We start from the raw sequence: 72,089 nt of genomic DNA, 5'->3' as shown, positions 1-72,089 counted from the left end.
ACTAACAACTCATATGCTTCTCCCCTTTTTGTCAGTAATGACCATAGAGCTTTGCTACTCATTCCCATGAGGAGTAGGCGTAGCAGCAGGGTCGTCGTTGAGGTTTGGTGGTGCAGACGAACTTGGTGTAGTGTCGATAAGCGCCAAAGTTGGAGGTGATGAGGTAGCATCATCTTGGTCATCAATGACTCTAGCATTAACAGTTGTAGCTGACGAAGAATAGTCAGAGTCTTTGAGTGAGGGAGTCCGACGCAAGTGAGCGTTCCGAGGAGGAGTTGAATCAAACTTGAATCTCTCAGCGAAGCCATCCTGGTGAAGATCATCTTCAGAGCTCAGCGGAGTCAGACTCTTCCACGATCGGTGACAGGTTTCATGTGTAACAAAGGCATTCTTGGTAGCAAGGTTGCGAATGCGATTGACATCCACCAAGAGGCTTTGCATTTGACGCTTAAGCCAGTCATGATGCTTATCCTATTTCTGATGTAGAGCGACGAGAAGCTCTTGGTCATTGAGAACACGAGATCGCTTCCGAGGCCTCTGAGCAATGGTGCCTTCAGTGGCTTCAGTTTGGGTGCGAGGGGCATGTGTATTGCCAACCATGGGATAAATACGAGAAACGGCCAGAACTCCTTCAATGGGCTGGGTGAAGCTTTGATGATCGACATTGTGAAGATAAATTGGCTCCTTGGCAGGCTCTGGGTATATGGCTTTGACAGACAGATCAACCTCGGGCAAGAATATGAGATGATTGCGCGCAGAAGGCTGATTGTTGATAGCAGAGTGAAGCTTGATGAGGCGCATTACACATGGAGCATAGAACTTCAGACCAAATATATCGGAGCCAGATGCAGCCAATTGCCTGATGAAGAACTCTTGAGCATTGAAGCTGATGCCATTGAAGATATAGAAAACCAATGTCTTCATTGCTCCTTCAAGCTTCACTGCAGGAGAATGTCCTTTGACAGGCCATAGAGTTCGCCTGATGATATGATAAATAGTGCGAGGCAGATACTCTAGGTCTTCAACAAAGAACTCATGTGGATATTCAGCGTCTTGGGGCAATGGCTTCATGGTGTACATCGCCTGTCATCCACTCAAGGATCCAAGTCTTCGAATCCCTGTTGTAGCCGTGAATGTGGAGGGTAGCATAAAATTGTAGCAGAAGCTCTTCATTCCAATGTTCTTTGGCAGTCACAAACTATAGGAGGCCAGCATCTCTGAAGCAGTCAAGGGATTCTTCTAGGCAGGGCAGATCAGCCATCGCTTCACAGTCTAGACGCATATGAGGGAAAATGCGCCCCTAATTGTATAAGATGCAGGAATAGTAACTGCACTGCTGATAACTCCAGAATCGATCTGATGAAATTTTTGGCCTTGTGTAGGGGTTCTTGGCACTATCAAAGAATGTGTTTTGTGCCTTGAAGCCATTCAGATTAAACGATCCTGGTGAGGTTGCAGTACTTGGAAACCTTGGCAGCCTTGGCTTTGGCTTCTGGACCTGAGGCATGTGCTCCACATGATAGTGAAATTGCAGACCGGCAGCAGGTGTAGGAACCAGCATGGGCCAGCGGACGGTTGTAAGTTGACCTTGATAGAATGCTTTCTCAATGGTGTGTGGCCTGGAAGGTGGAACAGGAGCAGAGGCATTGTCTTCGAGCTGCGGATTTTCTTCAGGTGCAACATTGGCTTCAGGTGCATTCACTTCTGGCACCACATTAGCTTCAGGCGCCACATTAGCTTCAGCCATGACAACGTCATTGGCTTCAGTATGGGTGTTGGTGGTCGCCTCGATGTTATCAACCTCCACTCGAGTAGCTGGAGGGTCGAACACGTTCTCCTCGAGAACAACTTCAGGGTTGGTTGGGGGTGTAGCAACAAGTTCTTCTTCATGTCTTGGCTTCTTGTTCATCGACTGATGCAGCCGAAATATCTTTAGCCGCTTTGGCTTCAGACTCGGGGATGTTCGCAGTAGGAGAGGCTTCAGGAAAGACTTGGCGTGAAACGGATTGGCGCTCTTCTCCTTCTGGAACACTTGACAGAGTGACATGTGGCCTTGGTCCTTTGTGAAGCTTGCGGAATGCTGGCGACGCTTGTGAAGATGGAGTTGGTTGGGCCACAAAGTCATTGTCTTCAAGCACCAGAGTGGTGACTTGAGGTGGGGGAGTACTTGGTGATTCTTCTTCATGGGGGGAGGCTTGTGGGTGATCAGCCCATGAGTCATCCTGAGCAATTGGCGTCAATGGACGACCAATGCTAATGAGTTCGCTCTTCGTGAGAACAGGCGATGATAGCACATTGTGTTCGATCTGAGGAAGGACTTCATCATCTTCAACATTGTCTTGATGACCAATGTCTTCAGCTGTGGTGGGGTCAACAGTTGGAATGTCTTCAGCTTCAGGAGCCTCTGTGGAAGCAAGCTCATGAACTATCAACTGGCGCTCACTATGTTCAGACGTAGGACGAGCCACTGAGATCGGCTCGACAACAAGGGGCTCTGTGGGAACAACCCGATCTTTCTTCTTTGCCTTTCTCTTTTTCATCAGTGGAGCGTCGTCAGTGGTGTGCTTGGTCTTGCTCTTGCGGGCTTCAGCTTCAGCTGCCCTTTTTTCTTGAGCTCCGAAGCCACTGTGGGGACCTTAGGCTTTGATCCTGTCATACTGGCAGGGAAAACAATGTGAGGTTCTTCCTGCCTTGATGCTTCAGGTAGGGCCACAACTGGCTTCTTCTTCTTGGCAGCCATTCTAGGGTCGATGTCAGATCGCCCCAGAGCCTTGCGCTTTTCAGCTTCATTGTAGCCTTGAACACACTTGGCAGCCAGGTGTTTCATGCGCTCTCGAGAACCTTCAGCTTCTTCATGTTTCTTGTGGAACGCCTCCTTGAGCTCATGCAGCATGACCTTGAAGTTTTGGACGTCTGCCACATTGAGCTTGGCCATGTGCTTCTTGAACTGAGCCTTTTCATAGTCAATCGTATGCTTTAGCTCAACAATTCTTTGTGCAAGAGCTAGCTCAGGAGCAATGGCTCCATGGAAGGAGACACTGAGGCCAATTGGGAGTTGAAGATCATCAAAACTGAGGTCTGGGCTGTCGAACCACTCATCAATGAACTTGTATAGGATCTCCACATCAAAGAGGGTAAGATCATTGAAGATTTCTGCCTCTTGCTTGCTCTTTATAAGCAGCTCAAGAGCATCATCACCAACATTGTCGTTGCTAGACAGATCAATGGCTTAGTTCTCATTCCTAAGAACGGCAGCAAGGGTCAATGCTTGACCAGTTGGTTGCATGGGCTTCGTCATCTTGTCAGACTTGGAGATGCGAGGGAGATCTTCAGACTACACACTGGCTTCAGGAGGTGCAGTGGCTAGAGGCTTCGCCCATGAAACTTTTGGTGCAGAGGAGGGCTTTGAAGCCTTTGGTTTCTTTTGCTTCACAGGCTTCGGTGGTGCAGACACTTCGTCAGAATCAGCCTCATCTGCAGAGTGATCCACGGCTACCCCTTGAACCTGAATGTGAGTGATGAGACCTTCAAGGTTGTAGAAGGGACCAACAATATTGGGCTCAGCATCGCGTGTGCCGTCGGCATGAGGAGCAGAGGGACCGGGGTTGAAGTCTAACCCAAGCGACTTCTTGTTCTCTTTGGCAGAAGTTTTGGCAAACTTGAAGTTGCGCTCAAAGAGATTGTCTTCACGACACCATAACAGAGAGGATGGGTCGGCATTAGCAGGCCGAGGTCCACGGATCATGCAAGGGTAGAAGCCTTGAGCAATAGCTTCGGACTTCGACTTGGGCTGAAGACTTTTGTATATAATATCTCCCCAGGGGCCCTTGATGGCATTCTTTTCAGCATATTCGTCAGTGACAAATTTGTACTTGAACCATTCCTCTGCCCAATGTCTTCGAATCCATTGGATTCGGTTCTTGTGTTCTCCATAGGTCTCTTCTGGATCTGACTTGTATAACTCATAGAGATCTGGTGGCAGGTCCTTAGCAGTGTTTTCACGGTGCTGTCTGCCGCCCTTCCTGACTGATTTCTCTATCTCCATGGAGTTCAGACTGAATGGCTTCAGAACTTGCAAAGGCTTCCTTCTGCTGGTCAGACAGGAATTAGCTTCGGGAGAATTGATGTGATGTTGTAAGAACTCTGCAAATGAATGCAGCCTATGAGAACCAAGGGATTCTCCCACGGACATGTACCTCTGACAACATTAGAGATGCGATGGAAGGGGAAGAGTTCATATGCATTCTCAGAAGATTTTGAAGATAAATCAGTTTAGAAGACATTGACCTCATAGTGCGAAGACATTCACTCATACGTTGAGAGTTGGTTCCAGATTTGTACGAATCCAAGAATAAGTACAAGTGAGGAATCTAACTACTTTGTGAAGCATAAGTGAACATACTAGGCATGTTATGAGATGCAGAACAAGATAGATTCAATTTGTTGGGACAGAAACCACTTGTGGTTGAGAAGGATGAATCGATCGGATCAAAAGGACTATAAAAAAGAGCTTTTATTTACCACTTGAGGAACTGCTAGACAGAGTAGAAGATGAGGCCGAGCAGTTCGATCTTCCGTGCCCTAACATGGCGACGGAGGACACCTACGACGATGGCGGAGAAGACGATGTCCACGGTCGGCGTGAGGACGGCGTCGGTGAGATCACGGTAGCTAAGCGCTTCGTCGCCGGCGTCATCGAGGGCTAGCGGTGGCGCTAGGGTTTGTGTGAGAAGGAGAAGTGGAAGAGGAGATAATGACTGGGGTCAGGCATGTATTTATAAGGACAGGGACGGTATAGAGTTATTATGTAGGTGCCCCTGGCAATTCACATCTGAAGGACACGTGGCAAACATGCAACACATTGGAAGTTGTTCCATGTTCCCACGCACGCCTGGATTGTCGAGTGGTCGTTCCCGCTTCTCCGGGTTTCAGGCAAAAAGGATAGAGCATTTAAATCAGATTTAATGTTTGTCTCTGTGTCTTCTGCTGACAAGGACGCAGAGAAGACATTCGACGGTTTCAATAGAATGCATATGATTTGGACAAATAGATTTGAGATGGGAGCATAGAGAGGTTAGGGTCCGATCACAGTCACTTAGTTCAAAAGATTCAAACAAGACGACATAGCTATAAGTGAATGTTGTAGAGGACAGAATGCTGATATATGAATATATCCGAATAAGACCAAATCAATATAGTGAAGATAAACATGAAGTCATGTTAATATTGAAGACAAACCAAACGCAAAGATTTTGCAAATGTAATTCCAATAGAAAATACTTCAAGCAAAAGTTTGGTGGTGACGTTACCCACCGTATAGGAAGTATTAGACCCAGACACGGCGCACAATTATCGTGGCGCTCCGAAGTCAAATTACGTGTTAATGTATTCACACTTAGAGTGTAAGTCTTCATTAATTGAACATATACGTTACTTCGTGTGTTGCACATCTAAGTCATCAACATGCATAAGTGTTAGGATGTGTGCCTGATCACAGGACATTTGAGGATTCCAAGATATTTAGCTCACACGGCAGCTTGCGAAACCTTTTCTCATCCAAGGGCTTTGTGAAGATATCTGCCAGATGCTCTTCAGTGTTGACATGAATGATATCAATATCTTCCTTCATGACATGATCTCTGAGAAAGTGATAATGGATCTGAATGTGCTTTGTCTTCAAGTGCTGAACTGGGTTGTTGGCAATCTTGATGGCGCTTTCATTGTCACAGTAGAGTGGCACTTGCTTCAGATGAACGCCATAGTCTTTGAGTGTTTGCTTCATCCATAGAAGCTGAGTGCAGCAAGATCTAGCAGCAATGTATTCAGATTCAGCAGTGGAGAGAGATACACAGTTCTGCTTCTTTGAAGACCAACAAACAAGTGATCGTCCCAGAAAGTGACATGTGCCTGATGTAGACTTGCGATCTACCTTGTCACCAGCATAATCAGTATCCGAGAATCCAACTAGATCAAACTCTGAGCCCTTTGGATACCATAATCCTAATGTTGGGGTGTAAGCCAAATATCAGAGAATTCGCTTCACAGCTAAGTGATGCGATTTCTTTGGTGCCGCTTGGAATCGAGTACACATACAAACACTAAGCATAATATCTGGCCTAGATGCACATAAATAAAGCAAAGAACCAATCATGGAGCGGTAGACCTTTTGATCGAACTCTTTACCATTGGCGTCAGGACCCAGATGACTCTTGGTTTGCATTGGCGTCGTGTAACCTTTGCAGTCTTGCATTCCAAACTTCTTCAGGCAGTCTTTGAGGTGTTTCTCTTGAGATATGAAGATGTCATTGCTTTGCTGCCGTATTTGAAGACCAAGGAAGAACTTCAGCTCATCCATCATGGACATTTGATATTGCTTGTATCATGTGTCCAAACTCATCACTGTATTTTTTATTTGTGCAGCCGAAGATAATGTCATCCACATATATTTGGCACACAAATAGTTCACCATCATATGTCTTCGTGAAGAGTGTGGGATCCAGGGAACCAGGTTTGAAGCCTTTGCTCTTCAGGAAGTCTTTGAGTGTGTCATACAACGCACGAGGGGCTTGCTTGAGGCCATACAGTGCCTTATTGAGTTTGTATACCATGTTAGGGTGTTTTGGATCTTCAAAACCAGGCGGTTGTGCAACATACACTTCTTCTTCAATCTTGCCATTGAGAAAGGCACTCTTCACATCCATTTGATACAAAAGGATGTTATGGTGATTTTCATAGGCTAGCAGTATGCGAATAGCTTCAAGCCTAGCCACAAGAGCAAATGTTTCATCGAAGTCAATTCCTTCGACTTGAGTGTATCCTTGAGCAACGAGACGAGCTTTGTTTCTGACAACTTGACCATGCTCATCTTGCTTGTTGTGATATATCCATTTAGTGCCTATGATATTGTGTTTACGAGGATCAGGACACTTGACCAGTTCCCATACATTATTCAGCTCGAACTGTTGAAGCTCTTCTTGCATAGCTTGAATCCATTCAGGTTCCATGAAGGCTTCAGCAACTTTCTTGGGTTGAGATATTGAGACAAATGCAAAGTGCCCACAGAAATTTGCTAGTTGTGTTGCTCTTGAACAAGCAGGTGCATTGATGCTATCAATTATCTTCTCAATCTGTACTTCATTTGCAACACGAGGATGAACTGGACGAAGATTTTGCTCTTGCTAATCATTGTCATCGTTTGGAGGATTGTCTTCAGGTTGATTAGGTTCAGAAATGATAAGTTCCTCTTCAGGTTGTACTTCAGACAGTATGATTTCTCCAGTTCCATAATCTTGATGGATTCACTAGGTGGAATTTCATCTAGCACATTTGGCAGGTGCTCTCTTTGCGAGCCGTTGAATACTCTGTAGTGAAAGAGGTTGAAGACTCTGTAGGAGTGTGAATCCTTTCCGTAACCAAGCATAAAACCTTCATGTGCTTTCGGTGCAAATTTTCAAGTGTGATGTGGATCCTTGATCCAGCACCTAGCACCAAATACTCTGAAGTAACTAACATTTGGCTTCTTACCAGTGAGGAGTTCATAGGATGTTTTCTTCAGAAGCTTGTGAAGATAAACATGGTTGATGACATGGCATGCAGTATCAATAGCTTCAGGCCAGAACTTTCTTGGTGTCTTGTATTCATCGAGCATCGTCCAAGACATCTCAATGAGTGTTCTGTTCTTGCGTTCCATATGCCATTCTGCTGCGGTGTGTACGGAGCTGAGAACTCATGAGTGATGCCCAATGTATCAAGATAAGTGTCGAGGCCGGTGTTCTTGAATTCAGTGCCATTGTCACTTCTGATGTGCTTGATCTTGACGCCATAGTTGTTCATGGCTCGATTGGCGAAGTGTCTGAAGACATCCTGCACTTCAGTCTTGTAGAGGATTATGTGTACCCATGTATATCTTGAATAATCATCAACAATGATGAAGCCATAGAGACAAGCAGTAGTAGTTAGAGTAGAGTAGTGAGTAGGGCCGAAGAGGTCCATGTGTAGTAGTTCGAAGGGTTGAGTCATTGTCATGATTGTCTTTGAGGGATGCTTGGCCCTCGTCATCTTTCCCACTTCGCAGGCACCGCATAAATGATTCTTCTTGAACTTGACGCCCTCGATGCCTATGACGTGCTTCTTCTTTGCGCGAGTATGCAAGTTCCTCATGCCAGCATGCCCTGGCCTCCGATGCCAGAGCCAGCACTCTGAAGCTTTTCAAGAAGACATACGGCAAGCTATGGTCCTGCTGAGAAATCTACCATGTACAGATCATCTTTCCTATACCCTTCAAAGACTAGAGACTTGTCAGATTCCATTAGAACAAGGCAAAGATATTTTCCAAATATCACAATCATGTTCAAATCACAAAGCATTGAGACAGGCATTAAGTTGAAGCCAAGGGACTCTACCTAGACCCAATACCTTGCTTTTACCAGTGTCAGCAAATGTGATGTGACTCTTCTCAGATGGACGTAAGGTTGAGCCCATGAGAAGACTTTGATCACCAGTCATATGATTAGTGCATCCACTATTGATAATCCATTCTAAAGCAGCTGGTGTCATACCCTACAGATTAGTTAGGGGGGATAGGCTTCACAAAGAATATTGTGAAGCATAAGCATTTGACGAGCAAGTGGATTATGAAAGCTTAGATCGAGGTTAGAACTGATAGGATGCCTGTTAAGTGATTTAGGAGTGAAATACATAATAAGATCATTTGGGCATTTTATCTTGTGCCCCACAAGATGTTTTTCGTCCCCAACAATAGCTTCAGACGCATTTGATTTTCGGCTGGAGACCTTTCCCTGCAAAAGAGAGTTAAGCTTTCTTAGCCACCCACATCTTCAGGGGTGGCTTCGAAGCAATGAGTCTAAGTGCAGCATCTAAGAACTTTGGCTTTGAAGCCCTAGCAAATAGTTTTGCAGGAGGTGAATAATACTCATAAGAATAAGCAGAGTAGTTCTTGGTCTTATGAACATGGCAGTTTGATGAAACACACTCATTTTCATAGGCCCGAGTATGGTTTCCCTGCAAAACATTTGTGTTAGTGCGAGTCAGGTGAGTCCTCTATCTATATGAAGCCTTTGGACCATATGAAGCTTGTGGTCTGGGGTTTGTCTTCTTCCCTTGTGGTGTCATGACGACATTCATAGGAAGATTCTCCAGACACCTTTTGGGCACCCAAACTTTCTTCATAGGTGGCCCATTCCTGCAGTTAGTACTAATATACCTGGCAAACACTTCACCATTCTGATTCTTAAACAGTTTATAGTTTGCATCAAAGGATTCATCAATGACAATAGGGTTAGGACAAGTGAAGCCAAATAGGGTGGATGGATCCACTAAATATTCCTTTGCAGCAACCCATGTGGTTTTGGGGTACTGCTCAGGCTTCCAGTAAGAGCCATCAGCATTCATTTTCCTTTCAAACCCAACACCCTCTTTCCTAGGGTTTCGGTTCAGAATCTGCCTTTTGAGGACATCACATAGTGTCTAATGCCCTTTGAGACTTTTGTACATCCCTGTTTCAAGCAATGTCTTCAACCTAGCATTTTCATCAGCAATAGCAGTGGCATCCTCAGCAGAGGGGTTAGTTACCACATCAACAGCTGAAGATATTGCAACAGTAGCAGTAGTAGAACATTCAGCAACAGAAGTAGCGTTATCACGCTCAAGGCATTTTAGACATGGTGGTTCAAATCCTTCCTGAGCAGGACTGATCTGTTGAGCGCGAGGTGACTCGTTTTCCTTTTGAAGATCTTCATGAATTGCTCTCAATTTCTCAAGTTCTTGCTTCCTTTAAAGATAATCATAGGAAAGCTTTTCAAGAGTTGTTGAGAGCGTTTCATGATGACTTTCAAGTTCCTCATACTTAACATGAAGATTTTTTGTGTCTTCAATTAAGGATTGAGATCGAGTCATTTCCGTGTCCAACAGGTCATCGCTTTTGTTTAACAGTTTTTGAATATGTTCCATAGCTTTCTGTTGTTCAGTTGCAATTTTAGCAAGTATTTTGTAGTTGGGTTGGGAATCACAATCAGAGTCATCTTCACTAGATGTTTGATAGTGAGCATTGCATGAGTTTACCTTGGCACCACATGCCATGAAGAAATAGGTGGGAGCGGATTCGTCCTTGTCATCAGCGTGGGTGATGGAACCATTGTCTTCAGTGTTGAAGATGGACTTGGCAACGTAGGCTGTAGCCAGACTTGCGACGCCCGAGTCGGACTCCTCCTTAGACTCCACCTCCACCTCCTCAGAAGCAGACTCCTCCGCTGAATCCATTTCCTTGCCAATAAACGCACGAGCATTGCTAGATGAGCTCTTCTTGTGTGATGAAGACTTCGAGGAAGACTTGGAAGAAGACTTTGAGTATTTCTTCTTCTTCTTGTCGTCAGAATCATATTCCTTGCTCTTCTTCTTGTTGTTGTTCTCATTGTCCCACTGCGGACAATCAGAGATGTAGTCACCAGGTTTCTTGCCCTTGTGGCATGTTCTCTTCTTGTAGTCATGAGTAGAAGCTTCATCATTCCTTGAGCTGGATCTTGAAGACTTTCTAAAGCCTTTCTTCCTAGTGAACTTCTGGAACTTCTTCACTAGCATAGCAAGCTCCTTTCCAATATCTTCAGGATCATCAGAACTGCGGTCAGATTGTTCTTCAGATAAGGAAACAACTTTTGCCTTCAAGGCGCGAGTTCGGCCATAGTTGGGACCGTAGATATCTCTTTTCTCAGAAAGCTGAAACTCATGTGTGTTGAGCCTTTCAAGAATGTCAGATGGATCGAGTGTCTTGAAGTCAGGGCGTTCTTGAATCATCAGGGCTAGGGTGTCAAACGAGCTGTCAAGTGATCTCAGGAGCATCTTGATGATTTCATGCTTGGTAATCTCAGTAGCGCTGAGAGCTTGAAGCTCATTTGTGATGTCAGTGAGGCGATCAAACGTGAGCTGAACATTCTCATTGTCGTTTCTCTTGAAGCGGTTGCTACCCCTTGAGCACTGCGTTGGATTTCCTTGAAGAGGAAAGGATGATGCCGGAAAGTAGCGTAAGTATTTCCCTCAGTTTTTGAGAACCAAGGTATCAATCCAGTAGGAGGCTACGCGCGAGTCCCTCGTACCTGCACAAAACAAATAACTCCTCGCAACCAATGCAATAAGGGGTTGTCAATCCCTTCACGGTCACTTACGAGAGTGAGATCTGATAGATATGATAGGATAATTTTTTTGGTATTTTTGTGATAAAGATGCAAAGTAAAATAAGAGCAAAGTAAAAGCAAAGGAAATAACTAAGTATTGGAAGATTAATATGATGAAGATAGACCCGGGGGCCATAGGTTGCACTAGTGGCTTCTCTCAAGAGCATAAGTATTTTACGGTGGGTGAACGAATTACTGTTGAGCAATTGACAGAATTGAGCATAGTTATGAGAATATCCAGGTATGATCATGTATATAGGCATCACGTCCGAGACAAGTAGACCGACTCCTGCCTGTATCTACTACTATTACTCCACTCATCGACCGCTATCCAGCATGCATCTAGACTATTAAGTTCATGAAAATAGAGTAACGCCTTAAGCAAGATAACATGATGTAGAGGTATAAATTCATGCAATATGATTAAAAAACCATCTTGTTATCCTCGATGGCAACAATACAATACGTGCCTTGCTGCCCCTACTGTCACTGGGAAAGGACACCGCAAGATTGAACCCAAAGCTAAGCACTTCTCCCATTGCAAGAAAGATCAATCTAGTAGGCCAAACCAAACTGTTAATTCGAAGAGACTTGCAAAGATAACCAATCATACATAAAAGAATTCAGAGAAGATTCAAATATTGTTCATAGATAATCTTGATCATAAACCCACAATTCATCGGTCTCAACAAACACACCGCAAAAAGAAGATTACAATGAATAGATCTCCACAAGAGAGGGGGAGAACATTGTATTGAGATCCAAAAAGAGAGAAAAAGCCATCTAGCTAATAACTATGGACCCGAAGGTTTGAGGTAAACTACTCACACTTCATCGGAGAGGCTATGGTGTTGATGTAGAAGCCCTCCGTGATGGATGCCCCCTCCGACGGAGCTCCGGAACAGGCCCCAAGATGGGATCTCGTGGATACAGAAAGTTACGGCGGTGGAATTAGGGTTTTGGCTCTGTATCTGGTCGTTTGGGGGTACGTAGGTATATATAGGAGGAAGGAGTACGTCGGTGGAGCAACAGGGGGCCCACGAGGGTGGAGGGTGCGCCTGGGGGGGGGGGGGGTAGGCGCGCCCCCTATCTCGTGGCCTCCTCCTTTATTTCTTGATGTAGGGTCCAAGTCTCCTGGATCATGTTCGGTGAGAAAATCACGTTCCCGAAGGTTTCATTCCGTTTGGACTCCATTTGATATTCCTTTTCTAGGAAACTCTGAAATAGGCAAAAAACAACAATTCTGGGCTGGGCCTCCGGTTAATAGGTTAGTCCCAAAAATAATATAAAAGTGGATAATAAATCCCAATAATGTCCAAAACAGTAGATAATATAGCATTGGGCAATCAAAAATTATAGATACGTTGGAGACGTATCAAGCATCCCCAAGCTTAATTCCTGCTCGTCCTCGAGTAGGTAAATGGTAAAAACAGAATTATTGATGCGGAGTGCTACTTGGCATAATTTTAATGTAATTCTTCTTAATTGTGGTATGAATATTCAGATCCGAAAGATTCAAGATAAAAGTTCATATTGGCATAAAAATAATAATACTTCAAGCATACTAACTAAGCAATCATGTCTTCTCAAAATAACATGGCCAAAGAAAGTTCATCCCTACAAAATCATATAGTTTAGTCATGCTCCATTTTTGTCACACAAGAATGCTCTCATCATGCACAACCCCGATGACAAGCCAAGCAATTGTTTCATACTTTAGTAATCTCAAACCTATAGACTTTCATGCAATATATGAGCGCGAGCCATGGACATAGCACTATGGGTGGAATAGAATATGATGATGGGGGTTATGTGGAGAAGACAAAAAAGGAGAAAGTCTCACATCAACGAGGCTAATCAATGGGCTATGGAGATGCCCATCGATTGATGTTAATGCAAGGAGTAGGGATTGCCATTCAATGGATGCACTAGAGCTATAAATGTATGAAAGCTCAACAAAAGAAACTAAGTGGGTGTGCATCCAACTTGCTTGCTCACGAAGACCTAGGGCACTTGAGGAGGCCCATTGTTGGAATATACAAGCCAAGTTCTATAACGAAAAATTCCCACTAGTATATGAAAGTGAAAAAACAAGAGACTCTCTATCATGAAGATTATGGTGCTACTTTGAAGCACAAGTGTGGCAAAGGATAGTAGCATTGTCCCTTCTCTCTTTTTCTCTCATTTTTTTGGCCTTCTCTTTTTTATGGCCTTTCTCTTTTTTTTATATTCCTTAGTTGGGACAATGCTCTAGAAAATGATGATCATCACACTTCTATTTATTTACAACTCAATGATTACAACTTGATACTAGAACAAAGTATGACTCTATATGAATGCCTCCGACGGTGTACCAGGATATGCAATGAACCAAGAGTGACATGTATGAAAGAATTATGAATGGTGGCTTTGCCACAAATACTATGTCGACTACATGATCATGCTAAGGAATATGACAATGATGAATGTGTCATGATAAACGGAATGATGGAAAGTTGGATGGCAATATATCTCGGAATGGCTATGGAAATGCCATAATAGGTAGGTATGGTGGCTGTTTTGAGGAAGATATAAGGAGGTTTATGTGTGAAAGAGCGTATCATATCACGGGGTTTGGATGCACCGATGAAGTTTGCACCAACTCTCAATGTGAGAAAGGGCAATGCACGGTACCGAAGAGGCTAGCAATGATGGAAGGGTGAGAGTGCGTATAATCCATGGACTCAACATTAGTCATAAAGAACTCACATACTTATTGCAAAAATCTACAAGTCATCAAAAACCAAGCACTACGCGCATGCTCCTAGGGGGATAGATTGGTAGGAAAAGACCATCGCTCGTCCCCGACCGCCACTCATAAGGAGGACAATCAAAGAACACCTCATGTTTCAAATTTGTTACATAACGTTTGCCATACGTTCATGCTACGGGACTTGCAAACTTCAACACAAGCATTTCTCAAATTCACAACTACTCAACTAGCACGACTTTGATATTATTACCTCCATATCTCAAAACAATCATCAAGCATCAAACTTCTCTTAGTATTCAAAACACTCATAAGAAAAATTTTACTCTTGAATACCTAGTATATTAGGATTATTTAAGCAAATTACCATGCTATTTAAGACTCTCAAAATAATCTAAGTGAAGGATGAGAGATCAATAGTTTCTATAAAACAAATCCACCACCGTGCTCTAAAAGATATAAGTGAAGTAATATAGCAAAACTATATAACTCAAAAGATATAAGTAAGTACATAGAGTATTCTAACAAATTCCAAATCATGTATGGCTCTCTCAAAAGGTGTGTACAACAAGGATGATTGTGGTAAACTAAAAAGCAAAGACTCAAATCATACAAGACGCTCCAAGCAAAACACATATCATGTGGTGAATAAAAATATAGCTCCAAGTAAAGTTACCGATAGAAGTAGATGAAAGAGGGGATGCCTTCTAGGGCATCCCCAAGCTTTGGCTTTTAGGCCTTTTACAATGGGAGATGCTTAGAGGAGGTGCTTAGAGAAATAAACCAGGCTTTTTTAAGCACCGGTGCTTACTTGTACAGGATAGACGCTTAACTAAGCGTCTCTCCTGTAGAAATAGGCATCGGTGCTTCAGAAAAATCCGGTTTATTTTTCTAAGCATCTCTCTAAGCACCTCCCATTGTACAAAGCCTTAGGTGTCCTTAGAATATCTTGGGGGTGCCATGGGCATCCCCAAGCTTAGGCTCTTGCCACTCCTTGTTCCATAATCCATCAAATCTTTAACCAAAACTTGAAAACTTCACAACACAAAACAAAGTAGAAAATCTCGTGAGCTCCGTTAGCGAAAGAAAACAAAAGACCACTTCAAGGTACTGTAATGAACTCATTCTCTACTTATATTGATGTCAAACCTACTGTATTCCAACTTCTCTATGGTTTATAAACTACTTTACTAGCCATAGATTCATCAAAATAAGCAAACAACACACGAAAAACAGAATCTGTCAAAAACAGAACAGTCTGTAGTAATCTGTAACTTGCGGAAGATCTGGGACCCCAAAAATTCTAAAATAAATTTCTGGACGTGAGGAATTTATCTATCAATCATCTTCAAAAAGAATTAACTAAATATCACTTTCCAAATAAAAATGGCAGCAGTTCTTGTGAGCGCTAAAGTTTCTGTTTTTTTACAGCAAGATATCAAGACTTCCCCCAAGTCTTCCCAACGGTTCTACTTGGCACAAACACTAATTAAACACAAAAAACACAACCAAAAAAGAGGCTAGGTAAATTATTTATTACTAAACAGGAGCAAAAAATAAAATTGGCTTGCCTCCCAACAAGCGCTATCGTTTAACGCCCCTAGCTAGGCATAAAAAGCAAGGATAGATCTAGGTATTGCCATCTTTGGTTTTCAACTTTTTAGCGGAATCAAGCTCGAATCCAGGAGGTTCTTTACGTTTCCCTTCATATTCTGAAATTTTTAGATGTAAAGAATCCAACCGCTTATTGCAAAGAGTAATCAACATCTTCATGCGGTGAATATTTCCGCTAACGCTCTTAAGAGGTTCAAGAGATTTCTGTAAAATCTTAGTAACTTCAATTTTTTTTCATAAACTTGTGTCTCTTCCTGGGTAGGATGAGGCCCCTTTTGTTGAGTTAGTGTTCCCACTATACCTTCTATAATTTCAAGCGCAATATGGGGATCAATTTCAAAAAAATTGCCTTTGGCAACGCAATCCAAGAGTTGTCTATGAGACATATTTAATCCAACATAGATATTGTGAAGCAAAATTCTCAGGTTCACTTCAAAGGTACAATTACGATAAGACTCCATTATCCTCAACCAGACATCTTTTAAGTTTTCTCCTTGTCTTTGTTTGAAGTGAAAGACTTCAAACTCAGGGGACAACGGAGTGGATAAGGGACTAGCCATAGCGACAAGCAAGCAATCCAACACACAAGCAAAGAAAAAGCAAGCGGGCAAAAAAGAGGCAAATAGAGAAAGAGAGGGGGATAGAGAGAGAGGGCGAATAACACGACAAGGGTGAAGTGGGGGAGAAGAAAACAAGAGGCAAATGTCAAATAATGTAATGCGGGAGATAAGGGTTGTGATGGGTACTTGGTATATTGACTTTTGCATAGACTCCCCGGCAACGGCGCCTGAAATTCTTCTTGCTACCTCTTGAGCACTGCGTTGGATTTCCTTGAAGAGGAAAGGATGATGCAGTAAAGTAGCGTAAGTATTTCCCTCAGTTTTTGAGAACCAAGGTATCAATTCAGTAGGAGGCTACGCGCGAGTCCCTCGTACCTGCACAAAACAAATAACTCCTCGCAACCAACGCGATAAGGGGTTGTCAATCCCTTCACGGTCACTTACGAGAGTGAGATCTGATAGATATGATAGGATAATATTTTTGGTATTTTTGTGATAAAGATGCAAAGTAAAATAAGAGCAAAGTAAGAAAGCAAAGGAAATTACTAAGTATTGGAAGATTAATATGATGAAGATAGACCCGGGGGCCATAGGTTTCACTAGTGGCTTCTCTCAAGAGCATAAGTATTTTACGGTGGGTGAACAAATTACTGTTGAGCAATTGACAGAATTGAGCATAGTTATGAGAATATCTAGGTATGATCATGTATATAGGCATCACTTTCGAGACAAGTAGACCGACTCCTTCCTGCATCTACTACTATTACTCCACTCATCGACCGCTATCCAGCATGCATCTAGAGTGTTAAGTTCATGAAAATAGAGTAACGCCTTAAGCAAGATGACATGATGTAGAGGGATAAATTCATGCAATATGATAAAAAACCCTTCTTGTTGTCCTTGATGGCAACAATACAATACGTGCCTTGCTGCCCCTACTATCACTGGGAAAGGACACCACAAGATTGAACCCAAAGCTAAGCACTTCTCCCATTGCAAGAAAGATCAATCTAGTAGGCCAAACCAAACTGTTAATTCGAAGAGACTTGCAAAGATAACCAATCATACATAAAAGAATTCAGAGAAGATTCAAATATTGTTCATAGATAATCTTGATCATAAACCCACAATTCATCGGTCTCAACAAACACACCGCAAAAAGAAGATTACAATGAATAGATCTCCACAAAAGAGGGGGAGAACATTGTATTGAGATCCAAAAAGAGAGAAGAAGCCATCTAGCTAATAACTATGGACCCGAAGGTCTGAGGTAAACTACTCACACTTCATCGGAGAGGCTATGGTGTTGATGTAGAAGCCCTCCGTGATGGATGCCCCATCCGACGGAGCTCCGGAACAGGCCCCAAGATGGGATCTCGTGGATACAGAAAGTTACGGCGGTGGAATTAGGGTTTTGGCTCTGTATCTGGTCGTTTGGGGGTACGTAGGTATATATAGGAGGAAGGAGTACGTCGGTGGAGCAACAGGGGGCCCACAAGGGTGGAGGGTGCGCCTGGGGGGGTAGGCGCGCCCCCTATCTCGTGGCCTCCTCCTTTATTTCTTGATGTAGGGTCCAAGTCTCCTGGATCATGTTCGGTGAGAAATCACGTTCCCGAAGGTTTCATTCCGTTTGGACTCCATTTGATATTCCTTTTCTAGGAAACTCTGAAATAGGCAAAAAACAACAATTCTGGGCTGGGCCTCCGGTTAATAGGTTAGTCCTAAAAATAATATAAAAGTGGATAATAAATCCCAATAATGTCCAAAACAGTAGATAATATAGCATTGGGCAATCAAAAATTATAGATACGTTGGAGACGTATCAAGCATCCCCAAGCTTAATTCTTGCTCGTCCTCGAGTAGGTAAATGGTAAAAACAGAATTATTGATGCGGAGTGCTACTTGGCATAATTTTAATGTAATTCTTCTTAATTGTGGTATGAATATTCAGATCCGAAAGATTCAAGATAAAAGTTCATATTAGCATAAAAATAATAATACTTCAAGCATACTAACTAAGCAATCATGTCTTCTCAAAATAACATGGCCAAAGAAAGTTCATCCCTACAAAATTATATAGTTTAGTCATGCTCCATTTTTGTCACACAAGAATGCTCTCATCATGCACAACCCCGATGACAAGCCAAGCAATTGTTTCATACTTTAGTAATCTCAAACCTATAGACTTTCATGCAATATATGAGCGCGAGCCATGGACATAGCACTATGGGTGGAATAGAATATGATGATGGGGGTTATGTGGAGAAGACAAAAAAGGAGAAAGTCTCACATCAACGAGGCTAATCAATGGGCTATAGAGATGCCCATCGATTGATGTTAATGCAAGGAGTAGGGATTGCCATTCAATGGATGCACTAGAGCTATAAATGTATGAAAGCTCAACAAAAGAAACTAAGTGGGTGTGCATCCAACTTGCTTGCTCACGAAGACCTAGGGCACTTGAGGAGGCCCATTTGTCACATCCTAGTTAGCCATGCATTAGAGTGTTGCATCATGTTTACTCTTTCATCAGAAACTTGAAATGGGGATCTGTGAAACCCTCAGAATCATTTTGAAAATGACCCAAATAAAAATTTCTCCAAAAGGATCCAAGAAAATGCTCATGTTGCTCTCTGAAAATATTGGACAGAGATAAAAATCAAACCAATATTTTTAGTGGCTCATGGACATTTATTTTGGGCATTTGGAATTAATGCATAAATATTTGCATTGGAAATATATTAATTATATATATTAATATATGCCCAAATATTATGCCATTTATAAAAGAGCTCTGGAATAATATATATAGCTCCTGCAAAAATTGGCATAAGTTAAATAAATGATTTAATATATTTTTTAAATCAAAACAAATGTCAGAAATTAGAAAACAGAAAAATATATAACAGGAGGAGCTTACCTGGGCTCCTCCACTGTGCGGCCCAGCCAGCTGGCCGGCCCAGCCAGCAGCCGGCCCAGCCCACCACTGCAGCCCTCCGTCGTCTTCCTCCCCTCGCCCCGAAGCTGCTGCGTGCTCGCGCGCGCACGGCCGCGCGGCCACCTCCTGCTTGCCGACGAGCTCCTGGCCGCGTGGACGACTCCCGCAGGCCGTCCCGATCCCCCCTGCTCTCTCTCACTCTCTCCCGGCTCTTCCCTCCTCTTCCTCGCTCTCTCTCTCACACGGCCGAGCACCACCGTCGCCGCCATTCGCCGTAGCAGCCATCTCCGGCCACCCCTCGCTCCCCCGACTAGCTCAGAAGCTCCGCCACGACCCCCTCTTCCTCCCCACCGCTCCACAGCTCCCCGGAAGCCCTGCATCGCCGCCACGTCGCCGTTCCCCTCTTCGGGCTCCGACCATCGTCGCCGTCGAATTCGTCGTCTCCGGCGCGTCCCCGAGCCCGCTTCGACGCCCACTGCAACCGCGGTGAGCTACGCCACCGTTTCCCCCTCTCCTCCCCCTCGTTCCCCCACCGTAGCCTCCTCCCCACCACGGCCGAACCTCCGCCGTCGCCGAGCTCGCCGTCGACGCACTCCGGTGACCATTTGGTCACCCCGGCGAGTCCAACGAGTTCGCAAGACCCCGTAGAGCATCCCTAGCGCCTCGCTTCGCTCGACTTCGAGCTCCAACCCTGTTCCCGTGCACGACCGAACCCCGGCGGCCGCAGCCGAGCTCGCCGCCGTCGACTCCGGCCACCCCGACCCCAACGGACTCCGCCAAGAGCTGCGGTTTGTCCTCAGCTCCACTCCGGTGGTCTCCGCGGCCCCTTTGGTGGCCGAAATGGCCAAAACCACTCCCGCCGCCGCGTCTGGCTCGCCGGCGGCTAAACGCCGGCGTCGCTGGTTTTGACTTTGACCCCGGGTGGGCCCTGGTTGACTCCCCTGAGTCAATGACAGGTGGGGCCCAGCCCTGCTAATTATACAGGATTAGTTTTAATCAAATCTTAATTAAAATAATCACCCTGACATGCGGGACCCACTGTCAGGTTTGACCCAGACCTGTTCCGTTGACCTGCTGACGTCACACTGACGTCAGGCTGACGCAGTAATTAATTTCTGGATTTAATTTAAATCAGGAAATTCCAGAATATTATTTAAACTTCAAAAATTCATAACTTTTATTCTGTAACTCCAAATTGGACAAATTATATATGAAAAATGATCAGAAAAATCCAATCTATCCATCTGTACTATTTTCATGCATGATCAAACAAGTTAAATTGATGTTTTAAGCAGAACAAGGAAAAGCACTTTAAAAGGCCATGTTTGAGTTTGAAATTTGAATCTTTGATTCAAATTTGTTCAAACCCTTCTGGTTTTAGTTGCATTAGCCCAACACACTCATATTGCCATGTTTCATGCATGCATCATATTGTTGCACATTGTTTGGTGACGCTTGTGTATCGATGTCCTTTGCGACAGGTTCTGCCCCCGAGGAGTACCGTGATTACCCTAACGAAGAACCATATCAGTGCATCGAACCATCAGGCAAGCAACCAACCATTTGATCATATCGATACAATCCCATGTTCTCGCTCCTGCTCTCTTTTACTGCATTAAGACAACGCGATTCAAACTGCTGTGTGCTACGGTAGTTGAACCCATTTCCTCTGCATGACCTGTCATTGCCACAGTAACTAGATGAAACCCACTAGCATGTGTAGGAGTTGATTGAGCCATATGTATGTGTTGTTCCTACCTTGCTATGCCTGCTATGCTTAGAGTCGTGTCAGGTCTGGTTCATCTGGGTGATGGGCTAGAGTGAAATGATTATGTCGGTAATGAGAGTGGTGTGGTGAACACGATTTGGTAAAGGTATCGATGAGAGGCCATGTAGGAGTACATGGTGGGTTGTTTCATTGAAGCCGACCTTAAGCACTGAGATCTGTATGTGTGATTTAAGAATCAGCTACTACCATGCATTGGGCCCGAAACCAATGGACCCTCTCGACTTCTTATTCACCCTAGTTCTCCGTCCAGGAGTTGCAAGTAGTTTCTGGTGTTTGTAGCCTACTGGAGGCCGTGGACAGCGCTGACCGTAGGGGTGGGCTGTGATGCGGTAGGTACGTGGCACGGTGTACCGAATACCCGTTAGGTATCTCGGGAACCCTGTTCACATCGTTCGGGGCCGTATGGGAAACCTCGGCCGGACTCCCTGCGGATGGAACCTGAATAGGCGATAAACCTGGACCGGAGGCTTAGGTGATTAGGTAGGTCGTGGCCGACACCCACGTTGGGCTTCCGCTTGAAGGTGGCCGAGTACATGTCGTGTAAGCGACGGTAAGTGGTGAGAGCGTGTATGAAGAAGTACACCCCTGCAGGGTTAACATGATCTATTCGAATAGCCGCGTCCGCGGTAAAGGACTACTTGGTTGCCTATACAGTTCATAGACAAGTAAATGGAAACTACTAAAAGCCTCAAGATAAGTGTGAGTGCCGAGGATGGCTCTTCCGTAGGAAGACGGAGGTGGATCCTCGGTAGTGTATTGAAGTGGTGAGTAGTGGACTCGTGTGCGCAAAACCATTTCAAGTTGGAGTATCGTAGGTTAGCCTAGCCAAGAGTCAAAGCTGGCTTGCTGCAATAACTCCACCAACCCTTCTTGATACTATGCATGTATGTAGGATCTGATGTAAGTCTTGCTGAGTACCTTTGTACTCATGTTGCTATAATCTACATTTTTACAGAAGACGCTGCAACCCCTTCTGATGGGTTCTATGTAGACGTTGACATCAACGAGTAGGCTAAAGACCCAGGTGGTGACCCTGAGCTTGTGAAGGACCACGTAGTATAGCTAGGCTTTCCAAGCCTCTTTTATTTTACTAGTTGTCTGTACTCAGACAAGTTACTTCCGCTGCTGGTTTGTATGACTGTATGACTTGTATGTGGGGTCGTGAGACCCGTACCTTTGTGTATGTTATGTATGGCTCCCTGAGCCTTAAATAAAGTACTTGTGTCATAGAGTCATGTTGTGATGCTTCGTTGTATTTGCACATATCGAGCATATTGTGTGTATGATTGAAATGCTTGGTATGTGTGGGATCTGACTATCTAGTTGTTTATCTTTAGTAGCCTCTCTTACCGGGAAATGTCTCCTAGTGTTACCGCTGAGCCATGGTAGCTTGCTACTGCTCTGGAACACTTAGGCTGGCCGGCATGTGTCCTTCTTCGTTCCTGTGTCTGTCCCTTCGGGGAAATGTCACGCTTTGAGTACCGGAGTCCTGTTAGCCCGCTACAGCCCGGTTTACCGGAGTCCTGCTAGCCCAGTGCTACAGCCCGGACCCACTTGCTGATGACCGACACGTTCGAAGCTGGGTCATGGATGCCTGTCCCTGTAAGTCTGTGCCACTTTGGGTTTACGACTAGTCATGTCAGCCCGGGCTCTTTATCATATGGATGCTAGCGACACTATCATATACGTGAGCCAAAAGGCGCAAACGGTCCCGGGAAAAGGTAAGACGACACCCGTGGGGATACCGTGCGTGAGGCCGCAAAGTGATATGAGGTGTTACCAGCTAGATCGATGTGACATCGAGTCGGGGTCCTGACAGCGTTGGTATCAGAGCCGGACTGCCTGTAGGTTCTCCAAGCCAAACTGGTCGATGTTGAGTCTAGAAATTCTTTAGTTATATGTAGGGGAATTGTTTGTGGGTTGGAACGTAAGGCTCTTTTTACTCCTCTATCTTATGACATTCTGATCTGAGTCAGTCCATTCTTCCACCGGGGTTAAGGAATTAGGATCTGTTCTCTCTGTCAGGATCACGTGTTACTAATCAGTAGTACCTTATAAGTTTGATGGTTACAAGCCTAGTTCAGTTCTACTACCACATTATGTTGCCAGAATGGTTTCAGAACTTTGATATGGTGATGTTGAGTGTGTACGAAATCCTTTGTCAAATGTCTCAAAATCCTTTTTGAGCATTTACAGCTGTTATGCTGCCGAAATTTTGCTAGAAATTCTAATGCCTTTGCATTATGATTGTGCTTTCAGATGGCCACTCGCGACCTCAATCAAGTGGTTCGCCTGACTCGATGCCTAGATGTACCCGGCCATACTGCTAAGTTGGTCAGGGTAATGACTGAGGCTGGATACCGCTGGTATCCTGAGTACACGGTCGAAGAGCAATTCCGGGACTTCAATCAAAGCCAGTATCTCTGCACTGTCAGGATATTTCCATCTTATCCTGGATCCACCGAGCCTCTTCACTGCTCCTATGGGCTCGGGGTTACTATTGAGATGGCTGTGCAGGACGCCGCCTACTCTATGATGACCATTATGCGAGTCAGATCTGGTTTATTTCGGGACTCTGATTTCCGGTATATGCCAGGATCACTTCCGGGAGCACAAGGATATCTCCAGGCTATCTATGCTGACCCCACTCAGGAGGATTCACGGACTCGCACCACTGCTGAGATGCTCGAGGATAAGGACCGTGAAAATCGGGCCTTAAGGTTAGAGCTCTTCAATACCCGTGCTGACCACTGGGCTACTTTGACTCGGTTCGCACCGGCGGTGCAAGCTGGATATTCAGATATGCGCGATCTCTATCCTGTGAGATCTGCTCTGCCGGACGTGATGGTTTGGCGTGATGTAGGAGGCATCACCCCACCTCGCGGTCCCCGCAGGCCACCGTTTGTTGGTCCAAGGCCTCATCCTAGCCCCTATGGTCCACAAGCTCCGCGAGACCGTCTGTTTCCGGATGATCATGTTGAACTTCCAGGCTATGGAGGCGACTTCTACGAGGACTACTACGGATCGGTCTGAGTTAGTGGTAGTATCACTAGTTCGCACTAGCTGTGTCTTCTATCGTCCCGCGTGACTCGTGGGATATGACCTAGTTTGTACTCTTTCCGGAGGAGTAGAAAAATAATGTATAGGAGCTTGGAATGCCTCCGATGAGATGTAATCCTCTTTTCACCGTAATAGTACTTTGTTTGGTCTTGTACTAAACCCTGTATGGTGTGTATGACGATGGAATAAAAGAAGCAGTTTCTGTATCTACCATGTCATACGGATGATCATCTTGCATTCCGAGTTATTCCTTACATTTTGTATCCCATGTTGGAATTTTATCATCCTGACTAAATCATTGTCTTGTTTACCTAGGATGGTCAACACGCGCGCTAACCCTGCTTCCCAAGAGCAGGCCGAAGGCAGTGAAGCCAGGGATGCAAATCTGCCTCATCCTCCTTCACTAGCCGAGGTTATGATGGAAGCTGAGAGAAACAAGCGGGAGACAAACCGTTTGTTGGAGCGTATTGAACAGAATACAGCACACCATCAGAGGGCTAACGTGGTGTCACTCAGTGATTTTATCAAATTGCATCCACCCACGTTCCACCACTCCGTCGAGCCTCTCGACGCTGATGACTGGCTTCGCAGTATCTCTCACAAACTGCGTTCCGCGCTGGTAGCGGAGGCTGACAAGGTCACCTTTGCTGCATATCATCTTGAAGGCCCCGCCAGTCTATGGTGGGAGAATTATGGAGCTATGCGCCCAGCGGGCCATGTCACTACTTGGGCTGAGTTCAGCGAGGCTTTCCGTGAACATCACATTCCGGAGGGTCTCATGGACCGTAAACGTGAAGAATTTTGCAGTTTCACCCAAGGCCGACTTTCTGTGGATGCCTATAGCAGGGAGTTTGGTAATCTCGCCCGATATGCAACTGAGGAAGTTTCTACTGACGCCAAGAAGCAAGCAAGGTTCCGTAAGGGCCTTAGTCCTGAGCTTCGCCGCGACCTCCGTCTGCATGAGTGCACATCTTTTCAGAAACTTGTCAACAAAGCCATCAGTGCTGAAACTGGTCAGACTGACTATGACGCAACACGCAAGCATGGCCGTGACATGGGTTCCTCATCCGGTGCTGGTCCTCAGAAGCGCCGCGTGTGGGTGCCCAACACCGCCCTGCCACCCAGGTTCACACCGAGGCCATCTTTCCAGGCGCCTCGCCCTGTTCAACAGTCTGCACCGGCCAAGCCCTATGGGGGTCCAACCAACAATGCTCCTCCACGTACCAGTTCCGTGACTTGTTTCAAATGTGGGGAATCTGGTCACTATATGCGTGAGTGTCCCCAGACCAACCCCAACCAGTCTGCTAAAGCTGTTGGCCGTGGCAAGCCGACAGGAAAAATATTCCACGCCAAGCCGGTCACCGCTTCACGTGGCCATGTCAACTGTATCTCTGCCGAAGAAGCTCAAGAGGATCCCAACGTCGTTCTCGGTACGCTTCTTGTTAATTGCCACCCGGCATCTGTTCTTTTCGATACAGGAGCCTCTCATTCTTTTATATCTGAAAACTATGCTCGCTTGCATAACGTCGCATTCGGTGATATGCCAACCTCTATGGTAATTCAAACTCCGGGATCCAAATGGCAAACCTCTAGAGTAAGCCATGGAAATGAAATCCAAGTCGACAGACTTGTTTTTCTCGCATCTTTGATAGCCCTTAAATCTTCAGATATTAATATCATTTTGGGTATGGACTGGATGTCAGCTCATCAAGCCAAAATTGATTGCTTCTCTAGGACTGTTCAACTCACCCATCCTTCGGGGAAGATAGTCAATGTCTTGACCCGAATAGCCAAGCGACAATTATATTCTCTTAACGCCAGCCCCTTGCCAGACCTTGAGGACGTGCCGGTAGTCTGTGACTTCCCGGATGTCTTTCCAGAGGAATTGCCAGGTGTTCCACCTGACAGGGATGTTGAGTTCGTAATCGACCTCATCCCCGGAACCGTTCCGATTGCTAGAAGACCCTATAAGATGGCACCACTAGAACTAGCCGAGCTTAAGAAACAACTCGATGAATCCTTGAAAAAGGGTTTCATCCGCCCTAGTTCATCTCCGTGGGCTTGCCCCGTCCTATTCGTCAAGAAGAAGGATGGTACGGACCGGATGGTTGTAGATTACCGACCTGTCAATTTGGTCACAATCAAGAACAAATATCCACTTCCCAGGATCAACGATCTGTATGATCAGCTCGCTGGATCCTCAGTCTTCTCCAAGATGGATTTGAGGTTGGGCTACCATCAAATCAAAATCAGAAACGGGGACATTCCTAAAACGGCCTTTGTTACTCGTTATGGCCAATACGAGTACACCGTCATGTCCTTCGGTTTAACCAACGCTCCAGCCACCTTTTCTCGGTTAATGAACTCAATCTTCATGGAGTATTTGGATAAATTCGTCGTAGTTTATCTCGATGATATACTCATCTACTCCAAGAACGAGGAAGAACATGCTGAACATTTAAGGCTAGTGTTGAAGAAACTTCGAGAGCATCGCCTTTATGCCAAATTTTCAAAATGTGAATTCTGGTTGTCAGAAGTGACCTATCTGGGTCATGTAATATCTGGTAAAGGTATTGCTGTTAACCCTGAGCGAGTTCAAGCCGTCCTTAATTGGACACCGCCTGAATCGGTCAAGCAAGTTCGGAGTTTTCTAGGCTTAGCGAGCTATTGTCGTCGCTTTGTCGAGAACTTCTCCAAGGTTGCTAAACCTCTAACCGAACTTCTCAAGAAAGATAAGAAGTTCGAATGGACTCCACAATGTGAGCACAGCTTTCAGGAACTGAAAAGACGCCTGACCTCTGCTCCCGTGCTGGTACCGCCAAACTTCTCCAAGGACTTTGTTATCTACTGCGACGCCTCGCGACAAGGACTAGGTTGCATTCTTATGCAAGATCGACACGTAATTGCTTACGCTTCACGGCAATTGCACCCACATGAGGAAAATTATCCTACTCATGATCTAGAGCTTGCAGCCGTAGTCTATGCACTTAAGACCTGGCGACATTACCTCCTCGGTAATCGTTGCGAAATATTCACTGATCACCAAAGTCTGAAGTATATTTTCACCCAACCGGATTTGAATCTCAGGCAGAGACGTTGGGTTGAATTGATCACAGACTTCGACTTAGGAATAACCTACACCCCAGGGAAAGCCAACGTCATGGCTGATGCGCTAAGTCGTAAATCTTATTGTAACAACCTGATGTTACAACAAAGTCAACCGCTTCTCCATGAGGAATTTCGGAAGCTTAACCTTCACATTGTACCTCAAGGTTTTCTTTCCACCTTGGTGGCAAAACCTACCCTTACGGATCAAATTATCAAAGCACAGAAGGTAGATCCGGGAATCTCCCGCATCAAGAGGAACATTCAGAAAGGAATTGCGATTGTTTCTCCATTAATGATCAAGGAGTCGTATACTTCGGTAATCGACTAGTGGTTCCCAAAGTGCGCAACCTAAGGCGATTAATCCTTAAGGAAGCTCATGAATCTCCTCTCACCATTCATCCCGGTAGTACTAAAATGTATCAGGACCTACGCCAGAGGTTCTGGTGGACTAGGATGAAGAGAGAAATTGCTCAGTATATTGCAAATTGCGACGTCTGTCGTCGTGTAAAAGCAGAGCATCAACGGCCTGCTGGCACCCTTCAACCCTTAGCTATTCCTGAATGGAAATGGGATAAAATTGGTATGGATTTCATTACCGGGTTTCCCAGGACCAAGAGAGGGAATAATGCTATTTTCGTCGTGGTCGATCGTCTTTCCAAAGTAGCTCATTTCTTACCTGTTCGTGAGAGTATAACCGCTAGTCAGCTGGCAGATTTGTACATCTCCCGAATAGTGTCTCTCCATGGTGTTCCTTTGGAAATTAACTCGGATCGAGGAAGTCTTTTCACCTCTCGATTTTGGGAAAGTTTCCAAAATGCTATGGGAACTCGTCTCTCTTTTAGCACCGCTTTCCACCCTCAGTCGAGTGGTCAAGTGGAACGCGTCAACCAGATTCTAGAAGACATGCTTCGAGCCTCTGTTATCTCTTTCGGAATGGACTGGGAGAAGTGTCTTCCATTTGCCGAATTCGCTTACAACAACAGCTATCAATCCAGCTTGGGTAAAGCCCCTTTCGAAGTTCTCTATGGACGACGATGTCGAACACCCCTTAACTGGTCAGAGACCGGGGAAAGACAATTCTTTGGCCCGGATATGATTCAAGAAGCAGAAGAACAAGTTCGTATCGTTCGTGAAAAGTTGAAAACAGCCCAATCTCGTCAAAAGAGTCAATATGACCGAAAACATAAGGCTATGACTTTCGAGGTTGACGAGAAGGCTTATCTTCGGGTCACCCCTCTGAAGGGAACCCATCGTTTCGGTATCAAAGGCAAATTGGCTCCTCGTTACATTGGACCTTTTCGCATTCTCGCCAAACGAGGAGAAGTTGCCTACCAGTTGGAACTACCTCCGCACCTCTCCAGAGTTCACGATGTCTTCCACGTTTCTCAACTCAGGCGTTGCTTCTCGGATCCTATCCGTGGAGTGGACCACGAAACGCTTGATCTCCAAGATGATCTTACATATCGAGAGTACCCCATTCGTATCCTCGATCAAGCCGAACGTACCACGCGACGTCATAATATCAAGTTTCTCAAGGTTCAATGGTCGCACCATTCTGAGGATGAAGCAACTTGGGAAAGGGAGGATCGTCTTCGACTCGAGTATCCCGCCTTCTTCCCGGAGGAACCCAAATCTCGGGACGAGATTCTTTTGAGTGGGGGTGAGTTGTCACATCCTAGTTAGCCATGCATTAGAGTGTTGCATCATGTTTACTCTTTCATCAGAAACTTGAAATGGGGATCTGTGAAACCCTCAGAATCATTTTGAAAATGACCCAAATAAAAATTTCTCCAAAAGGATCCAAGAAAATGCTCATGTTGCTCTCTGAAAATATTGGACAGAGATAAAAATCAAACCAATATTTTTAGTGGCTCATGGACATTTATTTTGGGCATTTGGAATTAATGCATAAATATTTGCATTGGAAATATATTAATTATATATATTAATATATGCCCAAATATTATGCCATTTATAAAAGAGCTCTGGAATAATATATATAGCTCCTGCAAAAATTGGCATAAGTTAAATAAATGATTTAATATATTTTTTAAATCAAAACAAATGTCAGAAATTAGAAAACAGAAAAATATATAACAGGAGGAGCTTACCTGGGCTCCTCCACTGTGCGGCCCAGCCAGCTGGCCGGCCCAGCCAGCAGCCGGCCCAGCCCACCACTGCAGCCCTCCGTCGTCTTCCTCCCCTCGCCCCGAAGCTGCTGCGTGCTCGCGCGCGCACGGCCGCGCGGCCACCTCCTGCTTGCCGACGAGCTCCTGGCCGCGTGGACGACTCCCGCAGGCCGTCCCGATCCCCCCTGCTCTCTCTCACTCTCTCCCGGCTCTTCCCTCCTCTTCCTCGCTCTCTCTCTCACACGGCCGAGCACCACCGTCGCCGCCATTCGCCGTAGCAGCCATCTCCGGCCACCCCTCGCTCCCCCGACTAGCTCAGAAGCTCCGCCACGACCCCCTCTTCCTCCCCACCGCTCCACAGCTCCCCGGAAGCCCTGCATCGCCGCCACGTCGCCGTTCCCCTCTTCGGGCTCCGACCATCGTCGCCGTCGAATTCGTCGTCTCCGGCGCGTCCCCGAGCCCGCTTCGACGCCCACTGCAACCGCGGTGAGCTACGCCACCGTTTCCCCCTCTCCTCCCCCTCGTTTCCCCACCGTAGCCTCCTCCCCACCACGGCCGAACCTCCGCCGTCGCCGAGCTCGCCGTCGACGCACTCCGGTGACCATTTGGTCACCCCGGCGAGTCCAACGAGTTCGCAAGACCCCGTAGAGCATCCCTAGCGCCTCGCTTCGCTCGACTTCGAGCTCCAACCCTGTTCCCGTGCACGACCGAACCTCGGCGGCCGCAGCCGAGCTCGCCGCCGTCGACTCCGGCCACCCCGACCCCAACGGACTCCGCCAAGAGCTGCGGTTTGTCCTCAGCTCCACTCCGGTGGTCTCCGCGGCCCCTTTGGTGGCCGAAATGGCCAAAACCACTCCCGCCGCCGCGTCTGGCTCGCCGGCGGCTAAACGCCGGCGTCGCTGGTTTTGACTTTGACCCCGGGTGGGCCCTGGTTGACTCCCCTGAGTCAATGACAGGTGGGGCCCAGCCCTGCTAATTATACAGGATTAGTTTTAATCAAATCTTAATTAAAATAATCACCCTGACATGCGGGACCCACTGTCAGGTTTGACCCAGACCTGTCCCGTTGACCTGCTGACGTCACACTGACGTCAGGCTGACGCAGTAACTAATTTCTGGATTTAAATTAAATCAGGAAATTCCAGAATATTATTTAAACTTCAAAAATTCATAACTTTTATTCTGTAACTCCAAATTGGACAAATTATATATGAAAAATGATCAGAAAAATCCAATCTATCCATCTGTACTATTTTCATGCATGATCAAACAAGTTAAATTGATGTTTTAAGCAGAACAAGGAAAAGCACTTTAAAAGGCCATGTTTGAGTTTGAAATTTGAATCTTTGATTCAAATTTGTTCAAACCCTTCTGGTTTTAGTTGCATTAGCCCAACACACTCATATTGCCATGTTTCATGCATGCATCATATTGTTGCACATTGTTTGGTGACGCTTGTGTATCGATGTCCTTTGCGACAGGTTCTGCCCCCGAGGAGTACCGTGATTACCCTAACGAAGAACCATATCAGTGCATCGAACCATCAGGCAAGCAACCAACCATTTGATCATATCGATACAATCCCATGTTCTCGCTCCTGCTCTCTTTTACTGCATTAAGACAACGCGATTCAAACTGCTGTGTGCTACGGTAGTTGAACCCATTTCCTCTGCATGACCTGTCATTGCCACAGTAACTAGATGAAACCCACTAGCATGTGTAGGAGTTGATTGAGCCATGTGTATGTGTTGTTCCTACCTTGCTATGCCTGCTATGCTTAGAGTCGTGTCAGGTCTGGTTCATCTGGGTGATGGGCTAGAGTGAAATGATTATGTCGGTAATGAGAGTGGTGTGGTGAACACGATTTGGTAAAGGTATCGATGAGAGGCCATGTAGGAGTACATGGTGGGTTGTTTCATTGAAGCCGACCTTAAGCACTGAGATCTGTATGTGTGATTTAAGAATCAGCTACTACCATGCATTGGGCCCGAAACCAATGGACCCTCTCGACTTCTTATTCACCCTAGTTCTCCGTCCAGGAGTTGCAAGTAGTTTCTGGTGTTTGTAGCCTACTGGAGGCCGTGGACAGCGCTGACCGTAGGGGTGGGCTGTGATGCGGTAGGTACGTGGCACGGTGTACCGAATACCCGTTAGGTATCTCGGGAACCCTGTTCACATCGTTCGGGGCCGTATGGGAAACCTCGGCCGGACTCCCTGCGGATGGAACCTGAATAGGCGATAAACCTGGATCGGAGGCTTAGGTGATTAGGTAGGTCGTGGCCGACACCCACGTTGGGCTTCCGCTTGAAGGTGGCCAAGTACATGTCGTGTAAGCGACGGTAAGTGGTGAGAGCGTGTATGAAGAAGTACACCCCTGCAGGGTTAACATGATCTATTCGAATAGCCGCGTCCGCGGTAAAGGACTACTTGGTTGCCTATACAGTTCATAGACAAGTAAATGGAAACTACTAAAAGCCTCAAGATAAGTGTGAGTGCCGAGGATGGCTCTTCCGTAGGAAGACGGAGGTGGATCCTCGGTAGTGTATTGAAGTGGTGAGTAGTGGACTCGTGTGCGCAAAACCATTTCAAGTTAGAGTATCGTAGGTTAGCCTAGCCAAGAGTCAAAGCTGGCTTTCTGCAATAACTCCACCAACCCTTCTTGATACTATGCATGTATGTAGGATCTGATGTAAGTCTTGCTGAGTACCTTTGTACTCATGTTGCTATAATCTACATTTTTACAGAAGACGTTGCAACCCCTTCTGATGGGTTCTATGTAGACGTTGACATCAACGAGTAGGCTAAAGACCCAGGTGGTGACCCTGATCTTGTGAAGGACCACATAGTATAGCTAGGCTTTCCAAGCCTCTTTTATTTTACTAGTTGTCTGTACTCAGACAAGTTACTTCCGCTGCTGGTTTGTATGACTGTATGACTTGTATGTGGGGTCGTGAGACCCGTACCTTTGTGTATGTTATGTATGGCTCCCTGAGCCTTAAATAAAGTACTTGTGTCATAGAGTCATGTTGTGATGCTTCGTTGTATTTGCACATATCGAGCATATTGTGTGTATGATTGAAATGCTTGGTATGTGTGGGATCTGACTATCTAGTCGTTTATCTTTGGTAGCCTCTCTTACCGGGAAATGTCTCCTAGTGTTACCGCTGAGCCATGGTAGCTTGCTACTGCTCTGGAACACTTAGGCTGGCCGGCATGTGTCCTTCTTCGTTCCTGTGTCTGTCCCTTCGGGGAAATGTCACGCTTTGAGTACCGGAGTCCTGTTAGCCCGCTACAGCCCGGTTTACCGGAGTCCTCCTAGCCCAGTGCTACAGCCCGGACCCACTTGCTGATGACCGACACGTTCGAAGCTGGGTCATGGATGCCTGTCCCTGTAAGTCTGTGCCACTTTGGGTTTACGACTAGTCATGTCAGCCCGGGCTCTTTATCATATGGATGCTAGCGACACTATCATATACGTGAGCCAAAAGGCGCAAACGGTCCCGGGAAAAGGTAAGACGACACCCGTGGGGATACCGTGCGTGAGGCCGCAAAGTGATATGAGGTGTTACCAGCTAGATCGATGTGACATCGAGTCGGGGTCCTCACACCATTGTTGGAATATACAAGCCAAGTTCTATAATGAAAAATTCCCACTAGTATATGAAAGTGAAAAAACAAGAGACTCTCTATCATGAAGATTATGGTGCTACTTTGAAGCACAAGTGTGGCAAAGGATAGTAGCATTGTCCCTTCTCTCTTTTTCTCTCATTTTTTTGGCCTTCTCTTTTTTATGGCCTTTCTCTTTTTTTTATATTCCTTAGTTGGGACAATGCTCTAGAAAATGATGATCATCACACTTCTATTTATTTACAACTCAATGATTACAACTTGATACTAGAACAAAGTATGATTCTATATGAATGCCTCCGACGGTGTACCGGGATATGCACTGAACCAAGAGTGACATGTATGAAAGAATTATGAATGGTCGCTTTGCCACAAATACTATGTCGACTACATGATCATGCTAAGGAATATGACAATGATGAATGTGTCATGATAAACGGAATGATGGAAAGTTGCATGGCAATATATCTCGGAATGGCTATGGAAATTCCATAATAGGTAGGTATGGTGGCTGTTTTGAGGAAGATATAAGGAGGTTTATGTGTGAAAGAGCGTATCATATCACGGGGTTTGGATGCACCGATGAAGTTTGCACCAACTCTCAATGTGAGAAAGGGCAATGCACGGTACCGAAGAGGCTAGCAATGATGGAAGGGTGAGAGTGCGTATAATCCATGGACTCAACATTAGTCATAAAGAACTCACATACTTATTGCAAAAATCTACAAGTCATCAAAAACCAAGCACTACGCGCATGCTCCTAGGGGGATAGATTGGTAGGAAAAGACCATCGCTCGTCCCCGACCGCCACTCATAAGGAGGACAATCAAAGAACACCTCATGTTTCAAATTTGTTACATAACGTTTACCACACGTTCATGCTACGGGACTTGCAAACTTCAACACAAGCATTTCTCAAATTCACAACTACTCAACTAGCACGACTTTGATATTATTACCTCCATATCTCAAAACAATCATCAAGCATCAAACTTCTCTTAGTATTCAAAACACTCATAAGAAAAATTTTACTCTTGAATACCTAGTATATTAGGATTATTTAAGCAAATTACCATGCTATTTAAGACTCTCAAAATAATCTAAGTGAAGCATGAGAGATCAATAGTTTCTATAAAACAAATCCACCACCGTGCTCTAAAAGATATAAGTGAAGTAATATAGCAAAACTATATAACTCAAAAGATATAAGTAAGTACATAGAGTATTCTAACAAATTCCAAATCATGTATGGCTCTCTCAAAAGGTGTGTACAACAAGGATGATTGTGGTAAACTAAAAAGCAAAGACTCAAATCATACAAGACGCTCCAAGCAAAACACATATCATGTGGTGAATAAAAATATAGCTCCAAGTAAAGTTACCGATAGAAGTAGATGAAAGAGGGGATGCCTTCTAGGGCATCCCCAAGCTTTGGCTTTTAGGCCTTGTACAATGGGAGATGCTTAGAGGAGGTGCTTAGAGAAATAAACCAGGCTTTTTTAAGCACCGGTGCTTACTTGTACAGGATAGACGCTTAACTAAGCGTCTCTCCTGTAGAAATAGGCATCGGTGCTTCAGAAAAATCCGGTTTATTTTTCTAAGCATCTCTCTAAGCACCTCCCATTGTACAAAGCCTTAGGTGTCCTTAGAATATCTTTGGGGTGCCATGGGCATCCCCAAGCTTAGGCTCTTGCCACTCCTTGTTCCATAATCCATCAAATCTTTAACCAAAACTTGAAAACTTCACAACACAAAACAAAGTAGAAAATCTCGTGAGCTCCGTTAGCGAAAGAAAACAAAAGACCACTTCAAGGTACTGTAATGAACTCATTCTCTACTTATATTGATGTCAAACCTACTGTATTCCAACTTCTCTATGGTTTATAAACTACTTTACTAGCCATAGATTCATCAAAATAAGCAAACAACACACGAAAAACAGAATCTGTCAAAAACAGAACAGTCTGTAGTAATCTGTAACTTGAGGAAGATCTGGGACCCCAAAAATTCTAAAATAAATTTCTGGACGTGAGGAATTTATCTATCAATCATCTTCAAAAAGAATTAACTAAACATCACTTTCCAAATAAAAATGGCAGCAGTTCTTGTGAGCGCTAAAGTTTCTGTTTTTTTACACCAAGATATCAAGACTTCCCACAAGTCTTCCCAATGGTTCTACTTGGCACAAACACTAATTAAACACAAAAAACACAACCAAAAAAGAGGCTAGGTAAATTATTTATTACTAAACAGGAGCAAAAAATAAAATTGGGTTGCCTCCCAACAAGCGCTATCGTTTAACGCCCCTAGCTAGGCATAAAAGGCAAGGATAGATCTAGGTATTGCCATCTTTGGTTTTCAACTTTTTAGCGGAATCAAGCTCGAATCCAGGAGGTTCTTTACGTTTCCCTTCATATTCTGAAATTTTTAGATGTAAAGAATCCAACCGCTTATTGCAAAGAGTAATCAACATATTCATGCGGTGAATATTTCCGCTAACGCTCTTAAGAGGTTCAAGAGATTTCTGTAAAATCTTAGTAACTTCAAATTTTTTTCATAAACTTGTGTCTCTTCCTGGGTAGGATGAGGCCCCTTTTGTTGAGTTAGTGTTCCCACTATACCTTCTATAATTTCAAGCGCAATATGGGGATCAATTTCAATAAAATTGCCTTTGGCAACGCAATCCAAGAGTTGTCTATGAGACATATTTAATCCAACATAGATATTGTGAAGCAAAATTCTCAGGTTCACTTCAAAGGTACAATTACGATAAGACTCCATTATCCTCAACCAGACATCTTTTAAGTTTTCTCCTTGTCTTTGTTTGAAGTGAAAGACTTCAAACTCAGGGGACAACGGAGTGGATAAGGGACTAGCCATAGCGACAAGCAAGCAATCCAACACACAAGCAAAGAAAAAGCAAGCGGGCAAAAAAGATGCAAATAGAGAAAGAGAGGGGGATAGAGAGAGAAAGGGCGAATAACACGACAAGGGTGAAGTGGGGAGAAGAAAACGAGAGGCAAATCTCAAATAATGTAATGCGGGAGATAAGGGTTGTGATGGGTACTTGGTATGTTGACTTTTGCATAGACTCCCCGGCAACGGCGCCAGAAATTCTTCTTGCTACCTCTTGAGCACTACGTTGGATTTCCTTGAAGAGGAAAGGATGATGCAGTAAAGTAGCGTAAGTATTTCCCTCAGTTTTTGAGAACTAAGGTATCAATTCAGTAGGAGGCTACGCGCGAGTCCCTCGTACCTGCACAAAACAAATAACTCCTCGCAACCAACGCGATAAGGGGTTGTCAATCCCTTCACGGTCACTTACGAGAGTGAGATCTGATAGATATGATAGGATAATATTTTTGGTATTTTTGTGATAAAGATGCAAAGTAAAATAAGAGCAAAGTAAGAAAGCAAAGGAAATTACTAAGTATTGGAAGATTAATATGATGAAGATAGACCCGGGGGCCATAGGTTTCACTAGTGGCTTCTCTCAAGAGCATGAGTATTTTACGGTGGGTGAACGAATTACTGTTGAGCAATTGACAGAATTGAGCATAGTTATGAGAATATCTAGGTATGATCATGCATATAGGCATCACTTTCGAGACAAGTAGACCGACTCCTTCCTGCATCTACTACTATTACTCCACTCATCGACCGCTATCCAGCATGCATCTAGAGTATTAAGTTCATGAAAACAGAGTAATGCCTTAAGCAAGATGACATGATGTAGAGGGATAAATTCATTCAATATGATAAAAAAAACCTTCTTGTTGTCCTTGATGGCAACAATACAATACGTGCCTTGCTGCCCCTACTGTCACTGGGAAAGGACACCGCAAGATTGAACCCAAAACTAAGCACTTCTTCCATTGCAAGAAAGATCAATCTAGTAGGCCAAACCAAACTGTTAATTTGAAGAGACTTGCAAAGATAACCAATCATACATAAAAGAATTCAGAGAAGATTCAAATATTGTTCATAGATAATCTTGATCATAAACCCACAATTCATCGGCCTCAACAAACACACCGCAAAAAGAAGATTACATCGAATAGATCTCCACAAGAGAGGGGGAGAACATTGTATTGAGATCCAAAAAGAGAGAAGAAGCCATCTAGCTAATAACTATGGACCCGAAGGTCTGAGGTAAACTACTCACACTTCATCAGAGAGGCTATGGTGTTGATGTAGAAGCCCTCCGTGATGGATGCCCCCTCCGGCGGAGCTTCGGAACAGGCCCCAAGATGGGATCTCGTGGATACAGAAAGTTACGGCGGTGGAATAAGGGTTTTGGCTCTGTATCTGATCGTTTGGGGGTACGTAGGTATATATAGGAGGAAGGAGTACGTTGGTGGAGCAACAGGGGGCCCACGAGGGTGGAGGGCACGCCCCCCTACCTCGTGGCCTCCTCCTTTATTTCTTGACGTAGGGTCCAAGTCTCCTGGATCATGTTCGGTGAGAAAATCACGTTCCCGAAGGTTTCATTCCATTTGGACTCCGTTTGATATTCCTTTTCTGCGAAACTCAGAAATAGGCAAAAAACAGCAATTCTGGGTTGGGCCTCCAGTTAATAGGTTAGTCCCAAAAATAATATAAAAGTGGATAATAAAGCCCAATAATGTCCAAAACAGTAGATAATATAGCATGGAGCAATAAAAAATTATCGATACGTTGGAGACGTATCAGCGGTTGAAGAGGTTGCGAAGGACACTGATCCTTTGATCTCTCTGGGTTGAGACGCCTTCGTTGAACTTGGAGAGCCAGTCCCAGACTAGCTTCGATGTTTCTAGAGCACTCACACGGCCATACTGTCCTTTGGTCATATGACCACAGATGATGTTCTTGGAAGTAGAATCTAGTTGAACGAACTTCTTGACATCAGCAGGGTGACACCTTCACCAGTCTTGGGAACGCCATTCTTGACGACATACCAGAGGTTGACATCAATGGCTTCAAGATGCATGTGCATCCTATTCTTCCAGTAGGGATATTCAGTTCCATCAAAGACGGGGCAAGCAGCGGAGACTTTGATTATCCCTGCAGTCGACATAGCTAAAACTCCAGGTGGTTAAACCGAATCACACAGAACAAGGGAGTACCTTGCTCTGATACCAATTGAAAGTGCTAGTTATCGACTAGAGGGGGATGAATAGGCGATTTTTATGTAAGTCTTAAAAACATGGATGTTTCGAAGACAAATGATAGAAATGACCCTATAAACATGCAGCGGAAGGTAGACTACACTGGGCAAGCCATAGTCAAGTATTCAATGAAGAGAAAGCACGAAGACTAATAGCAGCTAGGCAGTACGGATCAGGATGGAAGATAGTATGAAGCCAATCAGAACAAACAGTCACACAGTGAAGACAAACAGATAATGCAAACAGGCAATGACTTCAAAAGGACCAATTGTCAATAAAGAGATGGGAAGGATAGAACCAATTGCTTAGTATAGAAGACAATGATTTGTTGGACCAGTTCCAGTTGCTGTGACAACTGTACGTCTGGTTAGGGAGGCCAAGATTTAACTCAGAAGACCGCGTCTTCACCTTATTCCCCTTGAGCTAAGGACACCCAGTCCTCACCCAATCACTCAGGTAAGTCTTCAAGGTAGACTTCCAAACCTTCACAGACTACGTTCACCGGCGATCCACAATGACTCTTGGATGCTCAGAACGCGATGCCTAACCGGCTAGAGGATTCACAGTCCTCGAGTGTAACAAGTCTTCAGATCACACAGACAGGAAGACTTCAGTGATGCCTAACACTCTTTGGCCCTGGGTGTTCAGGGCTTTGTCCTCGCAAGGATTTCTCTCTCAAAGGCTTCGAGGTGGGTTGCTCTCAAACGACAAAAGCCGTGCACTAACTCTGAGCAGCCACCAATTTATGGTGTAGGGGGTGGGCTATTTATAGCCACCAGGCAACCCGACCTGATTTGTCCGAAATGACCCTGGGCCACTAAGGAACTGACACGTGTTCCAATTGTCAGATTTCAAACACACGCGGCAACTTTACTTGGGCTACAAGTAAAGTTGACTCATCCAGCTCTAGATAAGATTTGCTCTCATTGTCTTCGCTCGAAGACATAGGATTTTGGTTAAGCATCACTTCAGTCACTCTGACTCTATTCACTTGGACCCGACTTAATAGTACGGTGGTTCCTATGACTCAACAAAGAAGAAAAAGAAACAACGAAACAACTAAGTCTTCGCGCTCCATAGTCTTCACGCGATGTCTTCTCTTGTCATAGTCTACAATGTGATTATCTTCACATGCCACCTTTGTCTTCAATGTCTTCATACATTTTTAGGGGTCATCTCCGGCAGGTAAAGCGAATCAATGAGGGACTACTACCTGTGTTATCCTGCAATTCTTACAAACACATTAGTCCCTCAACCAGGTTTGTCGTTAATACTCCAAAACCAACTAGGGGTGGCACTAGATGCACTTACAGTCATGCTGGCGGGGAAGACAATGTTGGGTTGTTCTCGCCTTGGAGCTTCGGGGATGGCTTCAGCAGACTTCTTCTTTTTCTTGGCTTTCTCTTCTCAGCTTCATTGTGTGCTTGCACACATTTCTGCGTGTAGTACTTCATGCACTCGCGTGAGCCTTTGGCTTCTTCACGCTTCTTTTTGAACTCTGCCTTGAGATCTTGCATCATCTTCTTGAAGATTTGCACATCAGCCACACTGTGCTTGTCCATATGCTTCTTAAAATGTGCCTTCTCATAATCATTCTTGTTCTTGAGCTCAACAATTTTCTGAGCCAAGGCAAGTTCATTGGCAATGGCTCCGTGAAATGTGACATTGATGTCCACAGGCAGCTGTAGATCATCAATTTTGATGCTCTGGTCATCAAACCATTCATTAATGAAGTTGTTCAGAATATCAACATCGAAGAGAGGCAGATCATGGAAGATCTTAGCCTGTTGCTTGCTCTTGATCAACATCTCCAGAGTTTCATCTCCTAGATCTTCATCACTTGACAGATCAATGGTGTTTTCCTCATTGCGCAGAACAGCAGCAGGAGTCGGATCACGCCCTGAAATCTTCTTGGGCTTCTTGGTCTTCTTCGAGACACAAGACAAGTCTTCAGACTGCACACTGGGTTCAGGAGGTGCAGTCTTCAATGGCTTCAAAGTCGAAGCTTTTGGTGCGGCAGAGGGCTTTGAAGCTTTTGACTTCTTCTTCTTCTGCTTCGGTGGTGCATGTGCATCTTTAGAGTCTGCATCATCAGCAGATTGTTCCATCGTGGCCCTCTGAGCAGAAATGTGGGAGAGGAGCCCATCGAAGCTGTTGAAGGGGCCGATGACATTAGGATTGGCGTCATGTGTGCCATCCGGCCTTGGAACAGACGGACCAGGGTTGAAGTGGAGTCCGAGCTCCTTCCTGTTCTTGGTAGCTGACTCCTTTGTGAACTAAAAGTTGCGCTTGAAGAGATTGTCATCATGACACCATAGAGGAGACGATGGGTCGGCATTTTCTTGCTGAGGTCCTCGGACTATGCAAGGATAGAAGCCTTGGGCAATAGCTTCAGCCTTCGAGATGGGTTGCAGATTCTTGTGAAGAATATCGCCCCACGGGCGCTTGATAGCATTCTTTTCAGCATATTCAGGAGTGGCGAAGTTATACTTGAACCACTTTTCAGCCCAATATCTTTAGATCCATTGTATTCTGGTCTTGCACTGATTGTAACTCTCCTCGGTATCTAACTTGTGCAGTTCAAACAGATCAGGAGGAAGACCCAGAGCAGTGTTTCCACTTTGTTGCCTGCCACCCTTCCTTGCAGATTTTTCTGTAGCCATGATAGACAGAGAGGCTTCAAGACAGTGAAAGGCTTCCGTCTATTTGTTAAACAAGAACTGGCTTCAGGAGAGTCAATATGATGCTGTAAGAATTCTGCAAATGAATGCAGACTATGAGAACGAAGGGATTCTCTCACAGACATGTATCTGTGACAACATTAGAGATGCGAGGGAAGGGGAAGAGGTCATATGCATTCTGAGAAGATTTTGAATATAAATCAGTTTGAAGACATTGACCTCATAGTGCGAAGACATTAACTTCTTTGAAGTGAGTTGGTTCCAGATTTGTACAAATCCATGAATAAGTACAAGTGAGGAATCTAACTAGTTATTAAGCATAGTTGAACATACTTTGCAGGATAGGAGATTCAGAAAGAGAAAGATCCAGATTTGGAAGTGTAGAAACCACTTTTGGTTGAAGTGGATGGATTTGACAAATCGAAAAAGTTGTAAAAAGTGAGATTTATTTACCATAGAAGAACTGCTAGACGAGGCAGAATGGATGCCGAGCAGTCCAATCTCCCATGCCCTAACATGGCGGAGGAAGACACCTACGGCGGCGGCGGAGAAGACGAGGTCCGCGGCCGGCGCGACGACGGCGTCAAAGAGGTTGCGGCAGCTAAGCGCTTCGTCTCCGGCGTTGACGCAAGCTAGCGGTGGTGCTAGGGTTTGAGCGAGATGGCGAGGTGGAAGAGGAGATAATGACCGCGCAGGTGTGTATTTGTAAGGTGAAGGCCTGCACAACACAATTACGTAGGTGCCCCTGGCGGTTCACATCTGATGGACACGTGGCATGCATGCAACTCATTGAGAGTTGTTCCATGTTCCCATGCATGCCTGGTTTGTCGGGTGGTCCTTCCAGCTTCTCTGGTATCCAGTCAAAAGAGATATGGCATTAAAAACAGATTTAAATGTGTGCCTCTATATCTTCAGCTGACAATGATGCAGTGAAGACATTCAACACGTGTCAACAGAATGCATACGACTAGATAGATAGAATTTGAGGAAGAAGCAGAGAAGGGGTTAGGGTCAGTTCACATTCACTTAGTTCAGAAAATGGCACGTTTGAAGACATAGCTATAAAAGAATGTTGTAGAGGACAGAACACACACACACACACACACACACACACACACACACACACACACACACACACACACACACACATCAGAAAAGACCACATCAACATTGCGAAGATAAACCATGAGGACAAATCAATGTTGAAGACAAACCAAATATGAAGTTAATGCAATCATCACGCCAAATGAAAATCTTCGAGAAAGTTTGGTGGTGGCGTACCCACCGTATAGGAAGTATTAGACCCAGACACAACGCACAATTATCGTGGCGCTCCGAAGTCAAATTCCACGTTAATGTATTCACACTTAGAGGGTGAGTCTTCGTTAATTGTAGATATATGTTACTTTGTGTGTTGCACATCTAAGTCATCAACATGCATAAGCGTTAGGATATGTGTCCAATCACATGACATTTGAGAATTCTAAGATATTTAGCTCACACCGCAGCTTGCAAAACCTTTTCTCATCCAAGGGCTTTGTGAAGATATATGTGAATTGCTCTTCAGCGTTGACGTGAATGATATCAATATCTTCCTTCATAATATGGTCTCTGAGAAAATGATGACGGATCTGAATGTGCTTTGTCTTCGAGTGCTGAACCGGGTTGTTGGCAATCTTGATGGTGCTTTCATTGTCACAGTAGAGTGGCACATGCCTCAGGTGGATGCCATAGTCCTTGAGTTTGCTTCATCCAGAGAAGTTGAGCGCAGCAAAATCCATCAGCAATGTATTCAAATTTAGCAGTGGAGAGTGATACACAGTTCGGCTTCTTTGAAGACCAACAGACAAGAGATCGACCAAGAAAGTGACATGTGCCTTATGTGGACTTGCGATCAACCTTGTCACCAGCATAATTAGCATCTGAGAATCCAAATAGATCAAACTCTGAGCCCTTTGGATACCATAATCCTAGTGTTGGGGTGTGAACCAAATATCGAAGAATTCGCTTCACAGCTAAGTGATGTGATTCCTTTGGTGCCGCTTGAAATCGGTCTCATGATATGTCTCCAACGTATCTACTTTTCCAAACACTTTTGCCCTTGTTTTGGACTCTAACTTGCATGATTTGAATGGAACTAACTCGGACTGACGCTATTTTCAACAGAATTACCATGGTGTTATTTATGTGCAGGAGCAAACGTTCTCGGAATGACCTGAAACTTCACGGAGCCACTTTTCAGAAAATAAGAAAAATACCTGCCAAGGATGAAGGCCAGGGGGCCCACCACCTTGCCACGAGGGTGGGGCGTGCCCCCCTACCTCATGGGCCCCCTGTTGCGTCTCCGACTCCAACTCCACCTCCATATATTGAGTTTCAATGAGAAAAAAATCAAGGAGAAGAAATCCTCGCGTTTTATGATACGGAGCCGCCGCCAAGCCCTAAAACCACTCGAGAGGGCTGATCTGCAGTCCGTTCGGGGCTCCGAAGAGGGGAATCCGTCTCCATCGTCATCATCAACCATCCTCCACCAATTTCATGATGCTCACCGCCGTGCGTGAGTAATTCCATCATAGGCTTGCTGGACAGTGATGGGTTGGATGGGATCTATCATGTAATCGAGTTAGTTTTGTTAGGGTTTGATCCCTAATAGCCACTATGTTCTGAGATTGATGTTGCTATGACTTTGCTATGCTTAATGCTTGTCACTAGGGCCCGAGTGCCATGATTTCAGATCTGAACCTATTATGTTTTCATCAATATATGAGTGTTCTTGATCCTATCTTGCAAGTCTATAGTCACCTATTATGTGTTATGATCCGTTAACCCCGAAGTGACAATAATCGGGATACTTACCGGTGATGACCGTAGTTTGAGGAGTTCATGTATTCACTATGTGTTAATGCTTTGTTCCGGTTCTCTATTAAAAGGAGGCCTCAATATCCCTTAGTTTCCGTAAGGACCCCGCTGCCACGGGAGGGTAGGACAAAAGATGTCATGCAAGTTCTTTTCCATAAGCACGTATGACTATATTCGGAATACATGCCTACATTATATCAATGAACTGGAGCTAGTTCTGTGTCACCCTAGGTTATGATGTTACATGATGAACCGCATCCGGCATAATTCTCCATCACCGATCCATTGCCTATGAGCTTTCCATATATTGTTCTTCGCTAATTTACTTTTCCGTTGCTATTGCTATCATCATTACAAAATACCAAAAACATTACTTTTGCTACTGTTACCTTTTGCTACCGTTACCACTACTATCATATTACTTTGCTACTAAATGCTTTACTGCAGATATTAAGTTTCCAGGTGTGGTTGAATTGACAACTCAGCTGCTAATACTTGAGAATATTCTTTGGCTCCCCTTGTGTTGAATCAATAAATTTGGGTTGAATACTTTACCCTCGAAAACTATTGTGATCCCCTATACTTGTGGGTTATCAAGACTATTTCCTGGCACCGTTGCCGGGGAGCATAGCTCTATTCTTTGAGTCACTTTGGGATATATATCCACTTATCATTATGAAGAACTTGAGAGATCCAAAAACCAAGATCTATCCCTCAACTACAAGGGGAGGTAAGGAACTGCCATCTAGCTCTGCACTTGATTCACCTTCTGTTTTGAGTAAGCTTGCGACACCTACACCTGCTTCTGCTATTCGTTCTGATATGTCGCATGCTATTGATGATGCCACTTCTGCTATGCATGATACTTATGATGAAACTACCTCTATGCCTGATACTACTATGCCACTTAGTGATTTTCTTGATGAACAACTTGCTAGGGCTAGAGAGATTGAAAATATTGAATTTGATGATACTGATGAAAGTGATGATGAAGAATCACTTGTTATTCCTAAGGGTTATGTTTTTAATCAAGAAGCTTCTTTCGCTATTTTAGGTTGCAAAAATAGAAATGAACTCAAAAGGTTATTAGCTAAATGGAGTAAGCAATCTCTAAATGCTAGAATGAAACCTGACCCTGCTTTTGCTACTTCACCTATCTTTGTTACTGATAAGGATTATGAATTCTTTGTTGATCCTGATATAATTACTTTGGTTGAATCTGATCCTTTTCATGGTTATGAATCTGAAACTGTTGTGGCACATCTTACTAAATTGAATGATATAGCCACCCTGTTCACTAAAGATGAGAGAACTCGTTACTTTTATATCCTTAAAATATTTCCGTTCTCATTAAAGGGTGATGCTAAGATATGGTTTAATTCTCTTGATCCTAGTTGTGTGCGTAGTCCCCAGGATATGATTTATTACTTCTCTGCTAAATATTTCCCTACTCATAAAAAACAAGCTGCTTTAAGGGATATATATAAATTTGTGCAAATTGAAGAAGAGAGTCTCCCACAAGCTTGGGGGAGGCTTCTCCAATTACTTAATGCTTTGCCTGATCATCCTCTTAAGAAAATGAAATACTTGATATCTTTTATAATGGACTAACTGATGCCTCCAGAGATTACCTAGATAGTTGTGCTCGTTCTGTTTTTAGGGAAAGAACATCGGATGAAGCTGAAATTTTATTGAACAATATGTTGACAAATGAAAATAATTAGACACCTCCGGAGCCAATTCCTGAGCCTATTCCTAAACCAACTCCGAAGAAGAGGGGTATTCTATTTCTCAGTCCTGGAGATATGCAAGAGGCAAAGAAATCTATGAAAGAAAAGGGCATTAAAGCTAAATGTTAAGAATTTACCTCCTATTGAAGAAATACATGGTCTTAATTTACCGCCTGTTGAAGAAACATATAATCTTAATCCTTTACCTATTGAAGAAACTCATGGTCTTGATAACCCAACACAGGTAGTAAAGGTAAATTCTCTCTATAGATATGATAAAGCTGAAATCCCATTTACTAAGTTTGCTAGCCCATGCTTAGATGAGTTTGATAAATTTATGGCTAATCAAGAAGACTTTAATGCTTATTTTGGTAGACAATTGAAATACAATTCAAATATGCTTGAACACTTGGGTGATTATATGGCTAATGTTAAAAGTGAACTTAGACTTATTAGTAAACATGCTTCTATGGTTACCACTCAAGTAGAACAAGTACTTAAAGCTCAAAATGATTTGCTCAATGAATTGAATAGTAAGAATAATGATTATGCTGTTAGAGTGGCTACTAGAACTGGTAGAATGACTTAGGAACCTTTGTATCCCGAAGGCCACCCTAAGAGAATTGAACAAGATTCTCATAGAAATAATATAGATGTACCTAGTTCTTCTAAAAAGAAGAAAAAGAAAAATGATAAGACTTTGCATGCTTCTAGTGATCCTATTGTTGAAACACCTGAGAATCCAAATGATATTTCTATTTCTGATGCTGAAACTCAATCTGGTAATGAACCTGAAACAAGTAATAATGTTCATGATGATGCTCAACCTAGTAATAATGATATAGAAATTGAACCTGCTGCTGATCTTGATAACCCACAATCAAAGAATCAACGTTATGATAAGAAATACTTTGTTGCTAGGAAACATGGTAGAGAAAGAGAGCCTTGGGTTCAGAAACCCATGCCTTTTCCTCCTAAACCATCCAAGAAAAAGGATGATGAGGATTTTGAGCGCTTTGCTGAAATGATTAGACCTATCTATTTGCGTATGCGATTAACTGATATGCTCAAAACCAATCCTTATGCTAAGTACATGAAAGATATCATTTCAAATAAAATAAAGATACCGGAAGCTGAAATTTCCACCATGATTGCTAATTATACTTTTAAGGGTGGAATAACAAAGAAACTTGGATATCCCAGTGTACCCACTATACCATGCTCTATTGAAAGAAACTATGTTAAAACTGCTTTATGTGATCTTGGAGCCGGTGTTAGTGTTATGCCTCTCTCTTTATATCGTAGACTTGATTTGAATAAGTTGACACCTACTGAAATATCTTTGCAAATGGCTGATAAATCAACTGATATACCTGTCGGTATTTGTGAGGATGTGCCTATTGTAGTTGCAAACGTTACTATTTTAACGGACTTTGTTATTCTTGATATTCCCGAGGATGATAGTATGTCTATTATTCTTGGAAGACCCTTTTTAAATACTGCAGGGGCTGTTATTGATTGCACTAAAGGCAATGTCACTTTTCATGTTAATGGTAATGAGCACACGGAACACTTTCCGAGGAAACAACCTCAAATTCATAGTATCAACTCTATTGGAAAAATTCCATCGATTATATTTGGAGGTTTTGAATTTCCTCTTCCTACTGTCAAGACGAAATATGATATTCTTATTATTGGGGATGTGCATATCCCCGTTGAGGTAACATAGTGTTATTCGAAATTTCTCCGGTTCCATGTTATTCGGAATGAGTTCGTTAACAAGACTTGATCAACCTTGTTAGTGGATCCCTTTTGATGATCATGAGATGGATGAAACTAGAAGGCCCAACCTTCTGCACCCCACTTTTACTTTCTGTTATTTATATTAAATAAAATAAAAATAAATATTTTTTTGTCTGTTATCTAATTATCCGTGCAATATAAAAATACCTCAAAAATAAAAGTTCTCCAAATGCCCTGAAATTTAAATATGAATTTTTTCTAGAATATTTGAGGATTTATGGAACTGAGAACACACCAGGGGGGTCAACCACCTGCCCACGAGGGTGGAGGGCGCGCCCACCCCCCTAGGGTGCGCCCCCTGCCTCGTGGGCCCACGGTGGCCCTCCTCCACTTATTCTTTCAACCATACACTCCTTCTTCCTCCCCGAAACACGAATATCCAGCTCAAGCACGAGTTCTAGCTCACTTTGCTGCCATTTTCGATCTCCTTGCTCAAAGCACCTCTCACAAAACTGCTTGGGGAGATTGTTCCTTGGTATGTGACTCCTCCATTGGTCCAATTAGTTTTTGTTCTAGTGCTTTATTCATTGCAAATTTGTTCTTCTTAGGTGACCCTGTTCTTGAGCTTGCATGTCAAATTTATATGGTCAAAAGTAGTTTTGATGCATGATATAGGCCCTAGGCACTTGTAGGAGTAGTGGTTATCAATATTATTGAGTTTGGTTTACTTTTATTTTGAAGTTACTAAAAAATTTCAAAAAATTTCAGAGGAAGAAAAACGCTTAGGAAAATGTTCCAAGGTGGTTCCTCAAGGAAGCAAGGAACCATGCTTGCAATGCGTGATGCTGATGACGAGCCACCCAGAAACGCTCCAGTGCGTCCTTGTGAATGGCCTTCTAAGAACTTTATGGATCGAGCGGGAATTAAAGAAGAATTTAACGCATATTTGCGTAACGTTGATCTCGTGAGCTTCGAGGAAGAGAAATGCATCCAGTATCACAACCTCACCAGTACCTTTGTGAGGAGGTTTGAATTTTCAACTTCACGTAATTCTCCAACTGTCCTGTTTGATCTTTATGATAAATCTTACACTATGGACTTAGAGGATTTTACCACTTCATGCAAACTTCCACAATGGGGTAGTATAAGGGATCCTCACAAATCTTAATTTAGAGATTTTCTTGCTAGCATAACTGTGGGAGAATCTAGAGATATTACACAAGCTACCATAGGGAGCATCCACTTTCCTGCTATACATTATTTTGCTCTCTTCATAGGTAGATGCATCAATGGTAAAGATGAGGCATGTCACATGTGTGTCCCCGATCTCAGTGTTCTTAGGAATGCTGTGTTTGGAGACCAATCTTATAATTTGGGAGCCATTGTTGCACGAAGGTTGCACCTTAATAGATATAATGGAGATTTCTTTGGAGGAATTTATGCAACCCGCATAGCTAATTTTCATGGTATAGACATACGCGAAGATGATATTGAATTACCACCTGCTTACCTAGATTTTAATGCTATGGTTCACCACTAGTTTGTTGAGAGGAACGAATCACCTCTCCAGTATCGAGTAATCTTTGACAGACGCCGTGCTATCCGTATTACTCTCCCTGCTCCTGCCTTCTTTGATTATCAGGCAAGAGGAAGATATACTATTACCAGAGAGGAGGCAGATGCGTACGAGAGGAGAGAGGAGGCCGCTCGTCGCCACGCTGCAGCTCAGCAGGCGATAGCCGCTGCATCGCAGTACGACCCCATCTACTATTATGGATATCCGGCAGGCCAGCCGTGGCCATAGACCAACTTAGGCCAAAAGCCTAAGCTTGGGGGAGTACGTATTTCCCACCGACATTACATTTATGTTCACACACTCATTGCTAGATGTCGGTGCTCATACTTTTTCATTGTATCATCCATGCTAGTTTATTTTCCTTTTTTATGCTTTATTCTTGTGTGTTTAATAAACCTTAAGAAAAACAAAAGAATAGTTGTAGCTTTTAATTAATTTACTTTCCATGCTTGTAGTAGTAATTAAAAAGAAAACCCAAAAATATTTCATGTTCTTCTTTTGCTTGTTGGGAGCTTTCCCGTGTAAATAGTTTTATTTCTTTTCTTTTCTTTAGGGGTTGATAGGAGAAGACCATGATTAAATTGTTGAAAGGACTCTTATATGCATTATTGTTTATCTGACAAAAGAGCCCTTATTGCCTTGTCTTCTCCTGTTTATTGAATGCTTGCAGATTCCATCTTAGTCCAATGAACGTGCACTATTATTATTATTCACACTATTCGGTTGTGCAAGTGAAAGGCAATTATGATGATATATGATGGACTGGCTGAGATGAGAAAAGATAGCATGAACTCGACCTCTTTTTTTTGTAAATATGACCAGTTCAGCGTTCCTGATTCGGCCTATTATGAATAAACATGTTTGCAATGACAACTAGAAATCATAGTTTCTTGTGCCATGCTTGATTAGCTATGAGTTATAGTGGTTTACCTTGCGTGCCAACATGCTATTAGAATGGTTATGATGTGGTATGATAGGGTGGTATCCTCCTCTGAATGATTTAAGTGACTTGACTTGGCACATGTTCACGCATGTAGTTGAAACAAAATCAACATAGCCTTCACGATATTTATGTTCATGGTGGATTATATCATACTCATGCTTGCATTCGGTGTTGATTAATTTTAATGCATGTTCATGACTGTTGTCGCTCTCTAGCTGGTCGCTTCCCAGTCTTTTGCTAGCCTTCACTTGTACTAAGCGGGAATACTACTTGTGCATCCAAACTCCTTAAACACCAAAGTTATTCCACATGAGTCCACTATACCTACCTATATACGGTATCTACCTGCCGTTCCAAGTAAATTTGTATGTGCCAAACTCTAAACCTTCAAATAAATATCCTGTTTTGTATGCCCGAATAGTTCATGTATCAATTAGGGTTGTTTGTATCTTCCATGTTAGGCGGGTTATTCTCAAGAGGAGTGGACTCCGCTCCTCACGAGATAAATGGCTGGTCACCGGGATGCCCAGTCCCATGCTTTATGCAAACTAAATCAAAATAATTGCAAACAAAACTCCCCTTGGGACTCTTGTTAGTTGGAGGCACTCGTTGTTTCGAGAAAGCCGTGATTGATGCTTGTTCGTGGAGGGGGAGTATAAACTTTACCATTCTGTTTGGGAACTGCCTATAACGTGTGTAGCATGGAAGATATCACCATCTCTTGGTTGTTATGTTGACAATGAAAGTATACTGCTCAAAATATTATTCACCTCTGTTTCAAAACCGAGCTCTGGCACCTCTACAAATCCCTGCTTCCCTCTGCGAAGTCCTTGACCACTACGGGCTACAGGCGTTGCACCTCCATCCCAACTCTGTCCTCCTCCTGTCCATCTTTGCCTACTACTGTGAGGCGTACCTGGGCGTGATGCCATCCATGGAGCTCCTACACCATTTCTTCTTCCTCCGTGTTAGTGGTGAGCACGCCTCCGGATGCGCTAATTTCGTTGCCTGCCGCAAGGCCACCTCGATCTCGAGCACCGGGAAGAGAGCCGACAACATTCGATCCAAGTGGGTCATGATGGACGCCAGGCACGCCCATCCGTGCCTAGTGTTGCCGACGGAGGCGCCCCGACAGGGCAAGGGGTGGCCCAAGGCAGAGCTTGTCGACGAGCGGGCATCCTCAGTGTTGGGGCAGATGATGACCGACCTGAAGACAGGCAACGCGAGGGCGGCCATAACATGGGCGATGCTTCTGAGGGAGTTCTTGATGCTGCGGGTTACCCCACTCCAGGCTCGCGCGCGCCCCCTCTAGGAGCTCGAAGAAGAGGAAAACAAGACCCGCCTGAGGCCAGGGGACCTGCCTGGCGATGAACTAGATGCCGTCCTGCGCCTCATAGTCGGGGACAACCAGGAGTACCCGTCTAGCGCCTTCGTTCCCCTTTTCCAACGCAGGGACCGGGAGGAATTTGTCGCCTCTGAGCAAGGACGAGATTCTCCGTGCCCTTCCTGATGATGCCGAAGCCGACGCCTACCAAAGGGAGAGGGAGCAACCCCTCATCCCGAGAAGGGTAGGTCATCGCTGGTGGTCCGTGGTGCCGCCTCCACCCCAACACCTCCTGAGGCTGGATCCGGTTCTGCCACCGCACCGCTTGTCGTCGCGAGAGCCTGAATGCCTGCCCCTCAGGTCCCGATGCTGTCAGGCCTCAAGCTTCACAAGCGAAAGGTGGAGTACTTCGCGGTGGACCGGTAGGTGTTTCGAGCTTCGCTTTATCCCTGTCGGTACTTGTTATTTCCTGACGCTCGTCCTTGGTTGATCAAGCCGGCATCTTCGGCGAAGAAGAGGAAGGAGGATACGGCGGCCGTGCCTCCCTCCGCAGAGAAAGGAGGCAGCATCGCCCGCATCTCCCTAGCCCGGTCATCCTCGCGGGGCCAAGAGGAACATCGCCGCGTGGAATCAGCCCCCATGGCCCCGCTGGCTCTGGAGGCGCCATACTTGGCGCAGCTGACGAGGTCCCAGCTGCTCCGGAACCCACGGTCTCCCAAGCCCTGGTGATGGTGCCGCTTCCTCCCACCGCAGCACCTCCACCCCCTGGTTCTTCTGCTCCTACTGCTGTCTTGGAGCGTGCCCTTTCGGAGATGACCCTGCTGCAGGCGGATCTCCGGAGTGCGGACCCGCGCCTGGTGGCCGGGCGTCTGGAGTTGGCCTCTGGCTGTCTTCACTCCGACCTGGCGATTCGCACGACGCTGGGCCAGGCTGCTGCGGCTTCCGAGGAGGAGAAGCGAGGAGCCGCCAGCGCTGCAACCGATCATGAGGCGGCGCTGAAAGACGCCAAGGCTTCCCGTGATCGCTGCCAAGTGTTGGTGGGCGAGTTGCAGAGCCTATGCAACAAGTACGCCGAAGAGGTATGCTGCCACCAAGCGAAGGAGGAGGGGATGATGGCCCGGGAGGAAGCCGTCAAGAATCGTGATGTTGAGCTGGCAGAGCTGGGGAAGAAGCAGGCCGCCGAGCGCACCCGGTTGGAAGAGTTGGAGCGGAAGATGGGGACGAGGGAGGCCGATCTTGATGCCAAGGCGCGAGTCCTGGCTGAAGACCGCGTGGCCTTCGCCGATCTCGAGAAGAGGTCTCGCAAGGCGCTGAAGACACTCTACGAGCACGGCCTGGAGAGGCCACTGGACACCGACGAGGACGGCCCCGCCCAGCTGCTTCCTCTCGTGGTGAAGGCGCTTGAGGAGGTCGTTGATGGCCTTTGTCCCATGGCGGAGGCAGAAGATCACGTCCTGTCTTCAACCGCACTGACTCGCATCTTTAGCCATCTGCACCTCCGCGACCCCAGCACTCGCCATGACGAGCTGCTGGAGCCTGTGGCTGAAGATCACTGCGAAGCCGCCGCCGCGGCTGTACAAGGTCAAGTGGAGGCCTTGTTGGGGAGGTTCCGTGGCTTTGTCTCCGATCCTCTGGCTGGCGATGCCACGGGTCCCGCGACTGGTGGTGAAGGTGAGAACATCGTTGCCCACGAGGTAGCTCCTTCCGCGGGCGATGGCGATATCCAGGGGTGACCTGTGGCTACTCTTCCCGTTTCGTTCCTGCGACATGTATCAGGCCTCGTGGAGGCGTTTAGACTTTTCATTTGGTATTGTGAGAACAATATGCTTGTAGTATTTGCTTCGAGATTTGGTGATTTCCCTCCTATTTGCTTTGTGTTCTACGTCGGCAGAGCCCGGCCCCGCGCATACCTCAACCGCCATTGGGCCGACCGGAGACCAGGACGGACCAAGGAGTGAGGGACTATGTGACCAGTTAGGCTCTTGAGTCGTGATGCTCAAGAGTCCCCCTTGACGCGCAAATAGCAAATAGGGAGAGTTCGTGAGGATAGATTAATGTTCTACGTCAACAGAGCCCGGCCATGCGCATACCTCAACCGCCATTGGGCCGACCGAAGACCAGGACGGACCAAGGAGTGAGGGGCTACGTGACCAGTTAGGCTCCTGAGACGCGATGCTCAGGAGTCCCCCTTGATGTGCAAACAATTTCCATATCTGCCCTCGTTGAGGCCTCGGGAGGGGCGCGCGACGCCCAGGTCCAGGGGACCTGGTTGGGTGGCGTGCGCTTGGGCGTGACCCGATCGCATCCCCCGTGCCCAGCCCCCTCATGCGGCTCTCCTGAGGGGAGGCGTTGTGGCGAGGCTGGGTGGTGAGCTCTGGGCTCCGTGAGGTTGGTACGACCGTGGGGCCGCCCTCAGTTGTTTATCACCAGCGTGGAGCATAGTGCTTCCGCTTGAGCACGGGCATAGTCGCTCCTCGGTAGTGTCATCAGCCCGCGCGGAGCATGGTGCTTCCACTTGGGTGTGGGATGGGGGCCCCTTCGGAAGGAGCCCCCGGGGCATGTACAACCCCGCCCTGACACGTGGCTTGCACGACAGGGTTGCGAGGTGTATCTGGGCACTCGTGAGCCAGCACGGGACTCATGAGGCCCTACCTCAAGGCGGGTTGCGCCTGGTCTTGAGTCTTGGTGACTGTATGTCCCTGCAAGGCGGTTAGATGCAAGCACTCTACGTCCTCAGGTCTCGGCCCTCGAGCGAGCTTAACCGCCGCTGGTATGCCCGGTCGCGATGTCGTGGTCAAGGCCAGGGGGTGAGGGCTGGAGAGACAGTAAGAGCTCCTGAGTCGCGATGCTCAGGATCCCCCCTTTTAACGTGCAAGCGAATTGCATAGGATGAATAGACCCATGGTGGGCAGCAATCAAGCAGGTGACAGCAGTTGGTAGGTTGAGCATGGAGAGCAGGTCAACTTGGATAAATGCAGGAAGATACATGCCACCAGCTCCGGACCAAGCGGCTTGGGGATGATGCAGCCCGAGGGGCGCCCCCCACAAGGTAAGCTGAAGACATAAGCAAAAGGGATACATGCCGCAGGGACGGACCCACGCAGCCTGGGAATAATGCAGCCTGAGGGGCGCTCCCAGCTAAACGAGCTTGGAAGATGTCACCTGGTTCTGTAGACGAAGTAGAGTTGGTGCAGCTGAAGGCGTGCGTCGAAGAAATGACTCCTCATGAGCCGCCAGAACCCTGAGCCTCGGCAGGCTCTGGGGGCTCGGGAGGTTCCCTGAAGACCGTCTCCATCTCCTCCAGAACAGCATGGTACCTGGCTTCCTGAGCCGCCGGGATATGTCGCATGTTGCGCTGATAGGCCGACGCCACGCTCGGCAAGCCAAAGGGCATACGAACGTAGCTGTGCGGCGGGCCCTCGCAGTGGCCCACACGGGAAGGCCAGAAACACTCCTGAGATGCGGCCCTGTTGAGCCCTGGGACGTCGATGCAGACACGCAGCCCAGCACACTCGCCAGAATGCGGAGCTGCGCCCCGTGGGTGGCTGTCGCCGCACATGGCTCTTGCTTCTTGCAGTTCCTGGGTGGTCTTGGTGATGAACTCCTGAGTGGTGGGCACTCCTTGCCCTGTGCTCTCCCGAGGGTCACGTGCCGCGAAGCACGCCTCCAAGTGGTGCCCAAGCGCCTCCCTCATGAGGTTGGCAAGGTCTGAGGCCCTCCAGAAGAGAGCCCTCGAACCCTGCCTAAGGAGGGCGCCGGGCACGCCTTCCTATGCGACGGAGGGAGGTGCCCCTGGAGCGGGCGCTGGCCCTGACGTGGATTCTGCCACGACGCCGTCCTCCTAAGGTCCTGCATGGCGCGGCTGCTTCTTCTTGGGGATGGCCTCCAGAGGGCCTTCATTTCTGCTGTCGGGGTCATCGATTGCTGCGGCTTGAATGGCGCACTCGAGGGAGCACACCGCATCCCTCTCTTCACATGGGACCATGATGATTCCTCCGCTTCCTGGCATCTTGAGAATGTTGTAGCCGTGATGAGTGACTACCATGAACTTGGCCAGGGCTGGATACCTGAGGATGGCATTGTGCGGCAGGCGGATGTGCGCGACGTCGAAGTCGATGAGCTCAGTGCGGTAGTTCTTGCACTCCCCGAAGGTGACAGGCAGGCGGACCTGCCCTATCGGTGTGGTGGAGCCGTCGGTCACTCCTGAGAAAAGCTTGGTGGGCTGGAGCTGCTCATATGGCACTTGGAGGTTGTCGAACGTGTCGACGGATAGGACGTTCAGCCCTGTGCCTCCATCGATAAGGGTCTTGGTGACCTGCACATTGCTGCTGACTGGGGAACACATCATAGGGAGGGTTCCAGCGGTGGCTGCGCATTTGAGCTGATCCGCCGAGTTGAAAGTGATGGCGCATTGGGACCACCTGAGCGGGCGCGTGGCCTTGAGCTTGGGGAGCGCCACGTTCACCTCGCGAGCAAACTATTTGAAGATGCGCTGAGAGGCTGGGGAAGACCGGCATTGCCCTCGCGGCGATCCTGACGCGGCGGGTCCCTCCAGGCGCCCTCACAAGGTTGGTCCTGCCATCGGTCCTCACGAGGTCGGTCGCGCCACTCCTGGCGCAGGCCATGGTCGTCCCAGCGTCCGCCTCCATGTCCTCCTCCGCGGCCGTAGCCCCGGTCGTTGTGCTCGGGGCGTCGATTGTAGCATCCTTCTTGTCGGCATTCTGGGAACAGGGGTCCCCAGACTTGCCTGCCTGCGGCCTGCGGCGCGGCTCAAAGGGGGCCCAGCACGGCCCATCTTCACCAACACAAGACTCAAGACCCTCGCGAGGGGCCAAGCCTCGTGGGTCAGACGACGTGGAGCTTCCTCAGGTGCGACCTCGTTAGGCTGGCTCACGAGGAGGCGGAGAAATCAAGGCGGGGTACCTCGCGAGGTGCCCGTGACGCAAGCCATGACGACTCAGGGCGCCAGGTGGGTGCCAGCTCGCGCAGCGTCCTCCTTTCCTCTTTGGTGTAAAGGGAGCAAGCGTAGCCGCGGAGTACCGAGGCATCAGGCAAAGGTTGCCATTTTGGTGCAACGAGACCAAGACCTGGAGGACTACGAGACGGAGGTCACCGTGGATCCCAAGACGGCGTCATCACTAGAGCTTTGCGTAGGCGAAGACTACTTTTGTCAGGATAGCTGATACTTGCTGTCCCCCTTCAAATTAGCCCGCCATTGTTGGCTCCCTTCCCGCTCAATATTTGGGAAGAGGACCAGGGCCTCTATAAATAGGACCAGCCGCCCACAGAGCAAGGGGTTGGAAAAAAGGAAGGGGAGGCTCGATAGAGAGGTTGGAAGCATAGAGAGAGAGAGAGAGAAAGGTGGCTGAACCCCTCCCAGCAGTTCATTGCCCCAGCCAAGAGCAGACCCTCACGAGGTTATTCTTCCTTGTATTGTTCATCATCATCAGCCCCAAGAGGCAATCCACCCACCGCACACTAGAGTAGGGTATTACACCACAACGGTGGCCCGAACCAGTATAAATCTTGTGTCTCTTGTGCAGTTCTTTCAGTAGTTTAGGTCCTTGCGAGACGGAGAGGTAGAAGATGTAATCTTCACGCGCACCACAGAGTTCGAACCTTAAGGGTCTGCCGGAACCCGAAATCCGACATTTGGCGCGCTAGGTAGGGGTGCGCCGGAGTTCGTCTTCCACCGCACCGTTCTCCTCCGACCGTCGCATCCATGTCCGACGCTTGTCGGGCCCGCGCCGAGCGCTGGGCCGCCATCGCTTCCCGCGTCGCCCAGACGGCGCCCGTCGGCGGACGTCCTCATCGTTCCCCGTCACCTGCCATCAACGCCGCCACCGGCCCGGCGGGAGGTGAGCAGCAAGCGTCGTCTCAGCATCCATCCGTGCGGCAAGATGGCCGCACCGCTACTCCATCGCTCACACCAGCTGGTTCTTCATCCCGCGCGCTCCGCGCACCCTTGGAGGCTCGAGATGCGCTCATCGCGGCGAACGAGCTCCTGCGCTACCGTCCCGTCGATGATGTCTATGAAGAGTGGCTCGACCACGTCGCTGAGCTCGTCTGCGCCGCGGGGGGCTCTCCCGCGCCATCCGTTCCGCTGCACGGCACCCCGCCCCGCGCGGGCGACGAAGCTCCGGGGGCGTACCAGCCGCCTCCTCTCCAAGAAGATGCCATGGCTCCAAGGCGCGTGGCCCCTGGGCAGAACCCGCTCCGTCAGGTGCCAGCGCAGCAAGAACGGAGCTGCCAAGAAGTCCCTCGCCCGCAAGGAGCTGCCCGGGCGCTCCCTGCTCCGGCACGCCGCGACCCTGCTCCGGCTCCGGCACGCCAAGACCCCGCGCTGCTCCTAGCTGCAGCGCGTGGGGACCCTCAAGACCGAGCTCTCCTCCAGCCGAAGCCTTTCGTGGCCACTGCAGGCTGCCGTGCCTACACCACCGAGCTGCGTAGCATCGCGTGGCCCGGCAAGTTCAAGCCAGACCTGCCTCCTCGTTACGACGGCACGACTGACCCTGCAGAGTTCCTCCAGCTCTATGAGCTGGGCATCGAAGCTGCCAGCGGGGATGAGAAGGTAATGGCGAACTGGTTCCCCATGGCGCTCAAGGAAGGAGCTCGCACCCGGCTCCTGAATCTGGCTCCAGGCACGATCTCTTCCTGGGACCAGATGCGCACCTGCTTCATCGCCAACTTCCAAGGTACTCGCGACTGGCCACCCGCCGTGAGAGAAATGCGCCGCATCAAGCAACAACCTGGAGAGACCCTGCAAAAGTACATCCAGCGCTTCATCAGCGCGTGCCTCAAGATCCCCAAGGTGTCCGAGGAGGCCATCATCTCGGCCTTCTCCGATGGTGTGCGCGGCGTCAAGATGAAGGAGGAGCTGGCGCTGCATGAAGACCTGTGCACCTCCCTGGAGCTGTTCAACTTGGCGACCAAGTGCGCCAGGGCTGAGGAGGGACGCCTCTCCCTCCTCGAGCTGCCTGCCGCAGAACCAGAAGAGAAGAAGCCCAAGGCCAAGGACGTGAAGCGCAAGGGGGCTGCCGTGCTCGTGGCAGAACCAGACACCAAGCGAGGCAAAGATCTGCCCGAGTCCTCCAGGGGCGGCTGGTACTGTGTGTACCATGACCTCCATACCCACAACACCAACGAATGCCAAGAACTCCGCGCCGTGCAGAAGGAAGGATTGGCCGTTGTCCCGAACGCGCCGATCGGGGCTACGGCCGAGGAGGAGGAAGAAACGCAGGACGCTAGGAAGACCGTGGCCCGCGCCAAGGGTGGCGCGATCAACCTCGCGAGGATCGCTGGCGAGACCTGCCTTGCAAGGGGGACTGGAGGGATCAGCCTCGTGAGGATCGCCCACAGGGCAACGCAGGCCTCCCTCCACTGCCGCCTCAGCCAAGGAGAAACGAGGACCGCCGTCGAGGCGGAGGGGCTGGGGGCTTCCAGGAGCCACGCGCAATCGCCTGCATCCTGGGCGGAGCTCAAGCCCCAGCCTCACAACGCATCTTCAAGCAGTTTGCCCGCGAAGTGAATGCAGTCCTCCCCAGGCTTGAAGCAACGTGCCCTCTCAGGTGGTCGGCCTGCTCCATCACATTCAGCTCAGCGGATCAACTCAAGTGCGCGGCCATAGCCGGGGTCCTCCCAATGCTTTGCTCCCCAGTCATTAGCAATGTACTGGTTACCAGGACCCTCATCGACGGTGGGGCAGGGCTCAACGTCCTATCCGTGGAAACGTTCAACAATCTCCAAGTGCCCTACGACCAGCTTCAGCCAACCAAGCCCTTCTCCGGAGTCACCGACGGCTCCACGGTCCCGATTGGGCAGGTCCACCTCCCTGTCACCTTCGGGGCACGCAACAACTACCGCACCGAGCTCATCGACTTCGACGTCGCCCACATCCGCCTGCCGTACAACGCCATCCTCGGGTACCCAGCGCTGGCCAAGTTCATGGCCGTAACTCATCATGGCTACAACGTCCTCAAGATGCCAGGAAGTGGCGGAGTCATCACGGTGCCCTGTGAAGAGAAGGATGCAGTGTGTTCCCTGGAGCGAGCCTTTCAGGCTGCATCACTGGAAGACCCGGATCGCGGAAGCAGGAGGCTTCCCGAGACCACCCCCAAGAACAAGACATCGTCCGGACCAACCCCTCGGGAGGCGGGCCCCTCAGGGCCTGCATCTGCCTAGGGGGAACCTCCTTCCATCGCATAGGAAAGCGCGCCCGGCGCCCTCCTCAGGCAGGGCTCGGGGGCTCTCCCCTGGAGGGCCACCGACCTGGCCAAGGTCACGAGGGAGGCGCTTGGGCACCACATGGAGGCGTGTTACGAAGCACGTTTCCCCCAAGAAGGAGCAAGGCAAGGAAGGTCAGACTCGCAGGAGTTCGTCGACAAGGCCATTCAAGAACTACAGGAATCAAGAATCATGAGGGGTTGCCACCGTCTACCGGCCGTGGCTCTCCATCCAGGCGAGGATGGTAGGCTGCGCGTCTGCAACGATGTACCAGGGCTCAACCAAGTCGCTACGATGGAGCGCCTCTGGCCCTCGCGAGTGGGGCGCTGCGGGGGTCCGCCCCACAGCTACGTTCGCATGCCTTACGGCTTGCCAAGCGCGGCTGCAACGCGCCAGCGCCTCATGAGGGGCATCATGGAGGCTCAAGAAGACAGGCGATCCGCAGCCTTGGCGGAGATGGAGATGATTCACGAAGAGCTACCAGTGCCTCCGGAGCCTCCCGAGGCCCCTGGGCCTGGGGGCTCGTGAGGATCGGCTTCCGCAGCCCGCCGAGTCTGCTGCACCGACACCCCTTTGCCCTAGACACCTTTAGGTGACATCTTACAAGTTTCATTTCCAGCTGGGAGCGCCCTCCCAGGGCTGCATCGTTCCCAGGCCGCGTGGGTCCGTCCTTGCGGTATGTATCCCTTTTATTTCATGTCGTTAGCTTGGTTTGTTGGGGGCGCCACTCGGACTGCATCATCCCCAAGTCGCTCGGGCCCGACCCAGCGATGTCTACCTTCCCATCGTTTATTTGAATGAATCCCCTCCTTCACGGCTAACGTGTTTGATCTAGTTGTCTGCTCAACTGACGCCAACTGATGGAATTGCTCCCATAACGGCACGACGCTTGCGCATGGGTCCGTCCCTGCAACGCCGACAAACCTGAATGGCTGAGCTCTCGCCGCGGCAGCCCTACATGGCGCCACCTCGTCAAGCCTCCAGTGCCTCGCCTCCCCTTGGAAGCAACTAATGACAGACTGATAATTGTCATGGCAACCTCTTCTTCCTTCTGTGATGAGTTTACAGGATCCCCTAAGGGAGTTGCGCCAGGCAAGGCCCTCACGGCGTTCCTTTCACTCTCGTCTGTGCAAACCGCTTGCACATTAAAGGGGGGTGCATGAGCATCGCGACTCAGGGCTCCTACTGGCTCTCCAGCCCTCACCCTCTGGCCTTGACCACGGCATCGCGACCTGGCATACCAGCGACGGCTGAGACTAGCTCGAGGGCCGGGACCCGAGGACGTAGAGCAGAAAGGGGAGCAAAGGCGGGGGAGAAGGGGCGCGCGAGGACCTCGCCGAGCGATTCCGCTCCTGCCAACACGCGGACCCGATGACACACCAGGAGTAATCCCCGACTCTCGAGAAAAGTCACCACCCAAAAGCACCGGCTATCGTAGCACTACCCCCGCACCTAATGCAATTCCGTGTCAGCGACGCCGCTCTCCTTTCTCGCCGAGCGACGGCTGCTTGGGCGCCAAAGGGGACCTCCTGAGCATCGCGACTCAGGGGCTCTTACCGGACCCCGGGTCGCTCACCTCCTGGCCTTGACCACGGCATCACAACCTGGCATACCAGCGACGGCTGACGCCGCCTTGGGACTGGGACCTATCGACGCAGAGCACCAAGCTCTCGCGAGGTTCAAACGGGAGAATTGAGCTAAGACGGAATCAGCAACTTGCACAGCTCTACAGCAAGGGTTATGTATTAACACACAGGATTACAGGCACCTTACAAGCCCCCATGGGGCGCATTTTGATTCCTCGCAGGGAACGGATCCTAAGGGATGCTAACTAAACGCGCTCCTGCAAAAGATGCCATCATCAACAGTGGGCCGTCAAGCGCCAGCGCCAACCCCATCCAGATCAGAGTCGGCGACGGCCAGGCAAGCCCGCCCTGCTCCAGGAGCGGCGCCGGCTCGTGGGCTCGTAGCTGTCGTCACTCGTCTCCGGAGTCGCGAAGATCTCGCTGGAGTCGCTGGATCCCCCGGCGCCTCCGTCGCCTGCAGAGCCGCCAAAGGAGCGGTCGACGGGCCTAGCCCTGACCATGGCGAGGTCTTGGCCACCTCTCCCGGGGCAACACTCCAGCCGGCGCCCATCCACGTCGAAGACCTTGAAGAACATCAGCGAAGTGCCATCATACTCCAAGTGGACCGCGAAGACGCCCCTCACCCTACAAACCCGGGCGATCTCTCTCCAGCCACGAGTCATGTAGTCCTCGCCCGGGGCAACGACCGTGACCTCTGCCTCGGTCGCGAGGGCGCTGCAGCCGGTGTGCTGCAGCCGGAGCTCCAAGGGCACCCCCCGCGGGATGATGGAGGCGAAGAAGGGAGGCAGGCGGATCCAAGACTGGAGAGGAATGGCGACATGGAGCACGAACTCTTGGGAGGAGCCCTCGGCGTGGACCCCACGAGGAACAACCCACGCCTTCGTGACCCATCGGCGCCGACGACGTCGCTGACCGCGGGGATCGGCATCGACCCCTTCGAGGCCCTCGACATGGGCATACAAGGGAAGCGAGAACCCCGGCGGAGCCCGCTCGCACCAAGGCCTCGACACCATCTGATGGTCCTCCTCGTCCCGGCCGCAGAGGGCGAGCCGTTTCTTCGGCGGGAGCGGGTCTGGTCACACTCGAGGAGCCTTTCCCTTCTCCATTGCAGAGAACCGGCAAATCGGAGCCATCGCGGCAAGACGGAGCAAGGATCGGGAAGAAGGAGAAGCAAGGAGGGATGGACTGGAAGGGCACACGCAGTTCCGTACTTATAGCCAGCGAAGGCCAACCGCCGGCCTCCACGACCGCAGGTAATCATGACACGATTTACATGCAGGGACTTGTCCAACCCGCGTGATCACCGAGGCATCATGGGGAAGCGGAGACGCCCACGTTCAATCAACCGCCACGCGGCGCCCAAGGCCGCAGGTTGTTAGGGCCTGCGGCGCTTCGCCCTTGCCCTTTCGCCTCTCAGCACGGCCAAGTCCGGACGCGCCTTGGGCCCCGGGGCTACTGTCGGCGTTCTAGGAACGGGGGTCCCCAGACTTGCCTGCCTGCGGCCTACGGCGCGGCTCAAAGGGGGCTCGTCACGGCCCATCTTCACCAACACAAGACTCAAGACCCTCGCGAGGGGCCAAGCCTCGCAGGGCAGATGACGTGGAGCTTCCTCAGGCACGGCCTCGTCAGGCTGGCTCATGAGGAGGCAGAGAAATCAAGGTGGGGTACCTCGCGAGGTTCCCGTGACGCAATCCATGACGACTCAGGGCGCCAGGTGGGTGCCAGCCTGCGCAGCGTCCTCCTTTCCTCTTTGGTGCAAAGGGAGCAAGCGTAGCCGCGGAGTACCGAGGCATCAGGCAAAGGTTGCCATTTCGGTGCAACGAGACCAAGACTAGGAGGACTACGAGATGGAGGTCACCGTGGAGCCCAAGACGGCGTCATCACCAGAGCTTTGCGCAGGCGAAGACTACTTTTGTCAGGATAACTGATACTTGTTGTCCCCCTTCAAATTAGCCCGCCATTGTTGGCTCCCTTCCCGCTCAATATTTGGGAAGAGGACCAGGGCCTCTATAAATAGGACCAGCCGCCCACAGAGCAAGGGGTTGGAAAAAAGGAAGGGGAGGCTCGATAGAGAGGTTGGAAGCATAGAGGGAGAGAGAGAGAAAGGTGGCTGAACCCCTCCCAGCAGTTCATTGCCCCAGCCAAGAGCAGACCCTCGCGAGGCTGTTCTTCCTTGTATTGTTCATCATCATCAGCCCCAAGAGGCAATCCACCCACCGCACACTGGAGTAGGGTATTACACCACAACGGTGGCCTGAACCAGTATAAACCTTGTGTCTCTTGTACAGTTCTTTCAGTAGTTTAGGTCCTTGCGAGACGGAGAGGTAGAAGATGTAATCTTCGCACGCACCCCAGAGTTCAAACCTTAAGGGTCTGCCGGAACCCGAAATCCGACACTTCTCGTATGGCTCTGAGCTGTTGATAGTCGCTGGTGTTGTGGGTGTTCAAGTTGTGGAAGGCGCAGAACGGTCGGCTGTTCTTGGATGACTCGAGCTGATCTCTGCCCCTCTTGATGTCAGGCTCCGCTGCGAGCACAACTACCTCCTTGCGCTTCATGTCCTTGGCCTTGGCCTTCTTCTCCTCCACGCCCACGACTATCAGCTCAAGGAGAGAGAGGCGCCCCTCCTCAGCTCTTGCGCACTTGGTCGCCAGGTTGAACAACTCCTGAGATGTGCTGAGCTCCTCCTGGATGGTGAGCTCTTCCTTCATCTTGACGTCGCGGACGCCGTCGGAAAACACAGAGATGATGGCCTCGTCTGTGACCTTGGGGATCTTGAGGCGGGTGTTGTTGAAGTGGTGGATGTACTTCTGGAGGGTCTCTCCTGGTTGCTGCCTGATGCGGCGTAGATCACCCGTGGCCGGAGGGCGGTCGCGAGTGCCCTGGAAGTTAGCGATGAAGCGGTCGCGCATCTCGTCCCAGGAGGAGATCGAGCCGTGCTGCAGATTCAGGAGCCAAGAGCGAGCTCCATCCTTGAGATCCATGGGAAACCAGTTCACCATGACCTTTTCATTGCTGTTGGATGCTTCGATGCTCAGCTCATAGAGCTGAAGGAACTCCGCGGGGTCGGCGGTACCATCGTAGCGAGGAGGCAGATTAGGCTTGAACTTGCCTGGCCAGGCGACGCTACGCATCTCGGGGGTGAAGGCGCGGCAGCCAGCCGTGGTACCCGGGGCCTGCTTCAGAGGTGGAGCTTGGTCTTGACGAGGTCCGCGATGCGCCGCTGCGGGTGGTGCGCGGTCTTGACGAGGTGGTGCGGGGAGCGCAGGTGCAGCTTCTCGCGGCCGCGGAATTTCTTGGAAGCTTCTCTCTTCACGCGCAGGCACCGGGCGCGGCGGATCACATCACGGAGTCGCGTGCCTTGGTTCCTAGGCGACGTCTTGGGGCTGAGGTGGTGGAGGTGCGCCATGAGCCCCGTCGCCCACGGCTGGTTGAGGGGGAGGCAGAGAGTGGGACGGTGCCTGAGAGCCCGCCGTGGCGCGGACAAGCTTGGCGACATGTTCGAGCCACTCCTCGTAGAGGTCGTCGATGGGGCAGTAGCGCAGGAGCTCATTCGCTGAAAAGAGCACGACCCGTGCCTCCATGGGAGCGCGGTGCGCATGAGACGAAGAACCGATAGGGGTCAGCGATGGAGTGGCGGTGCGGCCGTCCTGCCGTACCGAAGGATGCAGCGAGGACGCCTGCTGCTCGTTCCCCGCCGGGCCGGTGGCAGCGTTGGCGGCAGGGGACGGAGAATGGCGATGTGGCCCGCCGACGTGGGATGGCGAACGACAATGTGGCCCGCTGACGGGAGCCGTCTAAGCGACGCAGACGGTGAGGGTAGCCCGACGCTCAGCTCGAGCACGGCGTGCGTCTGCCATGGAGACGACGGAGCGACGGAGCGACAAACTGATGGAAGGGAAGCTACGGCGCACCCCTACCTGGCGCGCCAAATGTTGGATGTGGGGTTCCGGCAAACCCTTAAGGTTCAAACACTGGGGTGCGCGCGAAGTCTTTCCTCCTACCAATCTACGCCCTAGCTCACTAAGGTCTCCCAGACGAACTCAACGAACTCACAACACAGAGAGACGCAAGGTTTATACTAGTTCGGGCCACCGTCGTGGTGCAATACCCTAATCCAGTGTGTGTGGTGGATTGCCTCTAGGGCTGATGATGAATAGTACAAGGGAAAAACAGCCTCCTGAGGTTGAGGTGTTCTTGTGTGTAGGCTCTCGATCGGGTTGGATCAAGCTAAGGTGAGATGAGATGATGATCCTCCCCTCTACTATGGTGGCTAGCTCTACTTATATAGGCCCTGGTCCTCTTCCCAAATATCGAGCGGGAAGAGAGCCAACAATGGCGGGCTAATTTGAAGGTGGACAGCTAGTACAAGCTATCCTGACAAAAGTGGTCTTTGCCTGCGAAAAGCTCTAGTGGTGACGCCGTCTTGGGCTCCACGATGACCTCCGTCTTTCCGTCCTCCTGGTCTTGGTCTCGTTGCACCAATATAGCAACCTTTGCCTGATGCCTCGGTACTCTTCGCCTGCGCTGGCCCCCTTAGCACCAAAGAGGAAACAAGGACGCTGCGCACGCTGGCGCCCGCCTAGTGTCGTGCGTCATGGCTCATGTCACGAGAGCCTCGTGAGGTTTACCCCGCCTTGATATCTCCGCTCCTCGTGAGCCTGCCTAGCTAGGCTACTCCAGAGGAGGCCTTGCATCATCCGCCTCGTGAGGCTTGGACCCTCGCGAGGGTCTTGGATGTTTTGTTGGTGAAGATGGGCAGTACGACCTGCTGGCTCAGCCACGCCGTGGGCCGCAGGCAGGCAAGTCTGGGGATCCCCATTCCCAGAATGTCGACAACTCTTAATTAAACAAAATAAAGAGTACTACTACAGCTGGTGCTCGTCGATCTCCGTCGCTGCCTCCATGTCCAGCTCGCGCCCGACGGTCTCCTTGGGAATGGGCTCCATGGCATCAATTGCACCATACTCGGCAAGCATCTCGCCATCCGCGTCCGCCATATCTTTGGAATAGGTCGCCACGAGATGGGCGTGGGCGGCCGCGATCTGGGCTTTGGTGGGCTCCGTCGTGGCAAGGTATGCCATGCAGGAATGGATGGCTGCTCGAACTCTCTCGGCGATTGCCAACTCTTTGGCTGTGGGTTGCCTACCATTGTCAGAGAAGCTTCGTTCGATTTGTGCGGTGACTGCCATGAGCTGGGCGTGGACGGCCTCGACATGGTGGTGGGCAGCCTCCATCAGGGCTAAAGTCGCCGCTGCGGAACAGACAGCTATTGTGGCGCTCTCACCAGTTACTATCCCTGAGGCAGATGCTGTTGCCACCGCCTGAGAAGCAACAGCGGGCGTTTGGGTTTCCTTGGCTACCCAGACACATATTGCGGTCGCCCTCACAAAGCTTGTTAGCACACGCCTGGCGGCTGCGGCCGCGCTCTCGCTGGAGTGGGCCGCCGAAGTTTCCCTCATGACGCGGGTAAACATCCCTATCTTTCATCGGCGACGATTGAACAATGAAATGATATTTGAGGAGCGGGCTAGTGTGCTTGACACTCCGACGGTGCTCCAAGATATTTTGTGCTGCATCTCACATGGTTGGTGATAATAAACTATGTGCGATCTACTTGATTTTTCGTCTTGATTTGAATTACGTAATGGGGTCACAACTGCAAAGGATGGTGTTTGAATTTCTAGAACTTTTATCTGCAGTGATCATGCAACTATAGGTGCTTCGTCAAAAATTGGAATTATTCAGGGTTCGTTTGGACGTTTCTATACATGAACTTGGTTTTGTAGGCATTTCAGGTGCATAATTCAAATATGAACTACATGCACATGCTCCAGTTCATATAAACGGGTTGAAAAATCAAATATGTGTCCTTGGTTGCATGCTTAGGTCCAATGCAAGAAATGGGAATGAATGTCAAACACCCAGCCACTATCACTCGGCCGCAAACATTGAGATACTTGGTTTTTAAATTCTAGTAAATCCAAAACTTGTCTGAAATTCATGAAACTTGGCATGCTATCATGGAGCGACATCAACATGTCGTGGTAAAAAATTTGTCCCATTTGGGGCAGGTTTGGGTATAAGCTTCTCACAAACCAGAGCTTCTCACAACAAGCGTGATGGTTTCGGTAGGGAATGTGCCACCTTTGGGGACATAACGATATTCGTTGCCTCTTATAGCTTTCAAAAATTTTATAGTGTCAACATAGAACAACAGGAGTGTTGTGTTTAATTTTGGAATTTTTTTGGGTTGTTTGGACATTTTTAGACATTAATTGGTTTTCCAGGCATTTCAGGTGCATAATTCAAATTTGAACTACATGCACATGCTCTAGTGCATATAAACTGGTTGAAAAATCAAATATGTGTCCTTGGTTGCCTGCTTAGGTCCCATGCAAGAAATGGGAATGAATTTCAAATACCCTGCCATCGTCACTTGGCCGCAAAAGTTGAGATATTTGGTTTTTAAATTCTAGTAAATCCAAAACTCGTCTGAAATTCATGAAACTTGGCATGCTATCATGGAGCGGCATCAACATGTCGTGGTAAAAATCTTGTCCCATTTTGGGCAGGTTTGGGTATAAGCTTCTCCCAAACAAGAGCTTCTCACAATAAGCGTGATGGTTTCGGTAGGGAACATGCCACCTTTGGGGATGAAACGACATCTGTTGCCTCTTATTGCTTTCAAAAAATTTCTAGTGTCAACATAGAACAACAGGAGTGTTGTGTTTAATTTTGGAGTTTTTAGGGGTTCCTTTGGGCATTTTTATACATTTACTTGGTTTTCCAGGCATTTCAAGTGCATAATTCAAATTTGAACTACATGCACATCTTCCACTGCATATAAATTGGTTGAAAAATCAAATATGTGTCCTTGGTTGCATTCTTTGGTCCCATGCAAGAAATGCGAATGAATTTCAAACACCCGGCCACCATCACTGGGCCGCAAACATTGAGATACTTGGTTTTTAAATTCTAGTAAATCCAAAACTTGTCTAATATTCATGAAACTTGGCATGCTATCATGGAGCGGCATCAACATGCCGTGGTAAAAATTGTGTCTCATTTGGGGCAGGTTTGGGTATAAGCTTCTCACAAACCATTGCTTCTCACAACAAGTGTGATGGTTTCGGTAGGGAATGTGCCACCTTTGGGGACAAGACGATATCTGTTGCCTCTTATTGCTTTGAAAAAAATTTCTAGTGTCAACGTAGAACAACAATAGGAGTGTTCTGTTAAATTTTGGAATTTTTCGGGGTTCGTTTGGACATTTTTATACATTAACTTGGTTTTCTAGGCATTTTATGTGCATAATTCAAATTTGAACTACATGGACATGCTCCAGTGCATATAAATTGGTTGAAAAATCAAATATGTGTCCTTCGGTGCATGCTTAGGTCCGATGCAAGAAATGTGAATGAATTTCAAGCACCGGGGCACAGTTGATTGCAGGCAAAATGTTGAGATACTTTGTTTTTAAATTCTTGAAAATCCAAAACTCGTATGAAATTCATGAAACTTGGCATGCTATAATGGAATGGCACCCGACATGCTATGATATTTTTCGTGTCCATTTTGAGAGAAGGCACACTCGAATAACAGCCAACAAAGGCATTATGAAACAAATAGCTGCCACAATAACATCTCAAACGTTTTGTATAATTTAAATTGTGTGCATTCTGTTAACCATTCACGTGACGCCACGCCTCACTCTTTTAATGGCTAGGAGGTGCTGTGCGGACAGGTGCTTGAGTGCTTGACTAAACGGGAGGCGTGCGAGCTGTACTCCAATGCGGGGGCTCATCGAGAAGCGTGCAAGTTGTACGCCACATAGGCTCACTGGGAAGCGAGCCCTTTGGCTCACCGGGAAGTGTGCAAGTTGTCCTCTCCATTAATGGCGCTCAAGCCACAGTTTAATATTGTTTTTAAATATAAAACACTCATCGCAAATGTTTTAGTTAGAACACCCGTATGTAAAACCAACACCTTCCCCAGGAAGCCAAGGGAAAATGTGCCTAGCAGGATTTGTGCAGCTCTTGATCACAAACGTTTTAGTTAGAACACCCATATAGAAACCGACAGCTTCCCGAGGAAGCCAAGAGAAAATGTGTCGAGCAGGATTTCTGCAACTCTTGATCACAAACATTTTAGATTGAACACCCATATGCAAAGTGAGAGCTGTGGTCTTCCCCCTTAAATCGAGGGAAAATTGGCAACACGGGATTTGTGCATCCCTTCAACGCAAATAGTTGTTTTGGATGACCCGTGTGCAACCATGTACGAACAATTTGGTAAGATTTGCATCTGTCATATTGGGTATGTTGCTATTTGTCAAACTAGAAAGACTGACATTTGTTGATCTAGTAACATTGCAATTTGTCAATCCTTGTAACACTACGATTTGTCAAAATATGCAGCTAAAAATCACTAGCACTATATAATTTTTGCAACTAAGGTTCACTAATTAAGCATAGATTTCATTCATAGATTAAGCAATCGTTCTTAATTTATACAAATAGTTCAACTCGACAGCTGAACTGACCAAACTTTTCCCCAATTGTTGCCAACCACGTACTGAAATAGCTAGTTCAACTATATATACTAGCTAATTTTAAGTATGTTGTACAGTTCCACGACACATCTATAGTCAGATGAACTGAAGAAAATAGCCCCTAAATACTACTACTACGGAGGGGCTTTGTGCTACTTCGGGAAGCATCTCCTCTGCTGAGCATGCTCAGTAAGAGGCAGAGGAGGAGGAGGAGCCTACCGACGAGCTGGACAAGTGCAATACGGTGCCTGTCGCTGCTGCACGTTCAACGATGCTCCCCAGCTCGAACGCCAACTGCCACTCCAGACGATCCCTCTCGAAGCGGCCGAACTGCTCATATATCTCCTGATTCCTCACCTTTGCGTCGGTGTGTGTTGCGGCCATGACTGCGGTAAGGCTCTTTCCGTGCTCGGCAAGGCACTCCTCCTCCTCCCGTAGGAACTCGATGTAGCGCGCAAGGTCGCTGACGCACGTGCGCGCCTCCACCTCCACCTTCCTCCTTCGGGGGCGGTGGCGAAGCGGGTGATGATCCTGGCGGTCGACGGTGGGCTGGCGGCCACGGCGGCCGACAATGGGGTGGCGGCCACGATGGCCACCTCCCGCCTTTGGGCCGTGGTAGAGGAGCGGGTGATGGCCGACAGTGGGGTGGCGGCGACGACGGCCACCTCCCGCCTTCAGGCTGCGGAGGCGGAGCGGGCGATGGCCCTGGCCTTCAACGGTGGTGTGGCGGCAACAGCGGCCGGCAACAGCTGCCAATGGGCAGCGGCGGTGGAGCATGTGGTGGGTGTTCCGCACACACCCGACATGGACGCCATGCACACTACACTACACCGGGGATTGAGCCGTCGCCGCGATGTAGCCTCCCAGCTGGAGCTGTCCTCCGATGACGGCGGAGTGGCTGAGCGACGACGACGGACCGGTGCCATTGGCGATTGTGGGAGAAGCAGATGAGATAAGCTACAGGGAGGGATGGGAAAATGCGACGCAGGACTCGCCGGCCGTGAAGGTTTATATAGCAGGCCGGTAAAGCATTGGGATTTTGGGGGATTTCACCGAGTCGGGCGGGAAGCTTGCGCGGGATCCTGCGAGGTTGCGCGGGAATGGGCTCGCCAACGATTCATTGGCGCCACTTCGACCCACCGTTTGGCCAAAAGAACGCCCCTGCGCGCTTCGCAAGCTTGCGATGTAAGCCGTCTACGGCAGCGGGGTGACAAGATGTGCGAGAGGAGGATGAAAGGACACGTACACATACCGTTAATACAAAAAAAATGTTTGCGATTTAATTACCTACTATACCCTCGTCCTAGTTCATAAGTAGGATTTAACTAATAAAATACAAATGCATGTCACCAAAGATTATATCGTTGGATTCGTATTTCAACATAGTTTCCAGTTATACAATTTTTGTAACATGCATTAACACTTTTTTTGTTCAATTTAAGGTTATATACCAGCAAGCATTTACCCGCAACACAAACGGCTTATTCCATCATAAACAGCTCGGGTGGATCAATTGTATGCCACGTATCGCACACGCAACTCTAATCTGATTCGTGCTTGATGTCTCCGACATCGCTCGCATAGTTCGTCTTATTTGCCACGTATCACTGTGCCGGCCTCTGCTCTCGTCCCTCGGTATGCTCTACTCGCCGTTAGGCACCGTGGCGCGCACTGCTCGCATCCATCGGTACGCTCGGCTTGTGGACAGCTTTTCCTTGCATCTTCAACTGCTATATGCATATATATGGTTGCTCGCTATTGAGGCGACCGCGGAGCGCTCTGCTCGTGTCCCTCCGCGCGGGCTCTGTCAGCGGTTTGGCATGTGCACGATCACGTCGGGGGGCCCATATGCATGTTGTTGCACCGCGCATGTTGCCACACGATGCAGTTACGTGCGGCACGATGGAGTTACGCGCTGCAAATTAGAACTGCCATCAGGGCCTGCCGATATTCCTGGCTGTCCGACTTCCCCTTTAATTCACGTGGCCATTATAACCTTAGTCTCTTCAACCTTTCGATCGCGCCCCACAACACAACAAGCACACCCGCGACGGCACATAGAGAGGGGATGTCTAGCGACGCTCCAATGGAGTTTGGCAAGCATAGAGTGGAGACCCATGTGAGGGAGACGGATCTCTCGGTGGTGTACACCATCGACCCGGCCGTGGTGGACAAGTACATCAACATCGTTGAACAATTGCTTGCTTGAGACAAGTACAAGGTGGTCGGCGTCGACCTCCAGTACACCGCCGGCCGTCTTGGCATAGATTAGAATGTTGTCATCGCCCAGTTGTGTGTGCGCCATCATGTCCTCATCTACCACTACTGCATGGCCACAGAGCCTTGCGACCGTTTCAACAGGTTTGTCAACAGCACTGACTACAAGTTTGCCACGGTGGAAACCACCGACGATGTAAAAGCGCTTAGTGTTATGGGCTTGGCCTACAAGAACCTTGTTGAAATCCGTGACCACTACAGGGTCTGGGGCAGCACAAAGGACTCCCTGGTCGAACTCGCCTTGGCCATCATCGACCCCTACTATGAAAAGATGAAGCAGGATGCCCAGACAACAAGTCCAGTATCCTGGCACAGGGCCTGGATGCGGCAACTGGATGAACCTCACCTCAGGTTTGCGGCCAAGAGCATGTACACATGCTACGAGATACACAGGCTACGACCCCTACTACACACATGAGGAAGTGCCTCGTTACCCAAATCGACGAGTCCGGATCGAGCCACAAGCAGAGCAAGCATCACAAGAAGTAGATGATGAATAGATGATCATTTATGCAAGTTAATCATGCATGTAATATATAGTTTACTTTATTGGTGTGTGGAAATGTCATGTGTGTAGTAGCCACCTATGTAATTATGCATGTAATAGTTTACTTTGGTGTGTGCAAATGCCATGGTTGTAGTAGCCACCTATGTAAGTGGATGTTTAATTTGGTTATGCAACCATGTC

This window comes from Triticum aestivum, chromosome 6A (genome assembly GCF_018294505.1).
Source record: "Triticum aestivum cultivar Chinese Spring chromosome 6A, IWGSC CS RefSeq v2.1, whole genome shotgun sequence".
NCBI classification, from domain to species: Eukaryota; Viridiplantae; Streptophyta; class Magnoliopsida; order Poales; family Poaceae; genus Triticum; species Triticum aestivum.
Note: the sequence above shows the minus strand (reverse complement) of the source record.